General features: G+C 39.8%; 1 long non-coding RNA gene and 1 pseudogene across 1 annotated transcript; both read right to left on the bottom strand.

The window, feature by feature from the left end:
• Positions 1-27,762: 27,762 nt before the first annotated feature.
• Positions 27,763-37,854, bottom strand: LOC128588363 (uncharacterized). Its single transcript, XR_008380760.1, has 4 exons — positions 37,681-37,854; positions 31,874-32,124; positions 29,295-30,000; positions 27,763-28,457 (listed from the first exon to the last, which is right to left on the bottom strand). It is a non-coding gene; the product is annotated as an uncharacterized LOC128588363 (long non-coding RNA).
• An 11,513-nt stretch (positions 37,855-49,367) lies between these two features.
• Positions 49,368-51,716, bottom strand: LOC128588348 (mitochondrial Rho GTPase 1-like; annotated as a pseudogene).
• Between the last annotated feature and the right edge of the window lie 20,373 nt (positions 51,717-72,089).

The raw sequence follows: 72,089 nt of genomic DNA, 5'->3' as shown, positions 1-72,089 counted from the left end.
CATCAATGGGGAAGAGAGATGAATAGAATCTTCTCCAAAGATGACAGATGAATGGCCAGCAATCATATGAAAAAAATGCTCACCATCTCTAATTATTAGAGAAATGCAGATTAAAACCACTCTGAGATATCATCTAACCCCAGCGAGAATGGTCTATATCACAAAATCTCAAAACTGCAGATGCTGGTGCAGTCGCGGAGAGAAAGGAACACTTTTACACTGCTGGTGGGACTGCAAACTAATACAACCTTTTTGGAAGGAAGTATGGAGAAACCTCAAAGAACTCAACCTAGACCTCTCGTTTGATCTTGCAATCCCATTCCTGGGCATCTATCCAGAAGGAAAAAAAACCTTTATTATAAAGACACTTGTACTAGGCTATTTACCGCAGCCCAATTCACAATCGCCAAAATGTGGAAACAACCTAAATGTCCTTCAACCCAGGAATGGATTGGCAAGCTGTGGTATATGTATACAATTGAATATTATTCAGCCATAAAAAATGGAGATTTTTCAGCATTTGTACTAACCTGGTTGGAGGTGGAACACATTATTCTTAGTGAAGCATCACAGGAGTGGAGAAGTATGAATCCTATGTACTCAATTTTGATTTGAAGACAATTAATGACAATGGTGGGACATGAGGGAAGGGGAGAGCAGACAAAGAAGGAGGAAAGGGCTGAGGGAGAGGAAAAGAAAAAAAAAGAACAATAAAAGAAAAGTAAATAGTGACTAATTTTCACATAAATTGGTTTTAATTTTGATCCAAGTATATTACTTAAACATTAATTCTTAACTCAACATGTTAATATGTTTAGGATATTGTATCCTCATTTATAAGTGACATATGTTTGTAATTTCTCCTTATAATAATATATTTTCTCCAACTTTAATATCCAGTGTACCTATACCAAGTAGAATGATTTTGATGTATTTCTTCTTTTTTCTATTGTCTGTAAGATTTAGCATGATCTGTTTTTTGAAGTTATTTTTTACTTTTATTTAGAAATATTAGTTGTCTAATTTTTGATACAAAAAATAAGAAGTTAACTGATGACTCCATACTGAATCTCAGAGTCAAAGCATTCTATAGTAGACATACTCTTATTTGACAATGTGAATGTTACTTTCCTTGCATTATTATTATTATTGCTCAATATTTCAATGAAGCAATTGTCTGATTCGTTTTCTGAATGTATTTATGTTCCTTCGTTGTTTACAAGATTTTTGTTTCTAATCCTTATCTTAAACATTGTTATTTTTATTAAATTTTAAGTCTTTTTAATTTTGTGAAGGCAAAAGAAAAATGGAAACCTAATTAACACAAGTATATGTAAAAATAAAAATTTTTAAAAAGCCTAAAAAAATTGTATTTTTTTATGCTATAAACATTTGAATCATTCTTGTCTAGCAATTTTGTAATGTACAATAGATTATCATAACCTATAATCATGTTACTGATCTACCAAATACTAGGTTTATTTCTTCTATCAAACTATATATTTGTACCCATTAATCAACTTCTCTTAAAAACCCCCCTTCCCTCTACCCTCTGGTAGTCACCAATCTACCCACTATTTTCATGAGATCCACTTTTATATCTTCTGCCTATAAGCAAAACATGTGATATTTGTCTTTCTGTGATTGGACTATTTCAGTGAACATCATTATGTTCAGTTCCATGCTTGTTGCTGCAAATAACAAGATTTCGTTGTTTTTTATGGCTGGATAGTATTCCATTGTGTTTATATGCCACATTTCCTTTATCAATCCATCTATTCATCAATCGATTCCATATTTTGGGTATTGGGAATAGTGCTGCAAAGAACATGGAAGTGAAAGTATCTCTTCCATATATTGATTTTTCTTTTGAATAGATACCCAGTAGTGGGATTGCTGGATAATATGGTAGTTTGATTTTTATTTTCTTGAGGAACCTCCATACCATTTTACATGGTGGCTGTGCTAATTTAAAATCCCACCAACTACTTTTGAGGGTTTCCCTTCCTCCACATCCTCACCAGCATCCATTACTCTCTTTTTAATAAAAGCCATTTTTAACTGGAGTGAGATGATACATCATTATTGTTTTTACTGGCATTTCTCTAATGATTAGTGATGTTAAGCATGTTTTCCAGTACCTGTTGCCCATCAGTATGTCTTCTTTTGAGAAACATCTATTCAGATCTTTTGACCACTTTGTAATCACATTATTTGTTTTTTTGCTGTTGAGTTGTTTGGGCTCCTTAAATACTCTGGTTATTAATTCCTTGTCAGATGAATAATTTGCTAAAAAGCTCTACATAGCAAAGTAAATAATCAATGAAGTGACAAAGACACCCCACAAAACATTTGCAAATTATTCATCTGACAAGAGATTAATAACCAGAATATATAAATTTCCAATTTGTTGGCATATAGTTGTACATAATAGTTTCTAATTATTCTTCATATGTTTGTAGCCTCAATTATTATCTTTCCTATTTCATTTTATTTTAGTCTTCTCTCTTTTTACTTAGAGTAGACTTGTTGATTTTATCTTTTTTAAAAACCAACATTTTCTTTTGTTGATCTTTTGTATTCTTTCTTAGTCTTGATCTGAGCTTCTTTCCTTCTACTAATTATGAATTTAGTTAATTCTTCCTTTTCTAATTTCTTGAGGTGCCTCATTAGATGGTTTATTTGAAGTATTTGTACTTTTTTGATATAAGCATTTACTGCTATGAACTTCCTTCCCTCTTAATACTGCTTTTTCTATAGTCCACGTTTGGTATGTTATACAGTATTTCCATTTTTGCTTATTTTGATAAATTTTCTTTTTAATTTCTTCATTGACCCATTGGTCACTCAGGAGGATTTTGCTTAATTTCCATGTGTTGGTCGAGTTTCCAAGATTCTTCTTGTTACTGATTTCCAGTTTTATTATATTGTGGTCAGAAAAGATACTTGATATGATTGATGATTTTTTTAATTTGTTGAAACTTGTTTTGTGACCTAAGATGTGTCTATTCTGGATAAGGTCCAATGTGGTGATGGAAAAAATGTATATTCTGCAACAGTTGGACAAAATATCCTGTGAATGTCAGTTAGGGCTATTTAACACCAATGTCTTTGTGTTGATTTCATGTCTGGATAATCTGTTCATTACAGACAGTGGAACACTGAAGTTCCTTACTAGTATTGTATTGCAATCTGTCTATCCCTTTACATCTATTAATGTTTGCTTTATATGCTTGCAAGCTCCATAGATATTTAAATGATATACATGTATGTATCCTCTTGCTGAATTAATCCCCTTATCATTACATAGTAACCTTTATTGCCTCTTTTTGTAGTCTTTAATTTTCAGTCTATTTTATCTGACATAAATACAGGTACTCCTGCTATTTTTTGGTCATCAGTTGCATAGAATATATTTTTCAACACATTCACTTTAAGTCAATGTGTGTTTTTATAGGTGAAGTGTATTTCTTGTAGGCAGTATATAGTTGGATCTAGGATCTGCTACTGCCATTTTGTTGTTGGGTTTCTACTTGTTATGTAATTCCTCCCTTCTTTCTTACTGTCTCCCTTTCTGGTTAGCGGTTTTCTCTAGTAGTGTGTTTTAATTCATTGCTTTTTATTTTTAGTGAATCTTTTATAAGTTCTTGCATGTGGTTACTAGGATACTTACAAAATAATCTTATAGATATAAATATATTTTAAAGATATATATAACAACTTATATATCACAAACATTATATCATAAAGATAGAAACAATGAAAAATGGAAACAAACTCTACACTTTAACTTCATCCATTCACTTTTTTATTTTTTCCCCAATTTGCATATTTTTATATTGCCTATCTCTTAACAGGTTGCTATAGCTATTATTGTTTTTGATACATTTGTCTTTTGGGCTTCACATAAAAAATTATGAGTAAACTGTACACCACAATTACAATATTAGAATGTTCTGGTTTTGTTCATATAGTTAATTTTAACAATGGGTTATATATCTTAAAATGTTTTTGTTTTCATACATTATGTTTTATTTTTTTCTTTCAGATTGAAAAGCTCCACTTAGCATTTCTTGTAAGACAGGCAGGTCTGGTGGTGATGAGTTCTCTCAGCTTTTGTTTGTCTCAGGAAGACTTTATTTTTCCTTTATATTTGAAGAATAGCTTTGCTGAACGCAGTGTTCTCATATGGCAGTTTTCTTCTTTCAACACTTTGAAAATGTCATTTCACTTCTTTCTGGCCTAAATGGTTTCTGTTGAAAAGTCTGTTGCCAGATGAATTAGCATTTATTTATATGTTATTTGCTTTTTGTTTCTCTCGCTCCTTTTAAAATCCTCTTTTTGTCCTTGATTTTTGATATCGTGATTTTATGCACCTTGGGGTAGTCTTCTTTGGCTTGAATCTCTCTGTTATTCTCTGACCTTCCTGTACCTGAATATTTGTCTCTTTTTCAAGTTTTGGAAAGTTTTCTGTTGTTTCCATCCTTTGCTCTTGCTTCACTCCCTCCTGAACACCAATAATTCTTAGATTTTATCTTTTGATGTAATTTTCTATACTTTATAGGCAATATTATTTGATTTTCATTCTTTATTATTTTTTCTTTTTTTCCTGGTTTGGTTAGCCAAAGGTTTATCTATTTTATTGACCTTTTCAAAAAACCAACTTTTTTTTTCTTTTTTTTATTAAATCATAACTGTATACATTGATATGATCATGGGGCATCATACACTCGCTTCACAGTAACTGAGATAATGCCAAAAAAACAACTTTTTGATTTATTGATCTGTTGTATAATTCTTTTGTTTTCAATTTCATTTAATTCTGCTCTAATTTTGGTTATTTCTTTTCTTCTACTGAGTTTGGAGTTGGGATTTTCTTCCTTTTCCAGTTGCTTAAGATGTCCCATTAAGTTGTTAACTTCCTCTCTTTCCATTCTCTTGAGGAAGGCTTGCAGTGCTATAAATTTCCCTCTTAGGACTGCCTTCATGGTATCCCAGAGGTTCTAATAATTCGTGTCTTCATTGTTGTTTTGTTCCAAAAATTTGGCAATTTCCTTCTTGATATCATCTCTGACCCAGCTACCATTCAGCATAAGGTTGTTTAACTTCCATGTTTTTGTATGAGTATGCAGATTCCTGTTGTTACTGAGCTCAAATTTTATTCCATAGTGATCTGAGAAGATGCAAGGAATAATTTCTATTCCTTTAAATTTACTGAGGTTAGATTTGTGATCTAAGATGTGATTGATTTTGGAGTATGTTCCGTGGGCTGATGAGAAGTACCCTGTTTCCACAAAAATAAGACAGTGTCTTATTTTAAGGTGTGTTCCCAAAGATGCGCTAGGTCTTATTTTCAGGGGATGTCTTATCTTTCCTGTAAGTAGGTCATATTTTCAGAGGATGTTTTATTTTCGGGGAAACAGGGTATGTGTATTCAGTTTTGTTGGGGATGAAATGTTCTGTAGATGTCTGCTAAATCCAAATGTTGAATGGTTAGGTTTAAATCTAAAATTTCTTTGCTCAGCTGCTTATTGGAGGATCTATCCAACACTGCCAAAGGAGTGTTGAAATCTCCATCTATTATGGAGCTGGAGGAAATCAAGTTGCTCATGTCTGTTAGAGTTTCTCTTGTAAATTGAGGTGCATTCTGGTTGGGTGCATAGATATTAATAATTGAGATCTCATCATATTGAGTATTACCCGTAACAAATATGAAGTGACCATTCTTATCCTTCCTTACTTTTGTTGGTTTCAAGCCTACTGTGTCTGCAAATAGAATTGCAACCCCTTTTTTGCTTTTTTCTGATTACCATTTGCCTGAAATATGAATGGCCATCCTTTCACCCTGAGTCTATATTTATCTTTTAAGGTAAGATATGACTCTTGTATGCAGCAAATATCTGGCCTGAGTTTTTGTATCCAATCAGCTAACCTGTGCCTCTTTAGAGGACAGTTTAAGCCATTCACATTAATGGAGAATATTGCTAAATCTGGTAAAATTTTGGGGTATTGAGTTTTTTGATAGTCCAGTGGACATTTTTAATCCTTTTGCCACTGTGGAAGTTGGAGTTTGATCAAAAGTTTCTGAGTGAGTTTACTTTTGTGGTAGAGGATTGGGCTGGTCATTATGGAGGATAGGTCTGAAACTATCCTGAAGAGCTGGTTTGGTTATTGCAAATTTGTTCAACATATGAATGTCATAAAAGTATTTAATTTCTCCATCATAAATGAAACTCTGTTTAGCTGGATAAAGGATCTAGGGTTGAAAGTTATTTTGCTTTAGGAGATTAAACATCGATGACCACCCTCTTCTGGCTTGAAAAGTTTCAGCAGAGAGATCTGTAGTCATTCAATATTCCTCCCTTTGTAGGTAATGTATTTGTTATGTCTGGATGCTCTCAGAATTTTCTCCTTCATTTAACTTTAGTGAAGTTAATTATGATATGCCTGGGGGATGTCTTATTGGGATTGAGTCATGCTGGGGTTCTGAAACTGTCTGCTTTCTGAATTTCAGAATCTCTTGGCATGTCTGGAAAATTCTCTTTCATAATTTCATGGAGAAGGGCCTCTGTGCCTTGCGAGACCACTTCATCACTTTCAGGGATTCCAATGAGGTGGCTATTAGCCTTCTTAGAATTGTCCCAGAGCTTGCTTAGAGAATGATTTGTTTTTGCTCTCCATTTCTCTTCCTCTTTGAGAGTTTGGGAGTGTTCAAAAGCTTTGTCTTCAATGTCAGAAATCCTTTCTACTGCTTGCTCCACTCTGTTACTGAGGGATTCTACTGTATTTTTCAAATCTTTGAGGGCTGCAAATTCTTGCTTCAGTGCATCAAAATCTTTGGTGGTTTTGTCTTTAAATTCGTTAAATTCTTGAGACAACTTTTGAATTTCTCCTCAAATTTCTAATTCTGACTTTTGAATTGCTCCTCAAATTTCTAATTTCAAATTTTCCACCATTCTATTAATCTTGTTTGCAATCCAAATTCTGAATTCGATGTCTGTCATCTCGGCCAGCTGTTTATGAATGGGATCTTCATTTACATCTGCCATATCTTTCCGTGGGGGTAGTTGATCTATTCTGGTTATTCATGTTACCAGAGTTTTGCCACTGATTCCGCCCCATGATTATTTTATACCGTTTGCTTTTTTCCCCTGGAGCTTTGTCAAGGACCAGTACAGTGCTACAGCCTGAGAAACTCGGGACCTGTTTGGCGTGGTGGGGCTAAGTGGTTCTGTCTTGTTTTCAGCTGGTCTCTCCCCGACCCTAGTGAAACAGTTACCTTGCTTTTCATTCTTATTTTTCTCTTTTGACTGTGTATTTTCAAATAGGCTATGTTCAAATTTACTTATTTTATCCTCTTCTTGGTACCTAAGCCCGGGTTTACCTTGGTTTTATAAATAATCTAAATGTGCCTGTTCCAAAGGAGATATCCTGGTAATGTAGCAAGGCTGGCTAGGGGTTCATGCCCAGGAGATCTGTGGAACAAACTTCCTACAGTATGTTGCTGCTAATAAGCCACTCTGATTTTGCACCTTCTTTAGCCAAATTAAAGAGCAGAGTGTCCAGATCTAGGTAAGATACTTCTGCCCCCTGTTGATGTAAATGCTAATGCTGCAGTTATCCTACACCCCCCACCTACTCTTTTGTCTTGCTTGTACTTAGGAATATTTCTTCCTTTAAGCATTCCTGAGGCTTCCAGTGGGTTGAGACAGAGACAGATCTCCTACCAGGAACTCAAATTGGTGGGGAAGCTGGTTGTCCAACTCGATTCACCTTTTCCTGTGAGTCATTGGGTGGAGGAATTTTACATGCACTTGGTACAGATTAGGGGAGGTATGTCATGGATATGGAAGTATCATCTGATTGGAGTTTTTCATTTCTTTGTGGCCCCGGGAACAGTCTCACCCTCACATTTCAGTTCTGGGATATTGCTGGTGATAATCTTGGCACTATATATTAGTTTTGGGTTTAGTGGTGAGGAACAAAGCCACTTGCTTCTACACTACAACTTACTTTCTACTTTGGAATAGAAAGTCTCCTTTAATTCATTTTTAAATCAAATAATTTTCCAACTCTGTAATTTAACCAATAGTTCCAATTATATTCCAATATCCTGATAACTAAGGGTCACCCAGCAAGGACACAATGCAGTGGCTGAGAGCTGATGGTCTCCATAACCATGCCATGTGGGTGAATTAAAACACCCCTGGATATCAAGAATCTGAACCCATATTTTAAAAAAAGAGTTGGCTCCAGCTTTTTAGTTACAATGCCAACAGCTAGAAAGTTGCTAAGTCCTTCATCATCTGCTACTCTAATTACAGAGTTCTCTGCTCCCTGGAAGATAAAGCCATTTTAAGCAGGAAACTGTGCAGACAGACAATCTTCTGAAGCAGCAAGCTTGGGGTTTGGTTGGTTGAGGGTGCATCTATTTTTACACAAATTTCTAACGTTCTCTTATGCACATAGAAAAAAGAAAAGCTATTATGTTTTGGCAAGTGCCAAGAAGCTGAAGGCTTTTCAGATTGCCAATGGCAGGAGTTCTCACATAGAACAACTGTGAGACCCTACAGAGAGATTCAAGCCATAGAACTGTGGGAATCTCTCTAAGATTCAAGAGATCTTTAGACCCCTAGAAGTTATAAGCAAACCAGTGAAGTGTGTGTGTGTGTGTGTGTGTGTGTGTGTGTGTGTGTGTGTGTGTGTGTGTCTGCATGCAAAAGTCCATAGCTTTCATCAGATTATCAAAAGTCTAGTTCGTGTTTTGCCAAGTCTTTGGACCTTTCATCATGTAGAATCTTAAGAGAAATAGGCAAGGAGAAAGTAAAAAGGTGTATGAATTAAGAACATAGGAAAAGGTTTGGCACAAGCCTGGGACCAAGGGATTTTGGAAAAGCTGTGGTATGTGAGGGAAGATGTGGCAAAGGAAAAAGGAGATTTAAGAAATATTTCTATGGACTATTAATCCCCTTCATAGTGTGAAATAATTACAAGTGAATGTGAGTTACTCTGAAATTATTGCCAGGATTATTAGGCTGTGTTCTTATGATCTTCACAGCTCTCTAGACTGGGCAAAATGGTTCCCCCTACTATAAGCATTATGTAGACACATTTTATCAGGTGTCATCTCTCCTACCTGATGCTAACCTCCCAGAGGGTAGGAAATTCAACATCATATCCTCCTCCACCACTAATGCTGACACTCAATAAATACTTGCTGAAGGAATGATTGTGCCTGCCTTCAGCAGGGGCTTTGCATCCACGTGAGCATGGATTCAAACTATTATCTCCATCACACAGTCAGAATGTTATCTTCATCACATAGTCAGAATGTTTTGGGGACAAGTTACTTATAATGTTCATCCTCAGTTTCCCATCTGATAAGTGGGTGTGAAGATTCATTCCGATTTTATATGGTTATTGAGATGATTAAATGAGTTATTGGGTTTCATTTGCTTAATCCTATTCCCAACACATATAAGACATGCAGAAAATCACAGAAATGCAATTTCTTTATTGCTTTTAAAGAAATTTGTTTGCAAAACTAATCCTACTTAATTGTTTCAAAATAATTTAGGGTCAGCAACATAAATCTCAAGCTGCCACTAACTTCAACAAAACACCATTTAGTAAAATATTTTCTGAGAGTGTTGTATGTGATTTCTGATGATATTCTTGCCTTCCTTGGGCTCAAGAAGTGGCAAGCTCAATGCCTGCTACTAAGAGGAAGACCTAGATGCCATGGGAGAGAATAACAAGGAAAATGACCTAGATGTGGGGTCATAGAAGGCTTCCAAGATGAAAAGGCATTGAATAGGGAGCTTTAAAAAAATAATTGGAGTTAGCTAAATAAAGTAGATGAAAGAGTATTGCAGGTGGGAGGACACCATATCAGAAGCCCTGGGGAAAGAAAGTGCTTGGTGAGTTCGAAGAATAGGTAAGGATCCCAGTGTTGTAGGACTGGACTTCTTCAGTAGTCTGCTACGTGGTCTCCTTATTACTGCTCATGGACCTCTCTTCTCATTTTCCTGTGGCATTCAGACAGATCAATGAAAAATACTTGGATGCTGTGACTCCATTTTATGGTTCTCTGCTGCCATTAGGATAAAGTTCAAGTTCCTATTCTTGCCCTAACAATACTCTCTACTAAGCCCTGTCCAACCTCTCTGCCCTACCAGCCCCCCCAAACCCCTGCCCTGTGTTCAAAAGCACTTTACTTCTGCCTCAACTGCATTGTTTCTGTTCTTCATCTATGCCTTGCACATTCCCACCCCAGCACTGTCAGCACCTGGAATGCTCTTCTTCCGAGTGCTGTGCTTGCTACATCCTCCTAACTACAAGCAACTCAGCTCTGTGGTCATCCCCTCAGACAGGTATTCCCTGACTATTTTCTCTACACAGATCCCACTGCTGCCCTCTGACATACCACCCATGATTCCTTTATGTTACTTACGATTTTCTAAAAATAATTTCTCTTACTGGTCTCCTTACTTCTTTTATTTCCCTATTAGAATGCAAACCACAGAGGAAGAACATTGGCTAATTCACCATCTTGGGCTTACAACATTGGTTTTCATTGTGGGTTCTCAATAAATCCCAAATGAATGAATGAAAAAATGAATGAATGGTTGCTATGAAAACAAATGAATATTGACCAAATCTGAGGGGTGCCACTGGTGAGGATCTTCAGCTGCACAGTGAGTCTATTACCTTTGACAAGGGCTCAGCTGAATGTGCCCCACCCCACACCTTTCCCCTGCTCTGCTTCCCTCAACAAAGCAGCTCACTTCTCCATTCACATGGGCTATACCGGGGCTAGACCTTGATAAGTTCACCTCTCAATAAAAAGAAACGGGTCTATTGAAATGGGAATGTGGGACCTGTTAACTTAGGTTTACACCCTCATAACCAGCAAAATGCAAGTCAGAGCCCTCACTCTGGAGCAGATAGCACACACAAGTGAAAAATCTTAAAACTCTGGTCATTGGCACATACTCTGGTCTGTTGAGAATTTTGCACTGCACTCATGCATAACACAGAGCTGTTTACTGAAAAGGACATTTATTGTTGATCTAATAATGTTGATCTAAATGTTGATCCCCTTGATATCTCTCCCAAGCAGCTAGAAAAGAAAACCAAAGTCAGAAAGAGGAAGAGAGAAAAGGGAGAAATATTTTGCCAATGTTTTGAGGTCATCGATTCCATGCTGGCTCAGGAGTGTGAATGAGCAGTTCACTCCTACTGTGTTTGAGTGAAGTACCTGATTCACATTCACAATTTTTAAAAAGCATGCTATCATTATCCTATTAATAGAAACTTTGCTTTTCTGACTCCTAATAAATAGATGATAGGTAAATACTTAAGAATAATTACATGAAGGATGCCAAAGTATGAGCCTACCCCGGTAACCCACAGGTCTCAGTGGGCTCACTAGGATTACCTGTGACAAGGTCTGAATAACTGTGAGCAGCTATTGTTACTTCAGTAGTAGTGATGGTGGCTGTCTGCCCACCCCCACGAGTCTTTCTCTGTATTTAAAAGGAATAAGTCCTGTGTCCACAGATCCAATTTCTTCAGCCCATGTGAGCCAATGGAGAAAGTGCAGCAGGGGCACAAATACAGAGGCTGCTTCTCACTAAGCAACTCTTGTCCCGTTTTTAAATTGAAAATACTTAAGTGTTCTGAACCAGACCTTGGTTTAACAACACAGCACAACTTTCTTCTGTAAATTATGGTTGCTTCACTTCTTCAGCAGCATCAGGGAAGCCATGGCGCTTGCCCCAGTTGCCATGGAAAACTTGACCTTTCTAATCCAAAAAATCCTTGACTAATCAATCTTAAGGTCAAGGAATTGGAGATTTTGAAGAATTGAATTTTCCAGTCAATTACACTCTAATCAGAAAGTCTTTGGTTTCTTAATCCCTTTGGTTGGTTATCTTTCAGGGAGTGTAATGGTTCCCTCCTGTTATGAATCCAGCTCTATCACTGAGGACTTATACAGCCTTGGGCTAACTACTTAATGTCATAGTTATCTATTGCCACACAACAAGTTACCTCAAACTTAATAGCTTAAAATAATACATAATAATGACCTCATGGTTTCCCTGAGTCAGAAGTCTAAGCATGGCTCTGCTGTGTCTTCTCAGTGTCACATAACACCATAACCAAGATGTCAGTGGGCTGCTTCCTGACCTCAGGATCCCCTTTCATGCTCACATGGCTATTAACACTGCACTTCCTTACAGTTGTAGGAACGAGGCTCCCATTGTCTTGTTGGTTGTCAGCTGGGATTGCTCTAGGATGCTAGCAAACATCCACAGTTATTTATTTTTTGTTTTTTTGTTTTTTGTTTTCTGTTTTTCTTCTTTTGTTGTTGTTGTTGTTGTTTTTGAGACAGAGTCTCACTATGTTGCCCTTGCTAGAGTGCTGTGGCATCACAGCTCAAAGCAACCTCAAATTCTTGGGCTTAAGCAATTCTCTTTCCTCAGTCCCTCCAAGTAGCTGGGACTACAAGCACCCGCCACAATGCCTGGCTATTTTTTTTTTTGTTGTTGTTGCAGTATTTTAGCTGACCCAGGCTGGGTTCGAACCCGCCACCCTAGGTGTATGTGGCTGGCGCCATAACCAATGTGCTACAGGCACCGAGCCCCAGAGTTCTTTGTTAATGTGCCCCCTCACAAGATGTTAACTTACTTAGCATTAACTTTTGCGTTCACCATGATCTTCTGCAGTAGATGCAATTATGATTGCAACTTAGCAGATGGGGAAGCTGATGCTTAATGAAGTATTGTGAACAGTACAAGGACCTCTGTCTAACAAGTTGCAGAGACCAAATCAAAGTTAAATAGGTCTGGATTCAAAGCACATCTGCGTAACCACTATGAGATGCTGCTTCCCATTTGTCAGGTCTTATGAAAACTTTGTTGAGTTTTATTTTGTCTTTATTTCAGAGTATATCACTCATTCACTCTGGACATGAAGGCTCTTGGGAAAAGGAGGAACTTCTTAGGCATGTGTGTTCCAGGTCCATTGCACAAGCTCTGGAATGTAATGAGTAATTAGTACATGTTTGCTTAATGGATGAATGGAGGAGATGGGTGGTGAATGTTTGAATGAATGGATGTGTAGATGGGTGCCTGTGTAGAGAATGGTGAATGAATGCTGAGTGGATGGGATTGGAGGTTGAAGGTTAGTGGATGGATGCGTAGAGTGAATGGATGATGTATAAGGAACATGTGGATGTCTGGAAGACTAAGTGGTAGATGGTGAATGGAAATTTGGCATATGGGATAGGTAGCTGGATGGATGGAAATGGATGGAATGGAGGTTTCATAGTTGATGTGTAGGTAGTGAATGGATGGGGTTAGTGGGTGTTTTCAAAGGGGAATGAGGTGGATGGAAGAATAAATAGATGAAGAATGGGGTGCCAAATAGGGTAGGTGGTGGGTGGAGGCATGAATGAGTAGCTAGCTTGGTGGTGGATAGGGATGGGTGTGAAAAGTGGGTGGAAACAAACACTAGGTCCTCTTCTGTTTGAATACCTTCCTAGATAGTCTCTACTTTTCTTCTGCAATCATCATATATTGTACACATCATTTATCTGCAAGAATCAGGCATTCTAAGTTCACCATTGAATTGATGCACACAAATGCACATTCAGATTTAAGAATTCATAAATCTCAGGCTATTACAGAGATTGTAAAATATCATTTTCTCCAGAAGGGAGTGAACTGAGTATCCATTTAATAGTTTGATAACACCAGAGCAGAAACCACCAATAGGCTAATCTTAGGATAAATCCCCTCCCCAGTATAATCCAGTGTCCTAGAAGGCTGAGGGATGGCTTAGTTTCTGCCTGCCTGAGAAGAATTCCACTAACAGAATGATGCACAACCTTCCCAATACCAGGCTGCTGAGGCATCAGTTAGAGCATTCTGAGCCACTCCAGCACCATTCTAGATTCAGTCTTTCCCCTAACCTCATTTGGGAAATGTAAAATAATGAGTTTATTGAAAATTAACAAAGAACCATGCTAAGGGCATTAAAGCATACCCCACTTAATTCTCAAAAGTGGCCCCAGGATCTGGTTCTAAGATTATGTGCACTGGTTAAAGAATTACATAAGGTCATCTGCCCGAGGTCATTCAGCTGCTAAGAGAAAAAGTTGGGCTTTACAACTCACTTCAGTCTTGCTTCAAAACTCTTGCTCTATACCGTTGTGCTGAACTGGTCCTTTCCAGATCCCTTGACTAATTATATACAGGTGAGCAAAGAATGGAGCTGGGGTTCTTGTGAACAACACCCTAGAAGATATGGCTTTGCTAAAGACACTGGGAAACAACAGGAGGAGAAAGTAAAGGGAACAGATTGAAGAGAGTATTCCCTAAATCTCCCTCTCAGCCATGATTATTTTGAGAAGATCTCCTGTTTGGCTGATGGATGGGGGCCAGGGGACAAAACTCTGAAATAATTATAGGGTGACTCAAGGAGGTCCTGCTGGATAACTCCACTGAGATTCAGACCTGAAAGAATGTTCCCAATGACCAGTGAGAACTAAAGAGAACCAGGAGTTCAAGGCAAGAGTCAGGCAAAAAATGCTGGAGGGCTATTGATGGTGCCCCTCTGCAAAGCTCTTAGTGCAGCGAATTGTTAATACAAAGGTCCCACGTACCCTCCTTCCTTCTTAACTGAACTGGTTGATTCCCATTTACCCTTCTGCAACCACTCTCCATCCTTCTCCACCATGTGCTGAGACCCAAGGGGCTGTGTTCATTTTGATCTTAGGGACACTATCAGGCTCTCCCTCCTTCAGCTAGTGAAAAGCAGCAACAGCACAGAGAAGGGAGGGAATGAAATATGGGGGAGCTATTTACTCCCCTCTATGGAAGGCCACACCTCCTTTCAAATAGCCCAATGCAGTAACTGCATAGCCCTCCACCTCTTCCCATCTGCCTCTTTTAATTCTCAAAAGTGGCCCTAGGATCTAGCAGGTGTTAGTTTTCACCATGTTACAACCTCAAAATCTCAGTGCCTACAGGAGCAAACATTTGGTATTTTGCTCAAGGATCACTAGCTGGGTTTGGTGTTGTTGGTCTCAGGTGATCTTGTTCAGGGCTGCCAGCTGAGTTCAGATCTACCCTGTAGGTTTCCTCATTCTGGGGCCATCAGATACTAGGAATGTTTTTTGCATGGAAAAAATGACAGAAGTACAAAAGGGTGCGCCAAGCCATGCAAACATATTTCTAAACCCTGCTGGGATCATTTCCTAATTCATATCCTATTGTCCTAAGGAAGTCACATGGTCAAGCCCCAGACAAATGAGATGGGAATGGGAGATGTTCACTTTTCCTGTTCTACTGGGAGGCATTGCAAGGTCATGTAGTTCAGAAAGAAAGTGCTGAAACAAATATCTACTCCACGTGGTAATGGCTCCCTTCTGACATAGCTCTGACATTCAGCACCATCCATGTTGGTTATACAATGTCCCATCCACACATTTGTAAGCAATTTATGTAACTTCAATTTTCTTGGCTATTTTACTATTTAAATATGTCTTGGCATCATTAATTTTTTATTAAACTCTTCTCAAATTACCCAATTGGGATAGTCATCTGTTTTCTGAAGAACACATTAACCCTGCAGGCATGTGAGTCAATGTTCACCAACAGCCTTCTCTGTGCCCAGCTTGGGACGGGTGAGAATAAGATTGATAAAATAATGCCCTCTTCTTGCTGACACTGTGTTCTGTGCACTATGCTAATTTATTTTTATGTGCATTATCTAATTTAATTATAACAACCACCCTGGACAGCAGCTTCTATTATTATCCTACTGTAAGGAAAGTGAGGCTCAAAGTGTTGAACCTTACCCAAGGTTACTCAGCTAGCAGGAAGAGGCAGCATTTGACCCCAGGTCCACCTGACTCCACCACCCTTTTGGATTAAATGGACTTGTCAGCCTCACACTGTAATGAAACAAGAACTTTGCGGATACTGCAGTATCTTCCTCTTTTGCCCATTTTACAGATGAGAAAATAGAATCTCAAGAAATTGAGCTCAATTCCCTGTGGTAGAGGTTACTGGAGTGAACAGCATAACCAGCAGATTTCACGGCCTGCCTCTGACGAAAAAGAAGATGAGGAAGAGAAAGATGAAAGTGACTCCACACGTCAAGATGCCCACTATGAAACAACTGCAGAATCTGGGAAGGATGGCAGTTAAAAACATACAAAAAAAGAAACGTAAGGTTACACCTGTCTCAGTGTTTTTAGCAATGTTTGCACTTCTGGTTACCACAGCCAGAGGGAAGGAGTATCATTACTGGACCTGTGTCCCTAATCCACTGTTACTGCCAAGGGTTAGTTCAGGGGTCCTCAAACTACGGCCTGCGGGCCACATGCAGCCTGCCGAGGACATTTATCCAGCCCGCTGGATGTTTTTACCACAGCTGCCTGTCCTGCTTAGCAGCCAACTTGTCCGGGCCCACTGGGTATTTTTTCCGCCCTGCCTGTCCCACTCATCAGGGCAGCAGTGCGCATGTGTGGAATGTGTGCCAACTCCACCTCTGCTCCTTCTCTCCGTCTCTCCCTGCCCCTCCTTCTCTCTGTCTCTCCCCACTGGGTGTTTTTGCTGCCCTGCTTAGCAGCCCATTCATCCTGGGCTGCAGTGCGTATGTGTGGAATATGCCCCAAACTCTCCCACTCCCCTCCTTCGGTATGTCTCTCAACTCCTCTCAGTTTCTGATGTAATCGGAGGAGTCACCATGTTGCCTTGCAAAGCTTGCTGCTGCCTAAGGACCGAGGTAAGAACAAGTTAGGATTTCTTTTTTTTTTTTTTTTTAATTTTCTATTTGTGTGTGTGTGGTTAAGAGGGGCCTTTTTTTCCTGAAGTTAGGAGGTCCCCTTTTTTTGTGGATAGGGGGCACCTTTTTTTTTGAAGTTAGGAGAGCCTTCTTTTTTTTAAGTTGGTTAGTTGGTTGGGGATGGTTTCTAGGGGAGTTGCATCACAGTGATAATGCAAATAGCACTCAGTGCTAATGCAAATTGTCAGTGCTCAGAGGTAATGCAAATGGTCAGAGCTCAGAGGTAATGATAATTCTAAGCACTCAGTGTTAAAGCAAATTGTCAGCAGTCAGTGTTATCGCAAATGGTCAGCAGTCAGTGTTAATGCAAATGGTCAGTGCTCAGTGTTATCACAAATGGTGAGTGGTCAGTGTTATCGCATGGGGGCCCCATGGGAACTTAATCAGGCTCTACAGACAGCTGAGGAGTAGGAAACCCAATTTAATTGACAGTAAGTGCATTTATATTCTGATTGCTATTCAGTTGTGTATGATGTTGTATGTTGTGTGCTGTGTAAGCCCCAGTTCACACTGTTATGATCTCTGAGCAGTGCGAGTTCAGCTATGGCCATACTCGTACTGCTCAGAGATGGGTGAGAAGACCCATGCAGATTCCACTGCAGGAAAAGGGAAGGCACATATGCCTTTTTTCTTCTGAAAAAAAGGAAGTCTTCTCACTCATACGATCAGATTCCTGTGAGAGTTCACAGATTGCAGTGCAGTTCGCACAGAGTAGTGTGAACTGGAAAAGTGGTGGAGGAACAGGCTCTGTAATCATGCCTGTTCCCACACTGCACCAGTGTGAGCCTGAGTTAAAAGTGGAGTTCCACCATATGGGCACTGGCAAGGCTGATATGATGTGGACTGGCAAGACTGCATTGATGGACACTGATCAGACTTGCATTGATGGGCAGTGCAGTTTATATGTCTCTGTGTGGGCAAAGTTATTGGTGGTATATTGTTTTTGCAGGGCTGTATATATATATTGGTATTTTACTAATAGCAATTTGGAATCCCTAGGAAACAATGATATCAAGAAAGAGAAAAATTGACTCGGAGTATAGGATATTCAAAGAACAGTGGACTTATGATTACTTTTTCATGCAGTACAAGGAAAGAGCTGTGTGTTTGATATGCCAGAAGATAGTGTCTGTGTTCAAAGAATACAATTTGCGTCCACACTATCAAACTCAACATAAAGATAAATATGATTGTTTGGTCAGAGAAGTGAGAAAAGATAAAATATTAAAACTGAAATATACATTGACAACTCAGCAAAATACTTTTGTGAAGCAGAAATGGCTAAATACTTCATCACTGAGAGCAAGTTTTCAAGTTGCCAAGCTAATAGCATGCACTGGCAGAACATTCGTGGAGGGAGAATTTGTTAAAGAATGACTTCTTTCTGTTGCCAAAGAGATGTGTCCAGAGAAGCAAATTTATTAAGTACAGTGAGTCTTTCAGGACCCTCAATTACAGGAAGGATTGAAGAAATGGGAGACAATTTGCATCAGCATTTGCAAAACTCCACAAAAAAACTTTCCTATTTTTCCTTGGCATGCAATGAAAGTAATGATGTTTGTGATTCTGCATAACTTCTAATTTTTATTCATGGGACGAATGACTATTTCGAAGTCACAGAAGAGCTTGCTGCACTGCAAAGAATCAAAGGAACAACTACAAGAGAGGATATCTATGAAAAGGCTTGCCAAACTATGAATAGTTTGGAGCTGAACTGGGCAAAACTAGCCAGTGTGACAACTGATGGTGCTCTGAGCATGGTGGGGTCTAAGAAAGGAGTAGTTGCTTGCATTAACCAAGAGATGGACAAACATAACCATTCTCATCCAATAGCCATACACTGCCTTATCCACCAACAAGCGCTGTGTAGTAAATCACTGAAGTGGGACTCTGTTATGAAAACTGTGGTATCTTGTGTTAATTTCATTAGAGGTAATGCACTAAACCACAGACAATTTCAGGAATTTCTGTCTGAGCTAAATGTTACCTGTGAAGATGTCCCATACCACACAGAAGTCTGTTGCCTGAGTCAAGGGAGAGTTTTGAAACATTTCTATGACTTACTTCCACAGATTACAGTTTTTCTGCTTTCAAAAAACAAAGAAGTACCAGAGGTCAATGATGCAGAATGGAAATGGCACCTTGCCTTTCTGACAGAGGTAACAGAGCTACTCAACAGTTTCAATGTGCAAATTCAAGGAATGGGGAAGCTTATGTGTGATATGCAATCACATATGAAAGCATTTGAAGTAAAATTAGGCCTCCCCATGAAACAAGTGAAGGAGGAAAATTTCTGACAGCTCCCCACAGCTCAAAATCTGTTAGCGGAAAATCCATTGGTTGCATTCCCAAATAAAACGTGTGGATTCACTAGAAAAGTTGCAAAAGGAGTTACAATTTAGATTTAAAGAGCTTCATCTCCATGAGCAGGACATACAGCTTTTCCATAACCCATTTTCTATTGACATTGAAAATGTGGATATGATTTACCAAGTGAAACTGGCTGAACTGCAGAATTGTGACTCTGAAAGATGCATTCAAGTCAAGCAGCCTTCCTAATTTCTATGCATCTCTCCTCTCTGAGACATATCCTAATTTCAGGAACCATGCTTTCAAAATGGCAACCATCTTTGGCAGCATTTATGTCTGTGAACAGACTTTTTCCAGAATGAAACATCTGAAATCTCCAACCAAATCTAGACTAACTGACGCACATTTGCATCACTTGTTATAACTAGCAGTGACAAATACAGAACCAGACGTTGACCATCTCATTAGCCGAAAGCAGGCCCATAGTTCCCATTGAAATACTTGTAAGTTTGTCAATTTAACTTTATTTATTCTTCATTTTAAATATTGTATTTATTCCCCCTTTTTTTTACTTCAAAATAAGATATGTGCAGTGTGCATAGGAATTTGTTCATAGTTTTTTTTTTTTTTTTTTAACTATACTCCGGCCCTCCAACGGTCTGAGGGACAGTGAACTGGCCCCCTTTTTAAAAAGTTTGAGGACCCCTGATCTAGAAACGACAGTTTTAGTACCATCCTTCCAGCCTTTCATTCCCCCTGGTCTAGGTCCCTGGTTTAAGTCGCTCTGGTTTGAATCCCTGGTCTGGGTACCTCTGGTTTAAGTTTCTGGTTTGAGTCCCTCTGGTTAATCTGGTTAATTTCTCTGATTATCAGTTTAGCTTTTATTGGTCCATTGTGATGTTGTAATTGTGCCTTTTTGTGCTTCTCTGTGCTTCACAGATGATTTTTGTCCTTTTAAAAATAAGTTCCTCCTCTTCTAAAGCAAATACCCCACTGGGTTATTTATTAAGAAATTTTAAAGATATTTTCTCTAATAAAAAAGAAGTTCAGACTGACAATTGAGCAGCATAAGAAATATCCCAAACCAATAGAAAAATCTGTGTCAAAGAATAAGCTTACTTTCCCTTTAAAACCTCGCAGTAATTGATTAATAAAAGAGAGAGAAGGTTGAAATTGTGTACATGTGATTACTTAAACACTGACTGAAACAATAATAATAGGTGGGCTTTTGCTCCCTCACCCTTCACAGAGGGTGAAACGATTGTGTTGAGTGGTGCCTGTCTGTATCTCAGTTTTTATCCCAGCTAGAACTTATCTGTGATTTATCTGAGGAAAGAGAATAGAAGACACAGGGAAACCGTACTAAAACATTTTAGAGAAGAGCTTATAGGAAACTGCTGTAACTGTGTCTCCAGAAAAATAGAAAACTTTGAACAGAAATAACTCAAAAAACTTATTGTTCAAGCAACTATAGTTTCCTTTAAAATAAAATTAGTTTTGAGCCTGTTATTAAAATCCAAATGTTTAAAGATTATAAAACTTTCACCTCTGTAATATTTCTAAGGTTACTAGATTCAACTGTGAACTTATCTAAAGAATATGGTCTGCAGGGTACAGCCCACTTGTGACTAAAAATAAATTCTTAAAAAGAAACAAAGAGTCAAATGTCTGAGTTCACCTGAGCCTAAAAATGAGAAAGATCTCTGTCTAGCCCTAAACAAGAAAATCCTGATGCCATAAACTGTCCCTCATTTGTAAAATGTAGTAGTTTAATTGTTTAACTTGTTTGAGAAACTCAATCTTTACCTCACCACCCTCCAACCCAAAAGAAAATCATGCCTTTTAAACTTTTAAAATGTTGGTCTGGTCAAGTAAATAAGTAACTTCATAATACATTGTAATCCCCTGTTTTGTAAAAAATGAGTTTTTGAGAATGAAAGAAACTTTGATATTTAACAAACCTTCCATGATCAAAATTCTAAATTCAGTCTTTTTAAAGATATATTAGGCTTATTTAGTATATTTAAAGGTATAGGAAATATTATCAAATATAAAAAAAAATTAACTTTATAAAATATTAGTCTGTCTTAGTGTATATTAAGAAAAACTGAAGCAAACATCTAGAACTTTAATTTAAAAATTAACATGTGTATGAGTATTGCTAACCTAATTTCAAGCAAAATAGAAGTAAATGACATGAAAATGAGTTAATTTGTTATGGCTTTTTGTTTGAAATATTGCCAATTCTTCTCATGGTCTGTTTTCTAGAAATTAAGAAAACTATTTTCTATCTTTTAAACTATTTGTAGCTTTTCAAGCAATGTATATACTTATGAGCAGAATTTGAAATATGTATTTTTTTCTCCTTGATCTCTCCAGAATTTGAAAGGCATTTGTAAGTATTCTTAATTTCTAACAATACAGGTATTTGCATAAGTTCAATAAGAATCTGTTTTGTCTATTGGACATGATAAAAGCACTGGTTATGTTAACAAGGCTTTAGCTGGAATAGCATTTCCAGAAGTGTCCAGACTGTGTTAAGGAATTCAGGTTGACTTTATAAAGCCAATAAAAAATCCCTTTGGAAAAACTGGCCAGGTACCCATCAATAATATTTCTTGATCTGTTGTAAGTGACAAAAGTTGCTTTCTGACAAGTCTAGGAATTGAAATGTGCTTGGGGACCTCAGGAAGAGAGAAATTTGTCCAGTGCATACAGGTACCTAATGGCACAGATGAAACTTGGGCTCATGAAAGACTTAGTCTTAAGTCTTAGACTTAAACTTAAGTCTAACCTGAAAATTCCTTATAGAAAGTTCCAGCAAGCCAATTTTTTTTAAAAAAGAGCCTAAATAACTAATAATTAATCATTCTTACTACACTTTATGCAAATAATTAGGCCCAGTATACTGGCAGTACAGTTTATTTTGGTAACTAAGTTAGTTCTGCTATAATTTATCTTTAGTAACAAGAAAAATTGGAGACAGAAATGATTTAAAAAAAAAAAGGCTGTGGCTCACCTGTATTAAATTCCAGCCTTGTTTGTAATGTCAACTCATAAAACATAACTATTTTACTAAACTAATCTATTAAATGGAATTAGGAAACTGGCCAACAAGTATAGAATTATAGACAATAATCATGTTTGCTCTGAAACCCTGAAACTCAACAAAAATTACCTACAGGCCACACTAGAAAGTGCAGTATTAAATATTATCGATTATGTAAAAACTCTTAAAACTATATATTATCTTAAAAACTGTGCTAAGTTTATAAGAATACTAATATTCTCATTATGTAAACCTTAGCCTCGAAATCCAGAACTTGTAAATATTTGTAAATAACTACTAAATAGTTTCATAATCTTAAAACAATCAACATGCCCTGCTCCCGCCACATACTGGAAGCTGGCTGGTCCATGCACAGCTGAACCCTGAGTAAATTCCTCATGGGAGTTATCTTAATTAAATTTTAAACTTTAAGAAAAGAGAAAAAATGTAATCTATGAGTCCACACCACTCCACTGCCTCCTCCTCCTCCTGGCAGTAGGCCCCTGCATTTTACATCAACTTACTGCTTATGTTGAAAAGCAAATAAGCATTGTCAAACTTATGATAATTAAGAAATCAATATGACCTTTTGCCCAACCTATACCCACCCATCAGTCAATGATTTGACTAATTAAGAAGAAAAGGGGGGACTTGTTAGTTCTAGGCTAAAGTAGAAATATACCAGTTAACTCCTGACAAATTCTGAGGCTGCAAGCCCTCAACAAAATGGAGTAAGTCTGGTTCACTCCCCAGGTAGATGAGAAAGTACTCACTAACTTCTTGCTTGACTAACTCCTGGGCCTGGGAAATGAACTGACTATCCCCAGACTGACCTTTAAACAATGCCAGGTGGAGAGACTACTGAGACAAAGATGTATGGAGAAAAGTACTGGAACTAAAATGTATGGGAAAATATTAAAACAAAAAATGTATGACGTATGGCTAACTGCAAAATTCTGCTTCTGTACAATGCTTACTTGCTGTCCCCCCACCCCACCCCCAAAATGCAACTGGACAGCCTGCATGCCAACCAAGATGCAGACCAAGCCTTAAAAACCTGACTCCTTAAGCACTCGGGGCTGGTCTCAGAAACCCCACGTTGGGACACTGAGCCAGTTGCCAGCTGGCTTTTCAATAAAAGGACTCTCCTATAAATTTAGCTTGTTTAGCAGTGTGGTCTTTGTGGAACTCCTGGGCACTACACCCAGACTTATCTCTAAAAATCCAAAACTTATAAATGTTTGTAAATAACCTAAATTCCTCACAACTGAGTAAAGAGAACTTCACTACCCCGTAGAAAGCAAAATGGTCAACATGCCCTGCTCCAGACACACACTGGAAGCTGGCTGGTCCACGCACGGCTGAAGCCTGAGGAAACTCCTTGCAGGACTTGTCTTAATTACTTAAAAAAAAAATGTAATCTATGTACCCACACCACTAAAATAGACAGATAACAAGCAACCCACATTCAAGTTAAAATTAATGATTTAATTTATATCCTAGACAAGCGGGTAGTTGTTAGGCCCAGTGGGCCCAAGGGAAAGTAGAAAAATACCTGTTAACTCCTGCCAAATGTCTGGCCCTTAACAAAATGGAGTAAGTCTGGTTCACTCCCAAGATGGATGGGAAAGCACTCACTAACTTCTTGCTTGACTAACTCCCCTGAGAAATGAACCAGGAATGCCTTTATCCCCAGACTGACCTTTAAACAATACCAGGCAGGGAAGGTACTGGAACTAAGATGTATGAGAGAAAGTACTGAAAACAACAATGTATGACATATAGCTAACTATCCACAAAAGTCTGCTTTTGTACAATGTTTGCTTGCTACGGCCTGCAACCAGGATGTAAACCAATCCTTAAAAACCCAACCCCTTAAAAGCACTCAGGCTGCTCTCAGAAATCCCATGTTGGGACACTGAAGCAGTTGCCAGCTGGCACTTCAATAAAAGGACTCTGCTGTAAATGTGGCTTGTTTGGCAGTGTGGTCTTTGTGGAACTGCCAGGCCCAATACCTGGCTACTTCCATTAATCTTATAAACAAAATGACAATAATTTTTACATTTTCCTGCATATAGAGAAGTTATTTCTTTAAAGATTCCAGCAGATAACCTTCAATTTGTTCATACAAAAGGACATATGCCCATCCTGCTAGGAACACATTACAGGAAAACCCCCACTAGTAGCAAAATCCTACTTGGCACATTTGCTGAAATCATTCAGAAGCATCAATTACTCCAGGGCTTAGTAGGCCAAAAATGTTCCCTCAGCCTGCAGCCACCACAGGAAGACTCCAAAATGTCCCACCAGAGAAAGGACATGTTCCATTTAAGTTGCTGCTCTATGGCAGGAGATCAAATGGGTTATTTAATAGAAAAGGCAAGTAAGATAGATGAGACAAAAATCCTACAATCAACTATAAATGGCAATTTTAACAACAAAAAAGTTTTCAGTTGGAAATGTAACATAAACCTACATAGAATACAATTTTTTTTTTTTTGATACAGTGTCTTGTTCTATGGCACTGGCTACAGTGCAATGGTGTCATCATAGCTCACTGCAACCTCAGAATACTGGGCTCAAGGGATCCTCCTGCCTCAGCCTCCCAATTATCTGAGACTATAGACAGCATTCACCAATTTTTCCGGTTTTTTCTCTTGCTCAGGTTGGTTTCAAACTCCTGGCCTCAATCAATCCTCCCACCTCAGCCTCCCAAAGTGTTTGGATTACAGCATGAGGCACCACATCCAGCTGAGAATGCAGTTTCATAACAAAGTAGATCCCAAAGCAAATATGGAAACTACTCAGATTAAATACAGAAATTAAGTATTTATCATTTCAAGGTAGGATATGGTTGAATTTTTTCTAATTTTCTTAAATGAAAAATCCACCAGTAATACCCTTATATTTCATTTTTTTTAAATCACACATTTCTTACCACATCCTCTTCCTCAACTAACAGATTTACAAATGTGACATTTCAACAAAGGGGACTACCTGATTTACTTACTTGAATAGAAGCTATTTAAAAGGAAGAAAATAATACCATATTCAGAAAGTCATATACACAACAAACATCCTCACACACAGCAGCTGTGGATACACTGAAATTAGAGTGCTGTTAAAAAATTTTTTTTCTAGAAAACTTGCTGACTAATTGAAATAACAGACTGCAATTATGGCATCACTAGATATAAGTTAAATTTATCTGAACACCAAAGATGGTAAGAGTAAGAAAAAGAATTCATATGCATTATATCCTTTGAAGTAGTTTCACCCCATTATTCATCCAGGTAATAAGTAAAATGCCAAAAATGAGGCACACCAATAAAAAAATGCAATTTGTTTCCTTTCAATAAGCCAGTATCATTTAGTTTCAAAATATCTCTAGAATAGGGCAGCACCTGTCGCTCAGTCGGTAGGGCGCCAGCCCCATATACGGAAGGTGGCGGGTTCATACCTGGCCCTGGCCAAACTGCAACCAAAAAATAGCCGGGCGTTGTGGCAGGCACCTGTAGTCCCAACTACTTGGGAGGCTGAGGCAAGAGAATGGCTTGAGCCCAGGAGTTGGAGGTTGCTGTGAGCTGTGTGAGGCCACGGCACTCTACCGAGTGCCATAAAGTGAGACTCTGTCTCTACAAAATATATATATATATATATATATATATATATATATATATCTAGAATAAAGAGGAAATGCAAATGAGATCTACCAGGAAGCATCCAGGCTTGGGCCTTATGGAAGCCTAGAGTGGAAAGGGTTCCCAAGCTCATCAATTCTAGGCCAGGTTTTTCAGCCTGGAGACATCATCTGACTCACACAAAGATAAACAACTGACAGAAATGCACTAACCTCCAACCTCAATGTGCAGGGCAGTGCAACAGTCTGCTTCCTGAACGTTCATACTTTTCAAATGACAAATTCCACATCATACATACAATTCAGCTTCCCTGTATCAACCAACGGTACTCAGAGCTCTGCCATGGGGGTGCTGACTCAACAGCACACGAGTCCACTTGGCCAGTTTGCATAATTATTAAATACATAATTGAATTTGCCTATACTTTATAAATGTAAGTTAATAATGAAAGCAAAACATTTTTTAAAGCAGGAACTAGTTGTGAATATTCAAAAATGCTGAGACAAACATTGGAGAGAATTAGTTATTCCAGAGAAAGCAAATCTTTACTTGTTTGAAAACTCTCAGGCTTAAGCCAGAGGGCTAAGTGCTCAATTGTCCCTAAAGAGAACAATATTAAAGAACATGCATAAACACTATACTCAGAGGGTGTAAAATATATGTATACACAAATTAGGAGCTGTTATCTATGTATTACTTTTTTTTTATTTTTGAGACAGAGTCTCAAGCTGTTGCCCTGGGTAGAGTGCGTGGTGTCACAGCTCACAGAAACCTCACACTCTTGGACTTAAGCAATTCTCTTGCCTCAGCCTCCCAAAGTAGCTGGGACTATAGGCGCTCACCACAATGCCCGGCTATTTTTCGTTTGTAGTTGTCATTGTTGTTTGGTGGGCCTGGGCTGGATTCGAACCCACCAGCTTTGGTGTATGTGTCTGGCGCCCCAGCCACTTGAGCTACAGACGCAGAGCCTACCTATTACTTCTTGAAGTTGAATTCAATTACCACAGCAAGGCATAATATGAGGTTTGCAGCGCCTCTAGTAACTGCAGAAGTCAAATGTGACTTGTATTCATCTTGTGTTATTACACAAGCATTACAATCTTAATACAGTTTAATCTCTATTAAGCATTACAATCTTAATACATCTTGTGTTATTACACAAGCATTACAATCTTAATACAGTTTTTCTTTCTTAAAATGTGCATACATTTTTGGGCACCCTCTGTATATATACAAATACATTACTATATACCTTGCTATATATCACAATCTATGCCATTAGATATTACTAGATATCACAATATATATCACCATCTCTATAAATCACAAATATATATCACAATGTGCAATAGAACCTCCGTAGTTGACCACCTCCTTAAGTTGACTTAATTTTCACAGACCAGACATGCACCCCATGTATGTATCAGTACAGAGAGCCTCGTTCCTTCTGTTGACCACCTCTTTATTCTGAGCAGTTTGTTACAGTCCGTTGGGGGGGTCAGCTTACAGAGGTTCTACTATATATCAGTCTCTACATAGCGGAGGTCTCTCCCTCTCTGTCTCTCTCTCACATGGACATGTCCTCCTCCAGGAAAGAGGCAAGCAGTGACACTGTCCAGTCAGTGCATCAAAGGATGAGGAACAAGAAGCGTCTGGTTCACTCCTTGGCACACCTTACCTCTGGCCAACATCCCTAGGAACCACCTCCTCACTATGTGAAGGTGTCTGAGGAGGCAACCTAAGGCCATGGAAAATCATGCCAAGAATACTGCAGGCGCGTCCAAACTGCCGCCACAGGAAAGAATGCTTTGGAAGCCATCACCCCGTCCCCAACAGGGCCAGACGGTGAAAGGTGAACACACCCACTCTCCAGAGGCTGGCGGCACCCCGCCTACCTCCCAGCCCTGCCCACAGCGCACCCCTTGGCAGCTCCCTGCCTACCCCCAGCACCGCCCACAGTGGCGCCCTCTGGCAGTGCTGAGCTATGCAGGTGAGGGGGGGAAGTAGACGGTGCTCAAGTACGTGCTGCACTCTCAGGTTGTGGGTCTGGTTGAAGGGGCACTCTGGGGGCCGGGGAGGGATAGAGCCACACCAACTAAAATAATTTGGCAAAGTTCTTAGAGCACTGCCCACTGAACCACTAGGCTCTGCAGGAGCAAGCTCTCCAGCTTCACAAGGATTCCTCCAGAATTTGTTAGAACCCCTCAAAACTCCAACCCCAGCTCCTCTGAGCCCCGCCCACTGTCCATCCAAGCCCTTAAATCAGGCTCTGGGTCTGCACCCGCTCCTCAGAAAGTACCCACTGGTCCTGCAAAACCCCACCCTATTCCAGACGTCCCACACAGGGACCTGTAGTCCTGTTCTCAGCGTCTCAGGGCCAGCTATTGCCCATATAAAATCTGTAATTCCACTATTATTGACTCCTCACCTGTGACTCCCAAAAGTTTGTCTTTTCTCCCTTTACACCCTCCTGCCACTTCATCTCCAGGCTGTTCTCTCAAACGTTCATAACCCCAGTCTACTTACAAGAAAAACCCACACGGAGGCACATTTTACAGCTTACCTGATCAGTAAGTACCCTTCAAAACTGCTAAGGTCTGAAAAAACAAGGAATAGGGAAAACTGTCTCAGATCAGAGGAGACCTTGCAGGCCTGACAATTTATGCAATCTGGTGCACTGGGTTGGACCTAGCCAAAGGAAATCAATTAACATTAATAGAATATATGGTAAAATCTGAATCAAGCCTGGAGTTTAGTTAATTATAAACGTACCCAGTGATGTTTCTTAGTTGTGACAAATATACAAAGTAAAGTGAGATGATGGTAGTAGGGGAAACCAGGTGAGGGGTTCAGGGAAGCTCTCTGTATTATCACAGTGATAATACAGAGAGCTTCCCTGTAATTCTAAAATCATTTGAAAACAAAAAGTTTATTAAAAAGAAAAAAGTAATTATATGCCTTATATTACAAAGATTTTTAATATACTTAAGTCTCTAAAAACACAGAAGAAAGAAACTACCAATAAGCCCGTGGAAGCTTGTTAGAGACATAAACCAACAGTTAAAAGAGAAAAAAAAAAAAAAAAGACAAACAGCTCTTCATCTCATTCAAAAAAGAAAAATTTAAATTAACTCTACTGAGATACCATATCAGTGACAAAATATCAGAAGTTTCACATCTAACTGCTTGTGTTTGTGCTCAGTGTTGCTAACAAAGTGTGACTCAAACGTTATGAGGACAAACTGGGCAATACTTAAAATACTGAAGAGGCACTTTGACTCGCAACCCAATAGGTCCAAATCCATCCCAAAGGTAGACTGCAAACTATGGAAAGGCTCCCCCACAAGGCCATTTGGTACAACATCAGAGATTTAAAGTATACTTCTAAAGTTAAATGTCTATAAAAATGGTAATGAAAAGTAGTCAATACTTACTGATAAGGAACATTGTGCAAATTGACATTTGGGAGATGCAGCAAAGAGCATTATATGAGAACAATCTATGGTAATTGTTGCATGACCAGAGACGCGAACAAATAGCAGCTTTGCCGTGGGTATAAACTCGCTCCTGTAATTATTAAGTCAAGAAACAGACTACACAGTATGGGATGGCATGTAGCAAAGTTCTTTCTTCAGGGTTTTGATTTTATACCTTTTTAGTCATGTACACACTTAATCTATCATCTGTTAGTTTCAACATTACCTCATTTTACCTATCTGCAATTAACTTGTAAGGAAATATCCTGTTACCATATCAACACAATCACTTCTGCAGTAAACATTCTCTTCTAGACACTGACTAATCTCTGGGCAGGTATCTAAATAAAGATCACAAAGAAGAAAGTAGTCACAGGAGAACAGAGTTAATGGAAGAGTATCTTCAAGCAACAAGCATTCACTCAGTTTACTCAGTATGAAGTAATGACTGTATCTTTCCTCAGGACAGAGCAGATATAGACCTCTCACAATATGTTGTTAACATACGTCAACCCTCTGGCCCATGCCTCTGAGGAAGGGCGGCATGTCCTTTGATCTCAGGCTTCATGGGATGCACAGCTTCAGAGAAGTGACTTGTGGAATTTTTAACTCCAGGCAACCTCACTCTGCATGTGTCCCAGGGGGGCCCAGGTCCCTTAAGCCTCTGGAAGAATAGAAAATCATTTTAAACTCACACTGAGTTCACTTTGTGTGCTTGATGTAGGATATGTTTATTTCTAAATATTATCCTACATTTCCCCTTTCTGTTTTTTGATATATATTATTCATATCCTTCATCATTAAAGCAAACACTTGCGTGTAACGTTCGTTTTCTCTTTGGGCATGCTTCATTTTCTTACAAATTAAATACAAAATGAATCCAATAATTAAAAATAATGCTAATGATCCTACTGAACTTCCTACAAGTCCCTGTATTTTTGGAATAGGATTCATTTGTTCAATTCCATCAGCTATGCCTTGTAAAATCTGATCTCCATCTATTTTTTGTAACTTATTTTCAAAAGTAGAATATACCTCATGTTGTAAATTTGCAATTTCCTTAGTCTAATTATCATGGTTTAACAAATGCTTTTTAACATTCTCCCAAGGAAATTTACTCTCATTATATTTAACAGGGGTTATACAAAAAGTAGTTACATTCCAATCACATTTTAACTTCATTTATTTCTTTAAACTAACTAACTCATCCCCCAATGTAACAACAGATTGTTCTAAATTATCAATTTCATTATATAATTCAGTGTCAGTCTGTTTTTGAGTAGTCCATAATTGTTCAGAGTCCTTATGCCAGTCAGCCACAATATTATGTGTTCTGATTCCTTGAGTTAAAGTCACCCCAGAAGTGGCAGCAGAAGCTGTCACTGCAATAATTCCTAGAATGGCAGCATCAAAAGTCCAATAAATCTCTTGGTTCTTTTCAAGACTCAATCAGCCAGAAGTTGAAGGACTGTCAGGGCAGGAGATTCTTGCCACGGCTTGGTTAAATTCACTGGCATTCACACACCTGTCCTGGCTCTCAACAAATATAGCTGTTCCTTTTGAGGATTAAAACTTAGAGAACTATTAATACAAGTAAACAGTTGACACACAGGACAAAACAAGTCTCCTGTTTTTTCATTCCACTTTATGATGCCCTTAAGCCACACAAAGGGTAATTGAACACAAGCTTGAATGTATCTTTCATCATGGAATGTAAATTCCATACTATAAGTATGGGGTGTGGTGGTTTGATGATAAAACAATACACCAGTCCAACCTTTCATAGGTTTTAGGGATGCTGCTACTTTCCACAAATGATTTTGTTTAGGAAAGCTATAAATTCAAGGTGCGGGAAGTGTAAACCCAACATCTGTCCAACTCATAGGTTTTATCATATTAATATTAATTTTATTTTTATTTATAGGATAGATAGTCTCATCTCTTGGCAACTAAATGTTAATAGGTCTTTTATTACTGTCAAGTAAAGTTGCCTTTGGATTCCAGTCCACTATAGGACCTTTCGAAGTATAAGTTAAGAAAAAAGTTTGATCTCCTTTACATCGAGTTCAATGCACCCATTCTTTTTGTAATGTAAAACTGTGCTCCTTACAAGAAGGAGCGTCTACATCTGTATGAGTTAAACCCAGGATAAAACGAGAGATGGAATTAGCACTTAGCATAAACATCTCACGTTTGAAGTCATTCCAGATACCAGCCGGTCATAATGACTTAGCCAGTACTGTACAGTCATATTTAAACACTGATATTGTTGCCCAAAACAAATAGGAGGGCTGGTGACCACAGAAGTATAATTAAGCAAGCTTCATTCCCTCTTCAGATTTAAATGGTCCTCGGGTATCATAGGGTCCAGGGAGCCATACAGATTCATTTGTAAATATGGGGACTGTGGGTTCCATCCAACTAACCCCTTGCAGCAGTGGTGAATTAGGGACATAAGTCCAATAATGAAATTCCTTTCCTTCTACAATTGACATAAGGAAAGCAAACATTGCTAAAAAAATATTCATAGGTGTTACCTTACGCTTTTGTCTGCGTAGGCTTGTCACAGTGGCTTTCCCCAGTTTCTGTATTTGTTGCATGGTCACCATTTCTGGGTGCACTGCCGTCATCTTCTTGCACTTCCCGTTTTTGTGGGTCAAGGTTAGGCGCTGGAATCTCATGGCTAATTTGTTCACTCGAAATTCCATCAGGGTTCTCTGCTGTTGTTTCTTTATGGTAACACTTCTGAGTTTAATATTTTTGTCTGGAACCTAAGAGTTACGGTCTCCTGTAGAAATATAAGCAAATTCCCTTCCTCATTTTACCACAGTGGCAGGGATCCACTGATTATTTAGGTTGTCCTTGTAATATACTTGTTGGTCAGTAGATGTTGATGTGACCACACTCCAGTGCTTAGATGCTGGAGTTTCATTTTCATCATTCAAATTTAAAAAATTTAAAGTAAATAGAGCTGAAGATAATCTGTTTCTTGGGGAGGTATACTGTCCCTCCCCTTTCTGTTTTGGCATATCTTTTAATGTTCTATTTCGTCTTTCAATTATAGCCTGACCCTGGCTGTTCTGAAGAATACCTGTTAGATGATTTATTTGATGAAGATTTAAAAATTCTTTGCATTTATTTGAAATATTTGCTGATCCATTATCTGTTTTTATAGTTTCAGGTTTACTCATAATAGCAAAGCATTCCAAAAGATATGTGATAACAGCATCTGCCTTTTCAGATGATAATGCTATTGCCCATGAAAAATGAGAATAAGTATCCACAGTATGATGTATATATTTTGTTTTTCCAAACTCTGGAAATTGAGTCACATCCATTTGCCATAGTTGATTAGATTTCAATCCTCTAGGATTAACTCCCTTGGGCAAAGGATGTGCTACTAAAGGTTGGCAAGTGGGGCAAGATCAGACTATGGCTCTGGCAGAGTGCCAAGTGATGCCATGTCTCTGTTTTAATGATCTTTGATTAGAAGGATGAATATTATGTTCCTGTCGGGCAGTAAGTACTGACCCTATTAATTGATCTATCATATAATATCTATCCTTCTGATAAAGGTCCGGGTAATCCTATATGGGCTCTAATATGTGTGATATAAATACCTTTAACTCAGGCTCTTAAATTGTGTATTTTTTGAAACAACAAATTTAATTCTGAATTATTTTCAGTTAAAGTAACAGTCTCGATAATTTGTACTACAATTGTGCTAAAAATTGAATCACTAATTATGTTTAGCTCTCTATCTGGATAATCACTTAATAGCATTAGTATAGCAAATAACTCAACTTTCTGGACAGATTGATAAGGAGACTGTTTGACCTTTTGTATTTCTTCTCCTACATATCCTGATATTCCTTTTTTGTTAGCATCAGTATAAAAAGTGACAGCATTATCTAAAGGATGTTCTTTAGTAATTTTGGTAATATCCAATTAGTTCTTTTAAGAAATTGAATTCTTTTATCTTTAGTATAATGGTTGCCTATAAGTCCTAGGTAATCAGAAAGAGCGATTTGCCATTCAATGTTAAAGATAAATTATTAAATTGAGAATTAGTAAGAGGCACAAATATTTTTTCAGGGTCTTTACCAATTAATTGTCTAAATCTTTGATGTCCTTTTAAAATTATTGTGGCCATTATATCTATATCTATATCTATATCTATATCTATATCTATATCTATATATGTGTTTCCCTTTTCTTAACTGTCTTATTAGGTAGAAAACACCATTCTATGAAATTATTTTCCTGTGTTAACAGTCCAGTAGGGGAATGACTGGAAGGAAACACATATAAATAAAAATGACCAATTTCGTCAATTCTATCTATTTGAGATTGCTGGATATGCTGTTCTATCCATTGTAATTCTTTTTATGCCCCAGCAGTTAATACTCTAGGGCTTTTTAAATCAGCTGGCCCTTCTAAAGTTGCAAAGAAATTTTTTAGAGCATACGTGAGAATTCCCAAACTAGGTCTAATCCAATTTATATCTCCTAATAGTTTTTGAAAATCATTCAGAGTTTTTAAAGTATCCCTTCTAATAGTTACTTTTTGTGGAATTATTTTTTGTCTAGTTATTTTGTATCCTAAATATGCCCAAGGATCTGTATACTGTGTTTTGTCCTCAGAAATTACGAGTCCAAACTGCTGGCAATTTTCTTTTACAGCTTTAAACATCTGTTGTAACTTTTCCTGATCAGGGTGTGCTATTAAAATGTCATCCATATAATGTAAGCACATACCATCTGGGAAAAGTGTTCATACTATTTCTAAAGGCTGATTTACAAAAAGGTGACACAAGGTGGGGCTATTCAACATTCCTTGAGGAAGGAACCTCCAATGGAAACGTTTTGCAGGTTTTTCTGAGTTCAAAGCAGGAATAGTAAAAGCAAATTTTTCAGCATCCTCAGGATGAAGAGGAATGGTAAAGAAACAATCCTTTAAATCAATTATGATAATAGAATAAGTTTTAGGAATTAGAGATGGGTTAGGTATACCTGATTGTAAGGTTCCTGTCGGAGAAATAACTGTATTAATTCATCTTAAATCAGTTATCATTCTCCATTTTCCATATTTCTTTTTTATTAAATGTACTGGAGTTTTCCAGAAGATGTTACTGTGTACAATATGGCCTGCTTTTGACTGTTCGTGAACTATACTATTAAGCGCTTCTAATTTTTCATAAGAGAGCTGCCGATGTTCAACCCATATCGGTTTATCTGTTAACCGTTTCAAGGGCAGGGCAAAGCACTGAACAGGAGCCTCTATATAAAACCCTCGTGAAGAGCAGGCAAGCCTAGTCCAGTTTTGTCATTCCCTATTCTTACAATTTCAGGTTTTAAAGTAGGAGTGGGGTCAATGGGATTATAACCCATATTCATCATTATAGTCTTGGCTGGGTTGGAAATAGTTGAAAGAGTAATCATGGCTCCCCACTGTTGTAAAAGATCTCTGCCCCATATAGATAACTCAATAGGAGCCACATAGGGGCGCAGTTGAGCTTTCTGACCCTCAGGGCCAGAACAGTCTAAAGTATTAACACTTTGTTCAGTATCAGTTAAGGTTCGCACCAACAAATTTGGCCTCAATTTTCTTTTTTGGCCAACCCCTAGGCCACATGAAAGAAGCAATTATCGAAACATCGGCTCCTGAATCTACTAGTCCAGTAATTGCCATTTTATCATCAAAAGTTACTGTATACTGAGGTCTAGAGTCATTAAGGAAAGTATGCCAAAAAACCTGTTTTCCAGTGCTGCCAAATCCACCCTCCTGCTTTATGGGAGCAGCCTGTCCTTTATGATAAGGCAGTATTAAAATTTGTGCAATTCTTTGACCAGCTTTTAATTTTATATTCTGGGTAGGAGAAGCCATAAGCATAATTTTCCCCTTGAAAATCAGAATCAATAACTTCAGGATGTATGCTTAAACCTTCCATTTTTAAACTGCTTCTACCTAAAATAAGCCCCACAGAGTCTGGTGGAATAGGGCCATAAATTCTAGTCTGAAGTTTTCTAGGCTTTTGTCCAGCTAAGATTTCTTCCTCAGATAGTATTGGTATGTCTAAAGCTGCACTTCCTTGAGTTGCATGAAAGAGATCCTGAACATGTAATTTCACAGGCTCTATTTCATTAGTTGTTCTGATTCACCTGTGCATGTGTTACCCATTGTCCACTGGAAATTGACCTTGAGTGCTTTTATTGTTCATTATCAGGCCCCGAGCTGGGCCCTGTACCCCGTTTTTAGGGAACAAAATTCTACTTTGGGGGGCAGGAGTTTGCCATCTTTATCTTTAACAGATCTACATTCATTAGCCCAATGTTTGCTTTTTCCGCAGTGGCGGCAGAGGCCAGGTGCTTGTGCCTTGGTATCCTGAGCTGCAGCAGCTGGAGCACTTTAAGTTTTAGCCTTGCAACATTTAGAATGCAGATGCCCCATTTTTCCACAATTAAAACATTTTGCTTTCTTTTTAATCCCATTAAGTACCTCTGCCAAGGCTGAAGCCTTAAGCTTTGCCGGAAATGTTCCAGAGCCAATATCCCGACAAGTGCACAGATATTGTTCAATGGAAACATTGTCCTGATTTTTGACAGGTGTCAGGGCCAACTTACAATCTGAATTGGCATTCTCGAATGCTAATTGTAATAAAAGCATCTGTCTGGCCTGTTCTCCAGGAACAGACCTTTCAATAGCTGTCTGAAGTCTAGCCACAAATTCAGAATATGGTTCATTGTTTGCTTGCATGATTCTTGTGAAAAACTGTTTAACCCCATCTTTTTCCTCTAGTCTTTGCCAAGCTCTAATACAAACATCTTTAACCTGCATTAATAAGTCTTGCGTTAATTGCAGCTGTTGTTGAATGTCAGCTGCAGGGCCAGTACCCATTAAAGAGTTAACTGGAGTTCCCTGAGCTCAGTTTTGCAAAGTTGCCTCTTCCAGCCACCAAGCCTTAAATTGTAAAAATTGACCAGCGCTCAAGGTAGAATGAGTTAAAGTTTCACAGTCAGCAGGAATAAAAATATGAATTGTGCAATATGAATTTAAAATGCCAATCACAAAAGGAAAAGTAGGTCCACAAGCATAAATGGCATCTTTCATTGTTCTTAAAATTTTTTCTTCTGTAGGAGCATGTTGAGCAGCTCCTAATTGACCATTCTCTTGAATTTCCTAGAAAACAGAATATGCTTGTATAACAGGTTCTTTATTATTACCCAGTTCTGAAATTTGAACTGAGTTCTCATTAGATATACCCAATTCAGAAACATCTAAAGGAAAGTGATACCGTGCAGTGAAGTGAGTATCTGGGGGATTAGACCACATAGGATAGATTCCTGGTGGAGCATTATGATGTAAGGGACCTTCCCGCCAGACCACATACAGTGGTGCAGAAGGAGTTAAAGGCTTGTAAGGTGGAAGTACATCTTTACAAGAACCTGCTTTAGAGCTTGCTCTAGAGGAGAGTATTTCAGCTCCCTTCTTTTCTTTCTTTCTTTTTTTTTTGTGATTTTTGGCTGGGGCTGGGTTTGAACCCACCACCTCCGGCATATGGGACCGGCGCCCTACTCCTTGAGCCACAGGTGTCGCCCTCAGCTCCCTTCTTTACTAAGAAGGCAATTCTTTGATTCATTGTTTGAAAATATTCAGCCATAACATTTTTAAGATGTTCAAACTCAGACTCTTCTTGAGCTGATTCATCAGCCATTTCCACTAATTCTGGACAGCTCTCTGCATCACTCTCTAGACTAATTAAGTCACCCACATATTTCTTTGTAGGCTTATTAGGCTTGGGTTCAGAATAGGACTGTGGCATATCATATTCATGCTCTGATTCTCTGGGACTTTCTGCAGCCTGCTTTGGCTGGTCTAACTGACCCAGCTTGGGAAAAGGAGGCAGGGGTGGCAATAGTCAGCGCCAATATCCTTGGTCTCAGAGGTTTGCTCAGAACATGTTTGAAATGGTTCCAATGCAATATGAACCAGCTGATATGTTGCCCATATTTCTCTGCATATAAAATTGCCTTTTTGGTGGGTACAATGTAGAGCCTGACCCACTTTATTCCAGACTTTCATATTAACCTGGAGTTTCTGGTCAGGCATGAACCAGTGGCAATGCTTAACAACCACATGGAAAAGTTCCCACGGATTACTGGTTTTTACTGGAATTTTAGTGGCAGAAATCAGAGTTTTTAAAATGGCAATATACTGGTCCTCCAAAGAGGAAGAGAGCTGAAGACTCATATTATTTCTTCCCATGTTTCTTGCTATGCTGGAGATGTCCCACATACTCTGCATGGCAATTGCACCATCCCAGTTACAGGGTTCTCAAGCTTACCTCAAGAGGCTTCAGCAAATATCTCTCCGAGGTGTCCTGGTGAAGATGGCCATCCTCCAGCCCAGTGTCCAGAAAGGCTTTCTGCTCCTTTGCGATCCGCTTATCCTGTCAAGTACACCAATATGTTGCATGACGAAGATGTGAACAAACAGCAGCTTTGCTGTGGGTATAAACTCGCTCCTGTAATTATTAAGTCAAGAAAAAGACTGCATAGTATGGGACGGCGTGTAGCAAAGTTCTTTCTTCAGGGTTTTGATTTTATACCTTTCTAGTCATGTACACACTTAATCTATCATCTGTTAGTTTTACCATTACCTCATTTTACCTATCTGAAATTAACTTGTAAGGAAATATCCTGTTACCATATCAACACAATCACTTCTGAAGAATTAAATGAAATGGAAAGCAAAAGACTTATTCAGAAGATCAGTGAAACAAAAAGTTGGTTCTTTGAAAAGATAAATAAAATTGATAAAGCCTTGGCTAGACTAACCAGCAATAGAAAAACAAGATCTTTAATAACGACAATCAGAAATGATGAAGGGGAAATAAAAACAGATGCCACAGAAATATAAATAATTCTCAACAATTATTATTAAAAACAAACCCTATTTCCAGCCATATGAAAATGTGGAGGAGATGGAACAAATCTGGAAGCACCATACCTTCCAAAACTCAGCCAGAAAGATTTAGAAATCTTGAATAGACCAATATCGAGGAATGAAATAGCATCAGTTGTACAAAGCCTTCCAAAAAACAAAAACCCCTAGACCAGATGGTTTCACACAAGAATTCTATTAAACCTTCACAAAGGAACTAATTACTATAATGCATAAACTTTTGCAAAATATAGAGAAAGAAGGAATCCTCCACCAACACATTCTATGAAGCAAATATCACCCTGATCCCAAAATCAGAAAAGGACCCCCCCAAAAATTAAAGGTATAGACCAATATCATTAATAAATATCAATGCAAAAATATCCAACAAGACATTAGCAAACAGAATACAATACATTAAAAAGGTTATTTGGGCAGCACCTGTGGCTGAGTGAGTAGGGCGCCGGCCCCATATGCTGAGGGTGGCGGGTTCAAACCCAGCCCCGGCCAAACTGCAACAAAAAAATAGCCAGGCGCTGTGGCGGGTGCCTGTAGTCCCAGCTGCTCGGGAGGCTGAAGCAAGAGAATTGCATAAGCCCAAGAGTTAGAGGTTGCTGTGAGCCGTGTGATGCCATGGCACTCTACCCAAGGGTGGTACAGTGAGACTCTGTCTCTACAAAAAAAAAAAAAAAAAAAAAAATTATACACCATGATCAACTGGGTTTTATTCCAGAGACAGAAGGTTTGTTCAACATACACAGATCTATAAATATAATATCATACAGCACATAAATAGAATCAAAAGCAAAGACCATATGATCCTTTCAATGGATGCAGAAAAGGCTTTTGACAATGTCCAACGTCTTTTCATGATAAAAATGCTCAAGAAAATAGGCTTAGAAGGAACATTCCTTAAGCTGATGGAGGATATCTACAGCAAACCCACACAGCCAGTATCATAGTGAATGGAGTAAAACTGAATGCATTCCTACTCAAGTCTGGAACCAGACAAAGATGCCCACTGTCTCCATTGCTATTTAACATAGTGTTGGAAGTCCTAGCCATTGCAATTAGGCAAGAGAAGGAGATCAAAGGAATCCAAATAGAGGCAGAAGAGGTCAAACTCTCCCTCTTTGCAGATGACATGATCTTATATCTGGAAAACCCCAGGAACTCAACTACAAAGCTCTTAGAAGTGATCAATGCCAGGGTGCTCCCCTGGGGTAGAGTCTGTCAAGACCTGTGGATCTGGTGGCAACTGACTGAAGAAATATAAAGTCACCAAAAAAAAAAATGAGAAAGAAACAAGACACACAGAATAGAATTTTCAGAGGTGGGAACTGAGGGTACCACCACCCTCGTGTGGGGTTCTGATGGTGGTCCAAAATGTCAGTTCCAGCTTTTATTGAAGGCTATTTGCTCATTAGCCTAAAGGGTAAGCTGAAGAAGGGAACAAAGATGTCCGCAGTTTCTTTGAGTGAACACATTAGCTCCTATTGTTTGAATAATCATTAACTTTAAGGGTTTGAGTAGTCTTGAGAAATCTGGAACCTGAGTCTTGTGTGAGAACAGCCTCTTGTCTGAAGTCACACATGCATATTTTAGGGGGGTGTTAATAAAACTAGTTCACTGTGGAGTAAAATGCCACTGGTGTCAATCTCCTCTGAAGAATCGGAAGGAGAGAAGAATTATCCTCTCATCACCACCACAGAGGGTCTTCCTCTGCAATAAGGGATATAAGCCCTCCTACCTATATTTCAGGGCTCGAGATGTTATCTTGATCTCTGCCTCAATCTAATACAAATCTCCACAATGGGTATTTGCTTTGACTGTTTATTGGGTGGAAATGGCCTAGTTAATGTATCTTGCTACAGCATCTTCTGTGGCCATTATTTTCTCCAGTGTTTACAGATCCAGCAAGGGTGTTTGAAAGCTGTATCCTTAATAGGCCAAAGTTGTAGGAAAGGTAGGAAACTAGTTCAGATAAAATGTTTAGGCTCAATGCCTGTGGCTCAAGCGGCTAGGGCACCAGCCACATACACCTCAGCTGGCGGATTTGAACCCAGCCTGCTCAGCACAAACAACAATGCCAGCTGTACCCAAAAAATAGCCCAGTGTTGTGGTGGGCACCTGTAGTCCCAGCTACTTGGCCAGTGGAGGCAGGAGAATTTCTTGAGCTCAGGAGTTGGAGGTTGCTGTGAGCTGTGATGCCACGGCACGCTACCCAGGGTAAAAGCTTGAGGCTCTGTCTCCAAAAAAATAAATAAATAAATAACAATAGCTGGTTTAAAGGCAAATTAACTGACTTTTCTTTGCTCTGATTCACTAATCTTACTTTTTTTTTTTTTTAGAGACAGAGTCTCACTTTATCACCCTTGGTAGAGTGCCATAGCATCACAGCTCACAGCAATCTCCAGCTGTTGGGCTTAGGCAATTCCCTTGCCTCAGCCTCCCCAGTAGCTGGGACTACAGGCACCCACCACAACACCTGGCTATTTTTTTGTTGCAGTTTGGCCAGGGCTGGGTTTGAACCCTTCACTCTCAGTATATGGGGCCAGCAACCTACTCACTGAGCCAAAGGCACTGCCCTCACTAAGTTTACTTTTTAATTTTTCCCTTTCTCTGGGGGTGTTTTCTCTTGCCAAGAATGAGGTCTTCAGTCCCCATTCTTCCAACAGATCAAGGAATATAGCAGCATCTCAGGTTACAAAATCAATACCCACAAATCAGTAGCCTTCATATATGCCAACAATGTCAAGCCAAGAACTAAATCAAAGACTCTATTCCTTTTATAATGGCACCAAAGAAGATGAAATATCTGAGAATGTACCTTTAAAAAGACGTGAAAGATCTCTATAAAGAGAATTATTAAACTATGAGGCAGGAAATAGCAGAAAATTTCAACAAATGGAAGAACATACCATGCTCATGGCTGGGAAGAAGTAACATCACTAAAATGTCCATACTACCCTAAATTTAATGTAATCCCCATCAAAGCAACACTGTCATACTTTAAAGATCTTGAAAAAAGAGTACTTTTATTTATACAGAACTAGAAAAAAAACTGAATAGAAAATACAGTTCTTAGAAATAAAAACGAATCTGTAGGTATCATGTTGCCAGACTTTAGGCTATATGACAAAGGTATTGTGATCAAAACTGCATAGTACGGGCACAAAAATAAAGATACAGGTCTATGGAATATAGAAACTAGAGATAAATCCAGCCACATATCATCATTTAATCTTTGATAAGCCTAACAGAAATGTGCAATGGGGAAAAGAATCCTTATTTAATAAATGGTGCTGGGACAACAGGTTATCCACATGCAGAAGACTGCAACTGGACCCACACCTCTCACCACTGATAAAAATTGATTTTTGTTGGATAAAAGATTTTTTAAGGGTGACTATTTAAACTAAAAACAATAATATACAAATTGTCTTACTCATTTGATTGAAAGGGCTATAAAATTCAACATACTGACAAAGGAAGCAACATAATCACATAGATAATACCTCTGCTAATTGCTTTTAACCTTACTTCTTCCTTAAAAGACCTGCATATTTAGCTATTCAATTTTCTAGACTGCATGATGGCTTTGAGGCTGGCCTACCATAAGTGACTGAAAGAAAGTCACGTTGGTAAGCTGACACTGGCTTGTGTATTTTTAAAAACGGAGAGAAAGTGGCAAATTGTGCCACATGGAGGAGGGTGGAGACAAGATGGCTGAATGAAGCCAGCTTTCAACAGAGGCTCCCATACAGAAGGAGAGTTAAAGGACAGAAATTTAGCAAGTAACCTGGTGGATTAGAGCTGCAAGAAGAGAGGTTGAAGAACACACCTCAACACCGCTGAGGTGAGCTGCGACCCCAAGGATACAAACGAAAGGTACAAAATCCATCACCAAGTGGATGGGAGTCCCCTCCATGAGAACAGCTGGGAGTGCCCCACAAACAAATGAGCAGAGTTCAAAGGTCGTCTCACTACACTCCACGGGACAGACCCTCTAAAAACAGGACCTACCTCCTCTACTAGGGTGGCACGGCATTCTCCTGCCAGGCATAAAACTGTATAAAACTGTATATATTCTCTACCCGCAATTCTGACCTCCCAGCACTCCCTGAGGTCTGGAGGCCTGTCCCCCAGGAGTCCAGCTTCTTGGTGATTTCTCGAGGGGTGTGGACAGGGCCTAGACTGCAGCTAGTCAGTGCTGATTCTGTGGCATGGGAGTGAGGCGAGGAAAGTCGGCTGAGAGGAAATCACACCGGAAATGCAGTGCCCCGAGGCTCACTCCCAGATATTCTGAAGCCACACCCCCTGTCTCCCTGGGCAACCAGTGTAGGCTGGGCATCTTATCAGGTGGCAACCACCACGGAACAGATCTGGGATGGAAACTCATGTCCATGAGTAAAGGGTTTGTCTGAGGTGGGACCAGCCTGGGTGGATCCCGGGGACAAGAAAACGGACGTGCACAGCCAGGAAATTCCCAGGGCGGGGCTGACTCAGAGGACTGCTTTACTGAGCCTAAGATGCACCTGGCCCTCCAAGGATCGTCAGCCTATAGACAAAGGAAGGCAGGAGGCTAGAACTGACAGCTAACTGAATACAAACCTGCAAGAGCAAAACAGGGCCCTAGGCGCAGGCTCTGGGAACTCATAACACCTTCTCTTCTGCAGTGGAATTTAGCAGCGACAGAAACAAGTTCCCACAAAGTTGTTCTGTTCTGTCAGTAATATCAATCACGGGTGGGGCTGGAACTGAGTGAACATCCCCCAGCCTCCATCAAGTGCCCAAGGTTGTCGGCCTTACCTCCCCCTGCTGGACAGAGGCAGACTGCAGTGGCCTGGCTGAGCCGATATAGATTTCCTTGTGATTCAGGCAGGTTCAAACCCCTGGAGTATCTGTTCACTAGAGGCAACTGGGTCACAGCCCTCTGGAGCTACAGTGACTGGGTGTGACAGAGGTGCAAGGTGGGGAAGGAGGCATCAACCTTCCCAGACTAATCTATTTGCTGGGTGGATCCTCATGAATTTACAGAGCACTGGAGCAAGTCATATCTGAGTTGTCACCAGAACCCTGTGATGCAGTTGCCACAGACCTTTTAAACTCTCCCACCTGAGACAGGTACTGACTGAGACAAATGATTTGGACATTTTGAACTGAGCCAGTCGCCTGAGGACTATTCAAGTGGTGCCCTGGGTGTGCGGTTTTAGGACGGTTTGATTTTCCTTTTCCAATTGTTGCCTGTGGGGAGTGGTGTGACTAAATTGCTGGTATTTCTCCATAGCTGAGACTTCAACCCAGAGTAACTCCTTCACTAGGGTTGAACAGAGACCAGCTAAAAACAAGACAGAACCACTTAGCCCCACCACACCAAACAGGTCCCCAGTTTCTCAGGCCATAGCACTGTACAGGTCATCGACAAAGCTCCAGGGGAAAAATCAAATGGTGTAAAATAATCAAAGGGTGGAATCAGCGGAAAAATTCTGGTAGCAAGAATAACCAGAATAGATCAACCACCCCAAGAACAGATATGGCAGATGTAACTGAAGATCCCATTCATAAACAGCTGGCTGAGATATCAGAAATCAAATTCAGAATTTGGATTGAAAACAAGATTAATAGAATGGTGGAAAATTTGGAATTAGAAATTCGAGGAGCAATTCAAAAGTTGGAATTAGAAATTTGAGGAGAAATTCAAAAGTTGTCTCAAAAATTTAATGAATTTAAAGACAAAACCACCAAAGATTTTGACATACTGAAGCAAGAAGTTGCAGCCTTCAACCATCTGAAAAATACAGTAGAATCCCTCAGTAATAGAGTGGAGCAAGGAGAAGAAAGGATTTCTGATACTGAAGACAAAGCCTTTGAATGCTCCCAAACACTCAAAGAGGAAGAGAAATGGAGAGCAAAAATGGATCATTCTCTCCAAGAGCTCTGGGATAATTCAAAGAAGGCTAATAGCCACCTCATTGGAATCCCTGAAGTGATGAAGTGGCCTTGCAAGAGAATTTTCCAGACATGCCAAGAGATTCTGAAATTCAGATACCAGACAGTTTCAGTACCCCAGAATGACTCAATCCAAATAAACATCCCCCAGGCATATCATAATTAACTTCACTAAAGTTAATATGAAGGAGAAAATTCTCAAAGCAGCCAGACACAAGAAATCCATTACCTACCAAGGGAAGAATATTAGAATGACTGCAGATCTCTCTGCTGAAACTTTTCAAGCCAGAAGAGGGTGGTCATCGACGTTTAATCTCCTAAAGCAAAATAACTTTCAACCCCAGACCCGGCAACCAGCTAAACTGAGTTTCATTTATGATAGAGAAATTAAATACTTTTATGACATTCATATGTTGAAGAAATTTGCCATAACCAAACCAGCTCTTCAGAATATTCTCAGACACATCCTCCACAACGACCAGCCCAATCCTCTACCACAAAAGTAAACTCACTCAGAAACTTTTGATCAAATTCCAACTTCCACAGTGGCAAAAGGATTAAAAATGTCCACTGGACTTTTGAAAAACTCAATACTCAAAATTTTACCACACTTATCAATATTATTCATTAATGTGAACAGCTTAAACTGTCCTCTAAGGAGGCACAGATTAGGTAACTGGATACAAAAACTCAGGAGATATTTGCTGCATACAAGAGTCACATCTTACCTTAAAAGATAATATAGACTTAGGGTGAAAGGATGGTCATCCATATTTCAGACAAATGGTAATCAGAAAAAAAGCAGGTGTTGCAAACTATTTCCAGGCAGTAGGCTTTAAACCAACAAAAGTAAGGAAGGATAAGAATGGTCACTTCATATTTGTTAAGGGTAATACTCAATATGATGAGATTTCAATTATTAATGCTTATGCACTCAACCAGAATGCACCTCAATTTATAAGAGAAATTCTAACAGACATGAGCAACTTTATTTCCTCCAGCTCCATAATAGTCGGAGATTTCAACACTCCTTTGGCAGTGTTGGATAGATCCTCCAATAAGAAGCTGAGCAAAGAAATTTTAGATTTATACCTAACCATCCAACGTTTGGATTTAGCAGATATCTACAGAACATTTCATCCCAAGAAAACTGAATACACATACTTCTCATCAGCCCATGGAACATATTCCAAAATTGATCACATCTTAGGTCACAAGTCTAACCTCAGCAAATTAAAAGGAATAGAAATTATTCCTTGCATCTTCTCGGACCACCATGGAATAAAAGTTGAACTCAGTAACAACAGGAATCTGCATATTCATACAAAAACATGGAAGTTAAATAACATTGTGCTGAATGATAGCTGGGTCAGAGATGAGATTAAGAAGGAAATTGCCAAATTTTTGGAACAAAACCACAATGAAGACACAAATTATAAGAACCTCAGGGATACCGCAAAAGCAGTCCTAAGAGAGAAATTTATAGCACTACAAGCCTTCTCAAGAGAACAGAAAGAGACAAAGTTAATAACTTAATGGAACATCTCAAGCAACTGGAAAAGGGAAAACATTCCAACCCAAAACCCAGTAGAAGAAAAAAAATAACCAAAATTGGAGCAGAATTAAATGAAATTGAAAACAAAAGTATTATACAGCAGATCAATAAATCAAAAAGTTGGTTTTTTGAAAAGGTCAATAAAATAGATAAAACTGTGGGTAACCTAACCAGGAAAAAAAAAAGTAAAATCTCTAATCTCATCAATCAGAAATGACAAAGATGAAATAACAGACTCCTCAGAAATTCAAAAAATCCTTAATATTACAAGAAACTTTGTTCTCAGAAATATGAAGATCTGAAGGAAATCTACCAATAATTGGAACGTAACCTTCCAAGACTTAGCCAGAATCAAGTGGAAATTTTAATCAGGCCAATATCAAGTTCTAAAATAGCATCAACCATATAAAATCTCCTTAAAAAGAAAAGCCCGGGACCAGATGGCTTCACATCAGAATTCTACCAAACCTTTAAAGAGCAACTAGTAGCTATATTACTCAACCTGTTCCAAAATGTAGAAAAAGAAGGAAGACTACCAAACACGTTCTATGAAGCAAACCTGTTTCAAACCCTGATCCCAAACCACGAAAAGCCCCAACAAATAAAGAAAATTATAGACCAATATCACTAATGAATAAAGATGCAAAAATATTCAACAAGATCCTAACAAACAGAATCAGCAACGCATCAAACAAATTATACATCATGACCTAGTGGGTTTTATCCCAGGATCTCAAGGCTGGTTCAATATACGTAAATCTATAAGTATAATTCTGCACATAAACAAATTAAAAACAAAGACCATATGATTCTCTCAACTGATGCAGAAAAAGCTTTTGATAATATCCAGTATTCCTTCATGATCAGAACACTTAAGAAAATTGGTATAGAAGGGACATTTCTTAAAACTGATAGAGGCCATCTACAGTAAACCCACAGCCAATATCATATGGAATAGAGTTAAATTGAAATCATTTCCACTCAGATCAGGAACCAGACAAGGGTGCCCATTGTCTCCACTGCTCTTTGACATTGTAATGGAAGTTTTAGCCACTGCAATTAGGGAAGACTAGGTGATCAAGGGTATCCATATAGGGTCAGAAGAGATCAAACTTTCACTCTTCGCAGATGACATGATTGTATATCTGGAAAAGACCAGGGATTCTACTACAAAACTCTGAGAAGTGAACAAGGAATACAGCAGCACCTCAGGTGACAAAATCAACATTCATAAATCAGTAGCCTTTATAAATATCAACAATAGTAAGCTGGAAAAACAGTTAAGGACTCTATTCCATTCACAGTAGAGCCAAAGAAGATGAAATATTTGGGAGTTTATCTAACAAAGGACGTGAAAGATCTCTATAAAGAGAACTATGAAACTATAAGACAAAAATAGCTGAAAATGTTAACAAATGGAAAAACATACCATGCTCGTGGCTGGGAAGAATCAACATTGTTAAAATGTCCATACTGCCCAATGCAATATACAATTTTAATGCAATCCCTATTAAAGCTCCAGTGTCATACTTTGAAGATCTTGAAAAAATAATACTTCGCGTTATATGGAATCAGAAAAAACCTTGAATAACCAAGACATTACTCAGAAATAAAAACAAAGCAGGAGGAACCACGCTACCAGACCTCAGACTATACTATAAATCGATAGTGATCAAAACAGCATGGTACTGGCACAAAAACAGAGAAGTATTTATCTGGAACAGAATAGAGAACCAAGAGATTAATCCAGCTACTTACCATTATTTGATCTTTGACAAGCCAAGTAAAAACATTCAGTGTGGAAAAGATTCCCTATTTAACAAATGGTGCTGGGTGAACTGGCTGGCAACCTGCAGAACTGAAACTGGACCCACACCTTTCACCATTAACTAAGATAGACTCTCACTGGATAAAAGATTTAAACTTAAGACATGAAACTTTAGTTTCATGAGTGCAGGGAAAAACCTTGAAGAAATCCGTCTGGGCGAGTATTTTATGAGGAGGACCCCCCAGGCAATTGAAGCAGCTTCCAATATACATCAAACTAAAAAGCTTCTGCACATCCAAGAACACAGTAAGTGAAGCAAGCAAACAGCCCTCAGAATGGGAGAAGATATTTGCAGGTTATGTCTCCAACAAAGGTTTAATAACCAGAATCCACAGAGAACTCAAACGTACAAGCAAGAAAAGAACAAGTGATCCCATCACAGGCTGGGCAAGGGACTTGAAGAGAAACTTCTCTGAAGAATACAGGCGCGCTGCCTACAGACATATGAAAAAATGCTCATCATCTTTAATCATCCGAGAAATGCAAATCAAAACTGCTTTGAGATACCATCTAACTCCAGTAAGATTAGCCCATATCACAAAATCCCAAGACCAGAGATGTTGGTGTGGATGTGGAGAAAAGCGAACACTTCTACACTGCTGGTGGGAATGCAAATTAATACATTCCTTTTGGAAAGATGTTTGGAGAACACTTAGAGATCTAAAAATGGACCTGCCATTCAATCCTATAATTCCTCTACTAGGTATATACCTAGAAGACCAAAAATCACATTATAACAAAGATATTTGTACCAGAATGTCTATTGCAGCCCAATTCATAATTGGTAAGCCATGGAAAAAGCCCAAGTCCCCATCGATCCATCAATGGATTAATAAATTGTGGTATATGTACACCATGGAATATTATGCAGTCTTAACAAAAGATGGAGATTTTTACCTCTTTCATGTTTACATGGATGGAGCTAGAACATATTCTTCTTAGTAAAGTATCTCAAGAATGGAAGAAAAAGTATCCAATGAAACTAATTTATGGCTTTCACATGAAAGCTATAACCCAGATATAACCTAAGAATAGGGGGAAGGAGGTGAGGGTGGGGATGGATGAGGGAGAATGGGCAGAGGGAGGGTGATTGGTGGGATTACACCTGTGGTGCATCTTACAAGGGTACATGTGAAACTTCGTAAGTGTGGAGTATAGATGTCTTAACACATAACTAGGAGGGTGCCAGGAGGGCTGTGTTGACCAGTGTGATGAAAATGTGTCAAACGGTCTATAGAACCAGTGTATGGTACCGCATGATCTCATTAATGTACACAGCTATGATTTAATAATTAAAAAAAAAGAAAAATAATGTGCCACATGTACTTACAGAATCCAAAGGATCATTCTGAGTAAATGTGAAAGAAATAACTGATCCTTGAGTAAATACAATCTCTTGGCTGACTTAAAACTGGGAGAGTGAGTCTGTGAGCACTAACAATGCCACACAGAAATGCCTAGAAACGTCATTTTTTAGTACTCAGTTTAGTAGACCATATCTTGCCTGAATATGTTCATTATTTACAAAATATTCCCTTTTGGCCTCTGAAATTTAGCCATTTATTTTGGCTGTTAGCTGCTTCTTTCCAAATGCTAGCCAATACTGCAGTTATATCTAATATTAAAATACTCTTACACATGAATTACAAATATTAATAATGTAACTCTGCATGTATAAATACCTCAATATTTCTAGACTCAGCATTCAGAATGTACCTAAAAGTGGGGTTTTTTGGTACCGATGGTATTTTAATTATCGTTGTTTCAAAAGTGGTCTGTACATAGCAAAGCCCCAAACTGCAAAAACAGTAGCACCAAAACTTGCTCAAAGCCAAAATGTAGAGCTCTTGAGGTCAGCTTGTGTCAGGTGCGGGTACATGGCCATTGTTTTCAATTTAACAAAGATATCCTTACTGGATGCATCAGCAGTATTGCAAGTGAAGGCTTGTGGTGGAGGCATTTTGTGTTTCCTGCAGAAATCAGTAGGTGAAATACTATATTCTTGCTTAACTTCATGTAGGTCTGACTTTGCAGCTACGATTAAGCAGGGCATTCTGCTGTCCATAAAGTGTTGCTTAAAAAACCTGGCACAGTATTCAAAGGATTTGGGATTACTGACATCATATACCAGGCACACAACATCACAAATGATCTCAGCCTCAGTTAGAAATTCCAATTATGAGATATCATGCACCAACAAGTATTTCTTTTGTCCATATACATAAACAGTGTTAATTGCATAGTAGGATTTATGATCATCATGAATTTTCTTCTGCCTCATTAAGTTTCTTCCAAGAAGAGCCTGAAGAACTCCACTTTTCCCACAGTTTTTCATTCCAATTAAGTTACATCTGAACACACTTCTTTTTCTTTTATTAGTATTAGATCATAGCTGTGTACATTAATGCGATAATGGGGCACCATGCACTGGGTTTATAAACAGTTTGGCACATTTTCATCACACTGGTTAACATAGCATTTCTGGCATTTTCTTAGTAATTGTGTTAAGACAATCATATTCTGCATTCACTAAGTTTCACATGTACCCTTGTAAAGAGGAAGAGAAATGGAGAGCAAAAACAGATCATTCCCTCAGAGAGCTTTGGGATAATTCAAAGAAGGCTAATATCCACCTCATTGGAATCCCTGAAAGTGATGAAGTGGCCTTGCAAGGCACAGAGACCCTTCTCCATGAAATTATGAAAGAGAATTTTCCAGACATGCCAAGAGATTCTGAAACTTGGATAGCAGACAGTTTCAGTATGCCAGCACAACTCAATCCAAATAAGACATCTCCCAGGCATATTATAATTAAATTCACTAGTGTAAATATGGAAAAGATTAACACACTCCTTTGAGTCTGTTTTTTTCTTTAGGTCGACCTTTTTATCTCTTGTTACTGTAATGCCTAAAGCTTGAGACTCTTATTCAGTCAATATTGAATAGCCTAGGTAGCCCAAATACTACAGGCATGGCTGTACATCTAAATAGGTTGTGAGGATCCACTGGGAAAGGAATCCCTGGTAGGTTATCCAGCTTCTTTCCTTGGTACAAACTGTGTTATTCACATCTGGCCCCCAAGGTATATAAGGGAAAACTTTGAATAAATTTTTAAGCTCATCAGGTGACAAAGCATAGTTTCTATCCAAATCATGCTTGTCAAAGGTGCTCTGGAGAAACAAATATGCATGATGATTTAATTCAGTAGGGCAATCAGGAGGTATTTTTAGCAGGGGAAATAAACATTCAGGCATCAAATTCAGATTATCATCCTAACCGAATTATCAAAGCACCGTCCAAGTAGTTCTGTGTCTCCCTCTCTGGATAAAAAGTGTGTGTAAAAAGAGAAAACCTTCAATCCACTATCAGCCACACCATCACTTATATGCTTCCTTACTACATTCTTGACATCTTCCAAAGCTTGAGGAGCTAATGAAGTGTTGAAACAAATTTTCTGAAAGAAGTTGAGATTGAGCTCAGCATCATTGAGGTTACCATCATTATCTTGGTCAGATATTTTAAATATATGAATAAGGGCTTTTATACAAGCTGGTTTCATCTCCTTCTCCTCTGGGAAATACAGGGGTCCCATAGGAAGAAGAACAGCTTTCTGTGCATGATAAAAGAGCTCTGATATGTTCTTCAGGTTTTTTGCTGAACACTCCACACAGGTTTCTATTTCTGTATACTGGATCATAATAGGAAGGATGGTCTCCATACTACTATATTCCACCAGATCAGATTTTTTCCCAACTAACATTAAAGGCAGCCTGCTGCTATCTTTGTCTATTCTCTCATTTATGAGAGGAATTCATCAACTCGATACCTTATCAATAGAATGCTTATTGTTAACAGCATACACTATGCAAATAACATTGGCCTGTGATATTTCTTGATGAAGTTGTTCATGACTTTGTTCTGCTTCTGAGTAATCTACAATCTGTGTTGGAACTCTCTCAGGGGTGACATCAGCTGGAATGGTGATTTCTTCAGCTCGAGGAGGAACCTCTTCTGGGAATTCTTCACTGACCAGAGACATAATCAGTGATGTCTTCCCAACTCTAGGTTCTGGCACCAGCAGGATCCGCAGGTCTTTCTTCATGTCTGCTGCCCACACGCTTGGAGTGGACTCCTTTCACCAGGTGCACCCACTCCACGGTGCTGGTCTCCCCACACTACTGGCATCACCTGGCAGCCTCTTCAGCTGCCCAGGCCCACCACATGGCCTCCTCAGTTACTTCAGAGCACCTGAGCCAGGACAGCCCAGCGGGACTGGATAAAAGATTTAAATTTAATACACAAATAAAAATTCTAGAAGAGAGTGTGGGGAAAACACTTGAAGATATTGGCCTGGGGAAAAACTTTATGAAGAAGACCACCTACCCACCCACCCACCCACCTCCTGCAATTACAGCAACACCAAAAATAAATAACTGGGACTTGATCAAGCTAAAGAGCTTTTGCACAGTTAAGAGTACCACAGAGCAAACAGATAGCCCTCAGAATGGCAGAAGATTTTTGCAGGCTACGAATCTGACTAAGGCCTGATAACTAGAATCTACAGAGAACTCAAAATGAACAATAAGAATAGTGCAAACAACCAGCTCTATAAGCAGGCAAGAGATGTGAATAGAAACCTCTCTGAGCATAACAGACAAATAACCAACAAACACATGAAAAAATGCTCATTGTCTTTAATCATCAGAGAAATGCTAATCAAAACCACTCTATTATATCACCTAACCCCAGCGAGATTAGCCCACGTCACAAAGTCACAAAACACCAGATGCTGGTGTAGATGTGGAAAGAAGGGAATACTGCTCATGGGACTGCAAACTAATACAGCCCCTTTGGAGAGAAGTATGGAGAATCCTCAAAGATCTAAAAGTAGACCTTCCATTTGACCCTACCATCCCAGTACTAGGTATCTACCCAGAAGAACAAAAATCATTTTACCACAAAGACATTTACACTAGCATGTTTATTGCAGCTCAATTCATAATTGCCAAGTCGTGGAAGCAACCTAAGTGCCCATCAACCCATGAATGATCAACAAACTGTGGTATATGTACACCATGGAATGTTATTGAGCCATGAGAAAGATGGAGACTTTACATCTTTTACATTTACCTGGATGGAGTTGAAATACATTCTTCTTAGTACAGTATCGCAAGAATAGAAAAATAAATATCCAATGTATTCCATACTAATATGAAATCAATATATAAACAATTGCATGTTCCTAAGAACAATAAAACACTATTATAGTCCAGTTCAGGGGTAGGGGGAAGTGGGAGAGGGGAGGATGTATGGCGGAAGGAGGGAGGGCATCTGGTGGGATCTCACCTAATGTGCACATTGTGAGGGTACATAACACACCACCTGGGTGATGGGCTCTTCTACAAATGGAACTTTACCCTGGAAGTGACAACAATGTAACCTAAATATTGTACCCTCATATTAATTTGGATAAAGTTAAAAAAAATAAAAAAGAGATCTTAACAAAACATCAATAAACCAAAGTTAGCAATCCAATAAATGTTGGCATAACCATGCAACATTCATCCCTAGGAGCCAAAGATAGTTCAAAAAATACAAATCATTAGATTTGATATCACCTATTAACAGATGGAAAAAAAATAAGGATTCACCTCAATAGATGTGGGAAAAGCAACAGAAGAAATGCAATTCTTTTCATGATAAAAATGTTCAACAGACTAGGTACAGGAGGAATTTACCCTGACACAGCAATGGCCATAAATGAAAAGCCCAGCACTAATGTCAGTCAGTCTTGAAATACTGAAAGTATTAAATCTAAAATCAGGAGCACGGTGATGTAGTCCACACTTCCAAATTCTACTCAAGATAGTTATGGAAGTCCTAACCAGAACAATTAAACAAGAAATAAAAAAGTCACCTAGCTTGGAAAGTAAAAGTTAAGGTCAAACTAATTGCAGATTGATAAACATGCAAAACACAAGACTACACTTGAAACTATTTCAAAATTCAGTTGTTCACATACCCAGAACAGGATCTCAGGAGACAGGACCCCCATGGAGGTTTCAGAGCCCACTTAGGCAAACAGGGCCATGGGCCCAGGAGGACCATGGGGCTTGTACCTGATGACCCAGCTCATTCCTTAACTCCCTCTCCGCAGGGACCCAGGCTCACAGGGAGTGAGGCCGGGTCTCCTCTCACCTCCTTTGGGGGCAGCTCTCCCAGTCTCAGTGGCCTCCCGGGTCTTTCTGTTGGACTTCCCTGGGGGGTGTGGCTCCAAGAACCTGCCTCACCTCCTGGCTCCCCAGGACTGCTGTCAGTACAATCCCAGCTGGCACCTGCATCCACTGGGCATCTCTCGGCCCTGGGCAGCGAGAGAAGGGGTGAGCCTTCGCAAGTGAACAACCTGAGCCCGCGGAAACAGGCTCACGCCTGTGGGGGTTGTGAAGCGGTGTCCAGGCACTCGGGGACAGCGGCCCTCACAGGCCTCCCCGTGCCCACTGTAGCTGCACTCGGGCTCCGGACAGGGGCTGAGTGGGCTACCCCAGCGCCTATGCGCCCACCGCCAGCCTCAGCGGAGGCCGTGGGAGGCTCCAGGGCCCATAGCGTGGGAAGACCAGAGCGTAGGGCGGCGTCCTCCGCAGCTGGGAGCTGCCTGGGCCGCCCTGGCCTGGTCCAGGAACCGCCTGGTCTCCACATCCCCTAGGGGCCCCCAGCCCCTAGGACACACACCCTTCTCCACGTGCAGAGGATCGGAGTCAGGACTGCTCCCTGATGCCGGCTGACCTTGAGGCAGGACACCGCCTCCTGCAGACTCCTGCAGTCGAGATCATCTCTCCTCTCCCCGCCTCAGCCCACGGCTGACCCGGAGGTCGGCAGAGGCGGCTCTGTGGGGAGCAGATGGTCTGGGCTGGCGGCTGGGGCAGCACCTCCACCAGTTCTGAGCGGTTGGAGCTAGTGTAAGAGGGAAGGTACTGGGGGCGGTGCAGGCACCACGGGGTGCACAGAGGACACAGGGACTGCCAGGAGAGCAGACCAGGGATGCCCAGCGCCTGGCCCAGAACTACTGAGGGCTCAGAAGCAGCGGGGCCAGGACCCTGGTGGACAGAAGGTGGCAAAACGGCGCTCACCTCCCAGGCCGTGCACGGAGGATACACTAAGAGGTGGTCCAGGCGCCTACGCCCCTGTCGCAGAAGGTGTTGGGGGCGTGGGGGGTCGCAGCTAGTATCCTGCATGTGCTGGCGGACTACCTGAGGCTCACAGCATAGGAAGTCGCGCTCCCCACACAGGGCAAGAAAAAGAAGCTCACCAGCGCCTGCCATAGTTGGGTCTCAGGTGGAAGTGACCAGGAACTGCAGGTCAGGGACTTGAGGGGCAGGGCTGCCCATGGCACTGCGTGCCCAAGACTTCCCGCGCTGGACGTACCCAGCACTGGCTCCAGCCGTCCAGGGATCACCCGGCCTCTGAGCTGGGCTCCTGGGAACAAGACAGCCGTCCAGGTGCATTGGTGGCGGGGGTGCGTAGGGGGCAGCTCCAGGAATGCCCTGAAAGAGGGAAGGGGGCGGCATGGCAGTGCCTTTGAAGCAGGTGGTGAAATACATGTCAGCATCAGCCAGGAAAAGGTGCAGACCCGGGGCAGGCGATGGTGCATTACTCTCAGTGGGCAGGTCGGGGTAGGGAAGCTTGGTTGGTCCCCAGCCCTGGCCCTGTTTAAATCCAGTCAGTGCACACAGTCTGGAGAGGGGTGCGTGGGAGACAAATGTGAGGCCTCTGTCTACCAGCCGCCAGCAGCCAGCAGCCAAAGAGAAGCTGGCGGGAGAAGCGCTGGCCCCGGGAGAGCCCGACTGCGCCCACCTGCAAGCGCAGCGCCTGGACTGGCTGGAAGAGCAGCGGCCATTATGCGCACAGGCGGAGACGCTGTCTGGGGCGCGTGCACTGGAACCCAACGGGTTTGCTCGGCCTGCACCGTCTGGGACCTTGGAGGGCACGGAGTGTAGATGCTGGCGATTGCGATTGCGGACAAAGCGAGCTGGCTGGGCTCTGGGGGTTGGTGGGGAGGTGAAGCCCAGCGGGGAGTCGAGGTGTGTGTGAGCACATAGCCCCCTCCATGAAGAAGATCTTCAGCCCCTGGAGTAAGCAGCGGCAGCCGGCCCCAGGCTTTGTCACCAGCCTGCGGAAGATCAGGGGCAGCGTCGCCTGTGACACTGGCAGCATTGATGAGACCTTCACGCAGCCCAGGTACCACATCCGAGCCCAAGATCTGGGCAAGATCCACAAAGCTGCCAGCCGGGGTCAAGTGGGCAAAGTACAGCAGCTCCTCTTCCTCGGGAAAAGCGACGTGAACGAGAGAGACAAGAAGAGAAGGTGATGGGACAGTGCCCAGAGGTGGGGCGGGCTGGGAGCTGTGGCAGGGGAGCCACCGCCTGGGCAGGCCAGGGGACCCCCAACCCTCCTGTCACCGAGGGCTCCCAGCTTTCTTCCCTGCACAGGCCCCCAGCTCCTGGCAGTGAAAACGTTGGTGAGGAGCCCCCAGGCCACCTGGGAGCAGCCATGCACATCTCTAGCTGGCTTTCCATCCATGTACAATTCCTCTTACAGAGCACTTTGGTGACAATTTTCAAGTGATTTAAATAACAAAATTGAATATATACAGCTTTTTTTTAAAATTTCAATAGCTCTAGGGATACAAGTGTTTTCTGGTACATGGATGAATTGTATAATGCTGAAGACAAAACTTTCACTGTACCTGTGGCCAGAATGTGTACACTGTACCTGTAGGTAGAGGTTTGTCTATCACCCCCACCACATTCTGTGATTGTAGTGTCCATTACACCACTTTATGACCATATGTACCCCCTGTTTAACTCCCTCCTGCAAGATGAGGTGGTGTTTGTTTTTCCCTTCCTGAGATACTTCACCCAGGATAATAGTCCTGAGTTTCATTTAAGATGCTGAAAAAGACATTATTTCCCTTCTACATAAGGCTGAGTAGATGCCATCATTATACAGAGGATGCAAAAAATGTGTACACATTTTAAGAAAGGAAAAATCTGTATTAAATTGTAATACTCAAGTCACATTAGACTTCTGCAATTACAAGAAGGCCTCAAATGTGATTTTTATTCATCTTTTGTTATCAGTACATATTGGGTATTGCAATTTTAATACAGTTTTTTCCTTTCTTAAAATGCATAAACATTTTTGGGCACCCTTTGTATATAAGATCTGACAACTAATTTCATGGGCTTGCCCTAGAAAAAGTGCTACATACCTCATTGCTGAATATCACTCTGTTCACCTTCAAAGTACTCTTGAGAAGCTATGCAGTGACACCACCACACTTCAAAAGAATTGTGGAGCTCTTCTTCTGGAATCACCATCAGAGATGTCCTCATACAAGAGTCTGACAATTAAGCTCACAAACTTGCCGCCATGCACTTACGTTGGCAGCACCATCCAAACAACTCATCAAGATTTCATAACTTTGGTATATCAGTGTGTCCCAGCTGTGTTCAGGTCTATGCGTGGCAGTGTCTTGCTGAGTGGCATTCATTCTTGTCGGTGTATTTTTTTACATGCCATACAAAAAACAGCTTTAATTTAATGAAGTCTTCTTTATTCGTTTTTGTTGTTGTCATTACTGTCTTTGGGGTGTTGGTCATAAATTATTTCCCTAGACCAACATTTAAAGGAGCCTTTTCCTACATTTGATGTAGTTGATGCTACTTCAGAACTTGATATAGGCCTGTTCAACATTTCCACTTCGTTCTGGCTAAGTCTTGGTAGGTGGGTACTTCCAAGTATTGGTCGATTTCTTTCAGATTTTCATATTTCTGAGAGTAAAGTTTCTTGTAATACTCGTTAAGGATTTTTTGAATTTCTGAGGGGTCTGTTGTTATTTCATCGTTACCATTTATGATTGATGAAATTAGAGATTTCACTCTTTTTTTCTTATATACCTTAGGTTGACCAAAGGTTTATCTATTTTATTGACCTTTTCAAAAAACCAACTTTTGGATTTATTGATCTGTTGTATAATTCTTTTCTTTTCAATTGCATTTAATTGTGCTCTGATTTTGGTTATTTCTTTTCTTCTGCTGGGTTTGGGGTTGGAATGTTCTTCCTTCTCCAGTTCCTTGAGATGTCTCATTAAGTTATTAACTTCCTCTCTTTCTCTTTTCTTGAGGAATGCTTGCAGTGCTATAAATTTCCCTGTTAGGACTGCCTTTGCAGTATCCAAGGGGTTCTGATAATTCGTGTCTTGATTGTTGCTTTATTCCAAAAATTTGGTGATTTCCTTCTTAATCTTGTCTATAATACATCTATGCTTCAGCATAAGATTATTTAGCTTCCATGTTCTTGTATGGGTATGCAGATTCCTGTTGTTATTGAGTTCAACTTTTATTCCATGGTGGTCCAAGAAGATGCAAGGGATAATTTCTGTTTTTTTTTTTTAATTTGCTGAGGTTAAACTTGTGGCCCAGGATGTGGTCGATTTTGGAGTATTTTCCGTGGGCCGATGAGAAGAATGCATATTCAGTTTTGTTGGGATGAAATGTTCTGTAGATGTCTTTTAAGTCCAGATGTTGAATGGTTAAGTTTAAATCTAAAATTTCTTTGCTTAGCTTCTTTTTGGAGGATCTATCCAGCACTGCTAAAGGGGTGTTAAAATCTCCAACCACTATGGAACTGGAGGAAATCAAGTTGCTCATGTCTGTTAGAATTTCTCTTAGAAATTGAGGTGCGTTCTGGTTGGGTGGATAAATATTAATAATTGAAATTTCATCATATTGAGTATTACCTTTAACAAATATGAAGTGTCCATCCTTATCCTTCCTTATTTTAGTTGGTTTAAAGCCTATTGCATCTGCAAATAGGATTGCAACACCTGCTTTTTTCTGCTTTCCATTTGCCTGGAGTATAGATGACCGCCCCTTCACCTTGAGTCTATATTTGTCTTTTAATGTAAGATGAGATTGTTGCATGCAGCAGATATCTGGCTTGAGTTTTTGTATCCAGTCAGCCAACCCGTGCCTCTTTAGAGGACAATTTAAACCATTCACATTACTTGAGAATATTGATAAGCCTTTTGAGAGTCCGGTGGACATTTTTAATCCTTTTGCAACTGTGGAAGTTGGAATTTTATCAAAATTTTCTGGGTGGGTTTACTTTTGTGAGGATTACACTGCTCTTTATGGAGGATAGGTCTGAGAATATCATCCAGAGCTTGTTTAGTTGTGGCAAATTTCTTCAACATGTGAATGTCGTTAAAGTATTTAATTTCTCCATCATAAATGAAACTCATTTTAGCTGGGTGCAGGATCCTGGGTTAAAGTTATTTTCTCTTAGAAGATTAAAAGTCGATGGCCATCCTTTTCGAGCTTGAAAGGTTGCAGCAGAGAGATCTACAGTTATTCTAACATTCTTCCCCTTGTAGGTGATGGTTTTCTTTCATCTGGCTGCTTTCAAAATTTTCTCCTTCATATTAACTTTAGTGAAATTGATTATGATGTGTCTGGGAGACGTCTTATTTGGGTTGAGTTGTGCTGGAGTTTTGAAACTGTCTGCTATCTGAATTTCAGAATCTCTTGGCATGTCTGGAAAGTTCTCATTCATAATCTCATGGAGAAGAGACTCTGTGTCATGTGAAGCCACTTCATCACTTTCATGGATCCCTATAAGACGAATATTGTTTTTTTTTAATTATCCCAGAGCTCTCTGAGAGAGTGATCTGTTTTTGCCCTCCATTTCTCTAACTCTCTGAGAGTTTGGAAGCATTCGAAAGATTTGTCTTCAATGTCAGGAATCCTTTCTTCTGCTTGCTCCATTCTGTTACTGAGGGATTCTACTGTGTTTCTCAGATCTCTGAGGGCTACAACTTCTTGTCTCAATGTGTTAAAATCTTTGGTCATTTGGTCTTTGAATTTGTTCAATCCTTGAGACATCTTTTGGGTTACTGCTTGGAATTCTAATTTGATCTTATTTGCTATCCAGATTCTGAATTCGATTTCTGACATCTCAGCTATTTGTTTGTGCATGGGATCTTGTGCTGTATCTGCCCCATTGATCCTTGGGGGAGTTGATCTACTCTGATTATTCATATTGCCAGAGTATTTCCTTTGATTTCATCTGATGATTGTTTTTCACTGTTGCCTCTGGCCGTGCTCAGAGTTGGGGTGGTGTCTCTCCGAGACTAGAAGTGGGGATCACTCTATTGTTGCTGGATTTTTGTAGGGAGTGACCCTGTGTAGCTCTTCTGGGGCTGCCCCAGCCAGGGAGTTCTGGTTGTTGGAGCAGCTCCAGAGTGTGACACCCCCGGATCCAGCAACAGGGCAAGAGGTGACGCACACGGTTCTGGGAGTTTCTGGCGCCCAGTGACTTTGGCACAGAGGGCCCAAGGCTCCAGCAGTCTCTGGCCAGGAGAAGGGCTCCATGCAGAGGAAGGGAGGGCTCTGGAGGGCACATGGTACCAGAGTCCCTGGCCAGATGAGTGGGAGGTGTGGAGGCAGGGAAGGAACAAGAGGGAAGATGTGGGTTTTTGCGGCTCCTGGACTTCCTGGTCAGGACGTGGGGAGGCTTGGTGGGTGGGGTAGCAAGTCCCTGTGCAGCTCTTACCAGGGTCTGGGAGCGTGCCGGCACAGCTCTTACTGGGGTCCGGGAGGGTGCTGATTGTGGGTCCTGGCACAGCTCTTCCAGAGGTCCAAGAGTGTCTCTTTCCTGGCTTTGACATCAAGATGATATTGGCTTCATAGAATGAGTTAGTGACAAGTCCCTCCTTCTTGATGTTATGGAATAATTTCTGCAGTATGGGTGACAGCTCCTCTTGGTAGGTTGGGTATAGTTTGGCTGTGAATCCATCTTGTCTGTGGTTCTTAGTTTTGTGAGATACTCTCCATGGAGGATGGCACTGTGGGGATTGCTCTCCCTGGCTCTCCCCACAGAGTTGGCAGTCTCACCTAGGAAGGGCTATTTATATTTAGGCAGAAGTCATGAGTTCCCAGAGTGTGGGTATTTGCTCAAACTGGGTCCTGGTGTATTGGTGGCTCAAGTCTAGGGTTCCCTGTGAGGGGCTATACCTTGAAAGCTGCACCAGCTGAACAACAGTGGTGGAGACTCATGGGTGGGTCATGGGCCCAGGTGCAGTACTAGAATCTCAGTGGTGATGTCCTGTGCCCAGAAGGAGCTCTGGAGCCAGAGGGGCAGAGGCTCTGTCTCTGGCATGAAAGCCTCAGAGCCAGAATGGGGATAACCATTTTTCTCAAAATGTGAAGTCTTCCTATGTTTATTGATTTTACATAAACCAAATAAACATTAACAATTTTCCAATTTTAAAGTTGTATATACTATCTCTTACTACTGTGATAATATTAAATTAAGAAAATATTTGTAATGGAGTGAAAAAAGATTTTCCCTTCTAAATATCAACATGTGGTATTAATTTTTACAAATTCATCATTTATTAATAGCTGAAAAAAGATGTATGAATGGAACAGAATAGAAAATCCAGACATTCAAATATATGTAAGAATTTTGAATAATGGCAACACTTTGTATTAGTTGGAAAAGATAAACTATTATACTTTGTAGAAAACTACCTCGATTTTTATGTCACAAAACAAGGTCCTAATTGAATATAGATTAAAATTTTTAAGTATACAAAATGAGAAACGTATTAGAAATACACACAAATGCCTATTTATACAGACACATTTTTATGGTGACGAAGACCTTCCTTAGAATGACCTCACAAGCAAGCATTCTCCTGGTTTATTTAGCAAAATTAAAATTAAAGCCTACCGTAAAAGTGTTCCCTTCTCTCCATATCCACGCCAGCATCTGCGGTTTTGAGATTTTGTGATGTGGGTTGTTCTCACTGGGGTTAGATGATATCTCAAAGTGGTTTTGATTTGCATTTCTCTAAAACTTGTATAACATTTTTGGAAGGAACCCTCAAAGAACTCAAACTAGACCTCTCATTTGATTCTGCAATCCCATTACTAGGCATCTACCCAGAAGAAAAAAAATCCTTTTACCATAGGACACTTGCACTAGACTGTTTATCACGGCTCAATTTGTAACTGCCAAAATGTGGAAACAGCCTAGATGCTACCAACCTAGGAATGGATTAACAAGCTGTAGTAGGTGTATACTATGGAATACTATTCAGCTGTCGAAAAAGATGGAGACTTTACATCTTTTGTATTAACCTGGATGGAAGTGGAACACATTGTTCTTAGTAAAGCATCACAAGAATGGAGAAGCAAGAATCCTATGTACTCAGTTCTGATATGAGGACAATTAATGACCTAGTACACAGTAGAGTGTGGGGAAAGGGGAGAGCAGAGAGAGGGAAGGAGGTAGGTGAATGGGGGTCACAGTGTGTGACACGCCTTTTGGGGTCAGGACACAATTATAAAAGGGGCTTCACTAACAAAGACAATCAATGTAACCTGGTTCTTTGTATCCTCAAAGAATCCCCAACTATGAAAATAAATAAATTAAAATTAAAAAATTAAAATCCACTATTTATTAGAAAAAAATTAACAAAGTAAAAGAGACCATAATTGCAAAATATTTATAAATGTATTTATAGATGAAAAATGTGTCTTCATTCTACAGAGAATTCTTTCAAATAAAAACAAATACTAAATTCTAATTTTAAATTATGCAAAGTACCTTTTTTAACATCCACAAGTGACCTATGCCCATAGGAAAAAGTATTTAGTGTTCTCAGTAAGAGAATTTAAATAAAAAGAGGAATGAAATACTGTTTTTTATCCACAAAACTTGTGAGGATTCACAGTAAAGGTCCTTATAGAGCTGCTAAAAATTTATGACTTTAGACATAAAAAGCTTGGTTGTAAGTACCATATTTTAAAAATGTGTTTGCTTTTTACCCATCAATTCCATGACACTAAAGTGTCTTTAGAAAATAATTGGAGATATATGCAATTTATTTTTCTCAGCATTGCTTAAAACAGCAACTTATAAAGAAATACTCACCAAGCACGGTGGCTCACACCAGTAATCCCAGCACTTGGGAGGCTGAGGTGGGTGGATTGGCTGAGCTCACAGGTTAGAGACTAGCCTGAGCAAGAATGAGACTCCATCTCTAAAATATACCCAGGCATTATGGTGGGTGCCTGTAGTTCCTGCTACTTGGGAGGCTGAGGCAAGGGAATCGCTTGACCCAAGAGTTTGAGGTTCCTGTGAGCTAAGACACCATGGCCTCTACCAAGGGTGACCAAGTGAAACTCTATCTCCAAAAAAGAAAAAAAGAGATACCCATACAATGGATTTGAGAAATAAAATTCAGTACATCCATAGGAGAGAATTGTATGTTACTGTTAAAGGTGGTCTTACTTACAGAAGTTTATTAATATGCAAAGAAGTAATTTGGCATCTCAAGTGAGAATAAAAGTCTATATTATTATGCATACACACAAAAAGACTATGGTCTTGTGTTAGCAAAAAAAAAAAAAAATGCACAAAATGTGATGACATTTGTTATTTCCAGGCATTCATATTATACATGAAATTTTTTCTATTTCTTATCTGTGATTTTTCCAATGGGTGTATATAAAAACTTGAACGAGGTAAAGTCTCCATCTTTCTTTAAGGCTGCATAATATTCCATGGTGTACATGGATGGAGCTGGAACATATTCTTCTTAGTAAAGTGTCTCAAGAATGGAAGAAAAAGTACCCAATGTATTCACCCTTATTATGAAACTAACGTAGGACCTTCACATGAAAGCTATAACCCAGTTAAAACCTAAGAATAGGCAGAAAGGGGAAAGGGAGGAGAGGGAGGGGAAGGGAGGGGGAAGGAAGGGGATTAATGGCATTACACCTGCGGTGCATCTTACAAGGGTATATGTGAATCCTAGTAAATGTGGAATGTAAAGATCTTAGCAAAATAACTAAGAAAATGCTACAAAAGCTATCTTAACTAATGTGATGAAAATGTGTCAAACAATCTATGAACCAAGTGTATGGTGCTCCACGATCATACTAATGTACACAGCTATGGTTTAATAAAAAAATAAATAAATAAATAAAATAAAATAAATAAAAAAAAACTTGAACGAAAGGTTTATTACTAATGAAATCATACTTGGGAAGAGGAGGAATGTGAATTCTGTAAAAATTAAAATAAATTTTTACTTTCTTTAAATATTTCTATTACTTTTTTTTTTTTTTTTTTGAGACAGAATCTCAGTTTGTCATTCTTGGTAGAGTGCTGTAGTGTCATAGCTCACAGCAACCTCAAAATTTTGGGCTCAAGCCATCCTCTTGCCTCAGCCTCTCAAGTAGCTGGTACTATAGGAGCCTGCCACAATACCTGGATATTTTTAGGGACAGGGTTTCACTCTTGTCCAGGCTGGTCTGCATAAGACCAGTTCCATTTTAGTCTTTTAAAAATGGAACTCCTAAGGGCAGGCAATCCACCTTCCTCAATCTCCCAGAGTGCTAGGATTACAGGCATGAGTTGCTGTGCCTGCCACTGTTATCTTTAATATGGATGGTACCTTCTTTCAACTTTTAGCCTCTTCAGAAGTAAAGGGAATCTTTTATCTGTGCTTGTATATTTTAATATATATACATTTTACTTTATGTGTTTTTCTTTTATAGATTTAGTATGATGTGCTTTTATAGATTAATCATTTAATTTTCATTCACTGTGTCCATATTAAAATAAAAATAGGAAATATAAATTATTTTTGCCATTGTAAAAGTATTGCTTTTCTTTACGTGTTTTAAGAATATTGAACTTGCCAACTATATTTGTCCATTCTTTTAATCTGTTTATACATTGAGCTTCCCTGAATACCTATCATATAGCAGGCATATTTTATTTTTTTAGTGATCCTTTCATCCTTAAAAAGTTCATGTTTCCTTGACCAGCTAGAGAAAATTCAGAGATTTAAAAGTGGAATATTAGGCTCAGCACCTATAGCTCAGAGGCTAGGGCACCAGCCACATACAGCAGAGCTGGCGGGTTCAAGCCCGGCCCAGGCCTGCCAAACTACAACAACAACAAGGCAAAATAGCCAGGCATTGTGGCAGGTTCCTGTAGTCCCAGCTACTTGGAGGCTGAGGCAAGAGAATCACTTAAGCCCAAGAGTTTGAGGTTGCTGTGAGCTGTGATGCCATGGCACTCTACTGAGGGCAACATAGTGAAAATGTCTCAAAAAAACGTGGAATAGTAGGAGTTAATCTCAAATGAAACTTTTGCTCCCTCTTGTCAAACTAAAATATGTCTGAAGCTAGAAAATTGTAAAAGATTATCTTGAACTCCCCTTTGAAAGATGTAACAGTCAAATATTAATCATTCAAAATATTTGATTTGTTTACATTTGATAAATCAATATATTGAATAGATGAGCCACACTTCTTCATTTGAATCATGAGTTTCTTTTGACTTAAAGTAAGAATTAGTTTGTTTAAAACTTTTTTTTTTTTTTTTTTTTTTTTTGTAGAGACAGAGTCTCACTTTACTGCCCTCGGTAGAGTGCCGTGGCATCACACGGCTCACAGCAACCTCCAGCTCTTGGGCTTACGTGATTCTCTTGCCTTAGCCTCCTGAGCATCTGGGACTACAGGGGCCCACCACAATGCCCAGCTATTTTTTTGTTGCAGTTTGGCATTGGCTGGGTTTGAACCCGCCACCCTCGGTATATGGGGCCGGCGCCCTACTCACTGAGCCACAGGCGCGGCCCTGTTTTAAAACTTTTTATTACTTCCTCCCTCTTTCCTCATAGTACTGTTAAGAACTAAAGTTTGTTTAAATGTGAATCATACAGCTAGACTGCCATAGACCTATTTTACATACTGTATTCCACTGAACGGAAGGCACAATGGATTGTGTGATGCTCCATTATATTAAGTATTGATAAGAGATTTTTTAAAATACTGCTTATAGTTGTAATAATTTGTGAATTACAAGTGGAATTCCACGATCAGACATGTTAAAATGTGAGAAAATAAGCATCTCAGAATTATTGATATACAATGCTATCTCTGATTATTCAAACATACCACAGGTAGGTATAATTGTATCATTTTACTTGATTTAAATGTTGTCTTTGTTACATAGTAGTAGCTAATAATTACGATATCTAATATTATCAATATGTTATCTGTGTTAGGAATACTTTGCATAGATTCTCATTGGAGCATCAGAGTGGTGACCTGTGAGACAGTTACTACTTTTATGCCTATTTTATTGATAAGGAAATTGAGGTCTAAGCAATAGCTAATAAGGGATAGAGCTTAAAGTAGGATCCAAACCCAAGTTGAACTGAATCCAAGGCCATACACACTCTATTCAAATAGGCTGCTCTTTTATTAATGGAAGGGGGTGATACGTGCTAATCAATACTGTACTTTCTTTACAAGAAAATGAAATATGCATTCAAAAGCAGAGGAATAACTTACTATGTAATATGTACAATTAAATAAGTGTATGTTTTGAGATAGTGCACCACAATTTCCTCAAAAATCCTCTTCCTTCCACAGGACTGCTCTGCATTTGGCCTGTGCCAATGGCCGTATAGACGTGGTAAAGTTCCTGCTGAGCAGAAAATGTGAAGTTGACATGGGTGATAATGAAGACAGGACACCTTTGATGAAGGTATATAGTAGCCAACTAGTTCAGCATGAGCTGGATCTGACTTAAATGCATAAAATACATAGAATAAAATTGAAGTTATCTCCTGTAAATATAATGACTTGGTGAAACCTGTGGAATATTTACTTTGAATTCTTAAAAGCTACCATCTATTTCTTGATCTAATACTTACAGGCTATACAACACCAGGAAACGGAATGTGCATTTAATCTGCTAGACTATGGAGCAGATCCAAATGTAACGGATGACTACGGCAACACTGCTCTCCACTATGCTGTGTACAGTGGGAATATAGTTTTAATAACAAAACTGCTTTCATGTGGTGCAAATATCGAAACCAAAAACAAGGTATAGCTCAACTGCCTTTATTTTCAAAATCTGTTGATATGTAAAGGCATTTGTTTTAATATTGTCATATGTAACAGTCAGTTTTCCATAATTGGAAGTTCAGGCATTCCCTGAATGAAAATAAAGAAGGTATCCCAAAAATGGATATGTATTTTAAGAAAGGAAAATACTGTATTAAAATTGTAATGCTCAGGTGAGGTAAAATGACGAACTGGAGCCAGCTTTCAACAGAAGCTCCAATCCAGAGGGAGAGATAACAGCCAAAATAAACCTAATAAAGCTGAAGGTCAGGAACTGAGCTGAGAGAGATTTTTGTCTTGTTTTGTTTTGTTTTTGTGAAACAGAGTCTCAAGCTGTTGCCCTGGTTAGAGTGCCATGGTATCACAGCTCACAGCAACCTCAAACTCTTGCACCCAAGTGATTCTCCTGCCTCAGCCTCCCAAGTAGCTGGGACTACAGGTGCCCATCACAATGCCCAGCTATTTTTTTGATGCAGTTGTCATTGTTGTTTAGCAGGCCCTGGGCCGGGCTGGAACCTGCCAGCCTCAGTGTATGTGGACGGCGCACTACCCACTGAGGTATGGGCACCACCCATGAGAGAGAAGATTGTTAAGTGCATGTCATCCCTCCTGAGGCAAGCTGCGACCCCAAGGAAGCAAATTTCAGGTACAAAACCATCCCAAAGAGGACAAAAGTCTGTCTCTGCCCCCAAGAGAGTGGCTTGCTGTGTGCTCTGTACAAGCAAGCAGTGAGCAGAAGACCTCGTATTTCATCACAGGGGAGACAGCTGCTGAAGGCCAGGACTCCTTCTCCAGAGACATCTTGTTGTGAGCCGTGGCATTCTCTTGTCGAGCATAATAGTTGAAAAAATATTTTCCCTGCCTTTCTGAACTCTTATTCCACCCTTCCCCTCCTCTCCTGGCAGTTGGAAGCTTACCCCCTGCAGAGCTCAGAGTATCTGGCAGTTCCTTGCTAGGGCTGGGCATTGTATGGGCCACAGGACAGCTGTGCTCAAACTATGACTCAAGTAGAAGCAGAGAGACACAAGGGGAGGGGGACTGGCCTGGAGCTATGAAATGCATAGTGGGGATACATGAGGTAGCACCTCCAACCATGGAGGCACCCCCAACTATGGAGGCACCCCCATCCATGGAGTCTCTGGTGGCATCTCCAACATGGTGGTGCACTCCTGCTGGGGTCAAATTTGGGACAGACACTTCCCCAATTCTGTGGAACACTGGAGGGAGCCAGACCTTGCCCTGCAGGGGTACCAGAGGATGAGTGCCTCCAGGGCAGAGGAGCAGTCTCTGAGCGAAAGAATCATGAGCAGCAACATTCACCCCCAACTTGGAACAGACTCAGGTGGAACACTCACCAGTTTCCAAAGAGCAGTGGAAGGAGTCAGGCTTCAGCTCCACCTGCCTGCTGGTGGAAGAGTGCAGTGGCCTGGCCAAAGAAGAACTAACTCCCCCTTGACTCTGGCAGGCACAAATTCCCGATGCATTTCATCATTGGAGGGAACTGGGCCACAGCCCCATGGAGTTATCAGTGACTGGGCATGGTGGAGGTGCAAGGTGGGGAAGAAGGTGCCAATCCTCCTGGACTAACTCTTTTGCTGGAGCAAGTCACACTTCAGCTGCCAGTGGACCCCTACTGTCTCATTGCTGGAGACCTTTTGTACTCTTCCACTTGAACAGCAATTATGCTGCCAAGGACAATGGGTTTGGAACTCTTGACCTGGGCTGGCCATCTGTGGACCTTACAAGGTTGAGCCTTGGTTGTGTTGTAGTGATAGAGACTGATCCTCCTCTTCCAGTTGTTACCAATGGCGAGCAGGGTGTTTTAGTTGCTTGTATCTCTCCCCAGCTGAGATTTCAGCCCTAAGCCACTGATTCACTAGGATTGGACAGAGGCTGGCTGAATACAAGATGGAACCACCTAGCCCCATCACACCAAACAGGTCGCCAGAGTCTCAGGCTGCAGGATTGAAAGGTATCTTTGTAAAGTGGTAGGAGAAAAGCCACAGTCACCAGTCTCAGCTCTTTGGTAAAGTGCTGATTGACTACAACTCTGGGAGTCCTCAATACAATTTTACCTTACCAGCTTCTCTAGCCAAAGGGTGGAACCAAAGAAAAACTATGGCAACATGAATAATCAGAGTAGATCAACTCCCAAGGAATGACAAAGAAGACACAACAGAAGATACTATTCACTAAACAAATGGCTGAAATGTCAGAAATAGAATTCAGAGTATGGATGTCAAAAAAGATTAATACAATGGAAATAAAGTTTAAATTAGAAATTCAAGGAGTAGTTCAAAAGTTGTCTCAAAAAATCAATGAATTCACAGACCTTGCCCTGCAGGGGTACCAGAGGATGAGTGCCTCCAGGGCAGAGGAGCAGTCTCTGAGGGATTTAGACAAATGCGAAAATAAATCTCCAAGGATTTAGACAAATGTGAAAATAAATTGCAGACCTCAAAGAATTGAGAAATAGAGTAGAATCCCTCAGTAATAGAATCAAGCAGGTAGAAGAGAGGATCTCTTGACGTCGAAGACAAAACTTTTTTTTTTTTTTTTTTGAGACAAGAGTCTCACTTTGCACCCTTGGTAGAGGGCCATGGCATCATAGCTCACAGCAACCTCAAACTCTTGGGCTCAAGCGATTCTCTTGCCTCAGCCTCCCAAGTAGCAGAGACTACAAACGTCTGCCACAACACCCAGCTATATTTTTTTAGAGACAGGGTCTCGCTGTGGCTAAGGCTGATCTCGAACCCGTGATCTCAGGAAATCCACTTGCCTCAGCCTCCCAGAGTGCTAGGATTACAGGCATGATCCACCTTGCCCAGTCTGAAGAGCATTTTGGACACTCCCAAATGCTCAAAGAGGCAGAGAAGTGGAAAGCAAAAATGGATCACTCCCTGTAAGAGTTATGGGGCAACTCCAAAATAGTAAACATTCACCTTATGGGAATTCATGAAGGACAAGAGGATGGTCCTAACGGCACTGATACTCTACTCCAAAATACAAAGGAGGAGAATCTCCCAAGCATGGCAAGAGATACAGAAATTCAGATAGAGGACAGTTTCAGAACCACAGCATGACTCAATCCAAATAAAACATTTCCTAGACACATGTAATTAATTTTGCCAAAGTTAATATGAAGGAGAAAATTCTGCAAACAGCCAGACAGAAGAAAATCATAACCTGCAAGAGGAAGAATATTAGAATGATTGCAGATCTCTCAGCTGAAACTTTTCAAGCCAGAAGAGGATAGTCATCAACCTTCAAGCTCCTATAACAAAAAAACTTCCAGCCCAGGATCCTGTATCCAGCTAAGCTGAGTTTCATTTGTAATGAAGAAATCAAATACTTTATGAATTACGCATGTTGAAGAAATTTGCCATAACTAAACCAGCTTTCCAGAATACTCTAACCCATCCTCCATAATGACCAGCTTAATGGTCTACCACCAAAGTAAACTCACCCAGAAACCCGTGAACAAAACCTAACATCTATAATGGTGAAAAGATTAAAAATATCCCCTGGAAACTTGAAAAACATGACAACCAAAACACTACCAGGCTTATCAATACTCTAAATTAATGTGAATGGCTTAAATTGTCCCCTAAAGAGGCACAGGTTGGCTGACTGGATACAAAAACTCAGGCTGGATACTCATTGTTGAATACAAAAATCTCATCTTACCTTAAAGAATAAAAATAGACTGAGGGTGAAGGGATGGACATCTGTAATTCAGGCAAGCAGAAATCAGAAAATAGCAGATATAATAGGCTTTAAACCAATAAAGGTACGGAACGATAAGGATGGTCACTTCATATCTGTCAAGGGAAACATTCAAAATGAATAGATTTCAACTATTAACATGTGCCCAACCAGAAGGCTCCTCAATTTATAAAGGAACCGTGATAGACATGAACAATTTATTTTTTATTTATTTAGTTATTAATTTTATATATAATACATATATTATTATTATTTTTTTTTTTTAGAGACAGAGTCTCACTTTATCACACTTGATAGGATGCCATGGTGTCACAGCACACAGCAACCTCCAATTCCTGAGCCTAGGTGATTCTCTTGCCTCAGCCTCCCAAGTAGCTGGGACTACAGGCACTTGCCACAGTGTCTGGCTATTTTTGTTGTTGTTGTTCTTGCAGTTGGCCAGAGCCAAGTTTGAACCTGCTACCCTCAGTATATGGGGCTGGCGCCTTACCAACTGAGCCACAGGCACTGGCCCAGACATAAAAAATTTGATATCTTCCTGCACTGTAATAGTTGGAGATTTTATCACCACTTTGGCAGTGTTGGATAGATCCTACAAGAAGAAACTAAACAAAAACAATACTGGACTTAAACTTGACCCTACAACAATGGACTTAACAGATATCAACAGAACGTTTCATCCTAATAAAACTGAATGCACATTCTTTGCATCAGCTCATGGAACATCCTCCAGAATTGATCACCTCTTAGGTTACAAGTCTAACCTCACCAAATTTAAAAGAATAGAAATTGTTCTTTGTATTTTCTCGAACCACCATGGAATAAAAGTTGAACTCAACAACAACAGGAATCTTCATACTCAAACAAAGTCATGGAAACTTAATAACCTTATGCTGAATGATAGCTGGGTCATAGATGAGATTAAGAAGGAAATTACCAAATTTTTGGAAGAAAATGATAATGTAGACACAAATTATCAAAACCTGTGGCATACGGCAAAGGCAGTCCTAAGAGGGAAATTTATAGCATTGCAAGCCTTCCTCAAAAGAATGGAAAGAGAAGAAGTCAAGAACTTTTTTTTTTTATTGAATCATACCTGTATCCATTGATATGATCATGGGGCATCATACACTCGCTTTATAGACCATTTGACACATTTCTATCACAATGGTTAACATAGCCTTTCCGGCGTTATCTCAGTTACTGTGCCAAAACATTTACATTCTACATTTACCAAGTTTCGACTTAATGGGACATCTAAAGCAACTGGAAAAAGAAGAACATTCCAACCCCAAACCCAGAAGAAGAAAAGAAATAACCAAAATTAGAGCAGAATTAAATGAAATTAAAAACAAAAGAACCATTCAGAAGATTGAAAAATCAAAAACTTGATTTTTTGAAAAGATTAATAAAATTGACAAAACTTTAGCTAACCTAACCAGAAAAAGAAAAGTAAAATCCCTAATTCATCAATCAAAAATGATAAAGGTGAAACAACAACAGACATGTCAGAAAATCAAAAAATCCTTAATGAACACTATCAAAACCTCTATTCTGAGAAATATGAAAATCTGGAGGAAATAGACCAATACCTGCTAGCATGCCACCTTGCTAGACTCAGCCACAAAGAATTAGAAATGTTGAAGAGACCTATACAAAGCACTGAAATAGCATCAACCATAAGAAATCTCCCCCAAAAGAAAAGTCCAGGACAGATGGCTTCACATCAGAATTCTACCAAACCTTTAAAG

This window comes from Nycticebus coucang, chromosome 6 (genome assembly GCF_027406575.1).
Source record: "Nycticebus coucang isolate mNycCou1 chromosome 6, mNycCou1.pri, whole genome shotgun sequence".
Lineage (NCBI taxonomy): Eukaryota > Metazoa > Chordata > Mammalia > Primates > Lorisidae > Nycticebus > Nycticebus coucang.
Note: the sequence above shows the minus strand (reverse complement) of the source record. Positions and strands in the feature narration are given on the sequence as shown.